At 40.8% G+C, this 71,830-nt stretch overlaps 2 protein-coding genes across 10 annotated transcripts; one reads left to right on the top strand and one right to left on the bottom strand.

Moving 5' to 3' along the window:
- Positions 1-4,599: 4,599 nt before the first annotated feature.
- Positions 4,600-54,235, top strand: TCERG1 (transcription elongation regulator 1). Of its 9 annotated transcripts, XM_030571576.1 has the most exons (23): positions 4,600-4,715; positions 7,128-7,353; positions 11,516-11,668; positions 11,963-12,266; positions 14,420-14,662; positions 19,922-19,984; positions 21,157-21,393; positions 24,307-24,422; positions 25,332-25,361; positions 27,517-27,605; positions 32,628-32,788; positions 34,507-34,573; positions 35,710-35,845; positions 37,097-37,186; positions 38,389-38,507; positions 40,692-40,842; positions 45,522-45,686; positions 46,965-47,147; positions 47,769-47,948; positions 51,343-51,426; positions 51,707-51,807; positions 52,754-52,848; positions 53,045-53,136. In XM_030571576.1, exons 1-22 carry the CDS (start codon positions 4,621-4,623, stop codon positions 52,830-52,832), a joined length of 3,072 nt encoding a protein of 1,023 aa, XP_030427436.1. In that variant the 5' UTR covers positions 4,600-4,620; the 3' UTR covers positions 52,833-52,848; positions 53,045-53,136. The 9 variants fall into 9 exon arrangements, with proteins under 9 accessions (XP_030427436.1, XP_030427429.1, XP_030427431.1 ...); XM_030571569.1 differs by lacking the exon at positions 52,754-52,848 and having other exon boundaries at positions 53,045-54,235; XM_030571571.1 differs by lacking the exon at positions 52,754-52,848 and having other exon boundaries at positions 21,157-21,357; positions 53,045-54,235.
- A 2,489-nt stretch (positions 54,236-56,724) lies between these two features.
- Positions 56,725-59,445, bottom strand: GPR151 (G protein-coupled receptor 151). Its single transcript, XM_030572917.1, has one exon. It carries the CDS (start codon positions 59,419-59,421, stop codon positions 58,198-58,200), a length of 1,224 nt encoding a protein of 407 aa, XP_030428777.1. The 5' UTR covers positions 59,422-59,445; the 3' UTR covers positions 56,725-58,197.
- Between the last annotated feature and the right edge of the window lie 12,385 nt (positions 59,446-71,830).

Here is a 71,830-nt window from a genome sequence, read left to right on the forward strand (position 1 = left end):
GCTCTAATTAAATATTTGTTTTACACGTTAAATGTATTGAAAGCTTTGAAAAACCTAATCTAAAAATCTCCTTGAAGGTTATTTTGAAAATCTTTGGGAAATAGTAGTGGGGTTTTGGACTCTGTGTTCCCAAAATTGCAGGGAGCTAGTTGCCTGGAGAAGAAGAAGCAATGGGGTGGTGGAATTTTGATCTGAGGGAAGATGGGAGAAAAATGTTTCTTGTAAATCAGCTTTTGCAGCAAAATATAATAGACAACTGGAAGAGAGTTTGGTTCCATGTCAACCATCTCATACTCCAATTATGGGATCTCCAGTCATTTACAGAGCCATGAATTGGATCCTTTTAGTACAGTCACTTGCTATGTATTCAAACTTGAGCTCATGCCCAATGCAAATACAGGATGGATGTTGTGATGTTTCACTCCATATTCTTTATGAAAATATGCTTACGATATGAATATGACATAACTGAGATATACTTTATGCAAGATGGCTCATGTGAGATATCATTGGGAAGGTTATGATTTATTGAATGTGATTATCCAATTTGTATGACTGTATCATTTCTGTATCTGCAGTTAGGAATATTAACTATGTATCTGTATTTCAAATGTAAAAAGCGACAAAGAGTCCTGTGGCACCTTATAGACTAACAGACGTACTGGAGCATAAGCTTTCGTGGGTGAATACCCACTTCATCGGATGCATCCCATGAAAGCTTATCTTCCAATACGTCTGTTAGTCTATAAGGTGCCACAGGACTCTTTGGCCTTGGCTACACTCACACTTTACAGCGCTGCAACTGAGGTGTGAAAAAACACCCCCCTGAGCGCTGCAAGATACAGCGCTGTAAAGCGTCAGTGTAATCAGGGCAGCAGCGCTGGGTGCGCGGCTCCCAGCGCTGCACGCTACACCCGTAAGGGATGTGGTTTACATGCAGCGCTGGGAGAGCTCTCTCCCAGCGCTGCTGCTCTGACTACACTCACACTTCAAAGCGCTGCCGCAGCAGCGCTCCCGCAGCGCTGCTGCGGCAGTGCTTTGAAATTCCAAATGTAGCCATACCCTTTGTTGCTTTTTACAGATTCAGACTAACATGGCTACCCCTCTGATATTTCAAATGTGTCACGTTGGGTGTCACCCCCAACCAATCCTTCAGGTGCAACAATGGAAAAGCCAGACAGGGCTAATTGGCCATTAGCAGAGACTGTGAAAGGGCTTAGGGTGAAAAAACACCCCCCGAGTGCAGCAAGTGTCAGTGCTGTAATGTGCCAGTGTAGACAGTGCACCAGAGCTGGGAGCCAGGCTTCCAGCACTGGTAGCTACAGCCCTCGTGAAGTGGTTTTTTTAGAGCACTGGGAGAGCTCTGCCACAACTACACAAGCTGTGGCAGCGCTTTAACGTTGCCAGTGTAGACTAGCCCTTAGTCTTCCTGTGGATGTTGGAGACAGCCTACGAGCAATGGCTGCCACAGCTATACAGAGACATGTGTCCAGGTCACCTGCTACTGGATACTCCTCCTCCCCTTTTGGAATGCCAGTGGTTTTCCACTGGAAGACAAAGGGTTCCCGCTTTACACAAGGGCTATATAAGGCAGGGGAGTGACATCATCATCATGGTTTTCCTCTTCCTCCCCACCCTAAGAGACACTGAAAAAGATATGGAAGCAAGAACTAAATGGGGGTGGAAGAAGGATTGAGCCCAAGCTGCATGGGTATCCAGCTACTGACTAATCATAACTGAGGTTTCAAGCTGGAGGCCAGTGCATCTGCCCTTCAAGACTTTCTGTAATCTGCCTGTAACAATATCTAGGATGAGAAATTACTATTTGTAACCACAAAAAGAACAGGAGTACTTGTGGCACCTTAGAGACTAACAAATGAAGTATGAGTTGGTATGCATACTTCCACCTTTTCATGTTCTCTGTACGTATAAATATTTCCTGCCTGTGTGTTCCATTCTATGCATCCGAAGAAGTGAGCTGTAGCTCACGAAAGCGCATGCTGAAATAAATTTGTTAGTCTCTAGGGTGCCACAAGTGCTCCTGTTCTTTTTGCGGATACAGACTAACACAGCTGCTACTCTGAAACCTATTTGTAACCAATTTCTTTAGTGAAACAAGCTTAGTTTGTGTGTTTGGTTTTATTTCTTTAGTAATCTACTTTGTTCTTGTTCTGTTTGTTCTGTACCCCTTTAACCACTTAAAATCTGCCTTTTATAATTAATAAAATGTGTTTTGTTTCTTACTAAACTCAGTTTCTATAATTTCTAACTGGGGGGAGGCAAGAAGTTGTGCATACCTTCCTCCACCTTGAAGGAGGAGGCAGATTTCATAATATACCTTTGGCTTTGCACTCCAAGGGAGGTGGACACCTGAGTGCTGGGGCAAGTCCCTTAAGATGAGCCTTCTCAGAACTGATCTCTTGTTCCGTTCTGCAGCAAGACAGGTAAAAAGGGTTCCAGGCTGACATAGTAGGCGGGCTGAGTGGTATCTCAGTACATCTGATGGCATCCTAAGGGGTCCAACCCATCACAGAGTGGTTGTGGGTGGTATTTACAATGGCATATAATTTTTCATTTCCCATAGGCAACAGTTCTTATGTCAGCTGTCAGGGTTATTTTGTTCTTAGTAAGACCTATTAACTAGCTGGTTCTAGCTATCATTTTACTGATCTGATTGTGTGTAGCTGAAGGCAATACATCCAGTTCATGTATAAATTTCAAATTGTTAGCTACACCCCTAGGAGAAAGGGCTGGGGATGTAACTGGAAAAGGCGAGGCACAGGTAATTACAGTTCTCGTCTGCCTGTGTCTGGGATGCACATTAAAGATCCCATAGCACTTGCAGGGAGATAACCCCACTATTTTGGCAAACATTTCCTTTCTCAGCAGTAGGTTCTAATACCCAAAGCAATAAACAGGGTATTACTTATGTGCATAACATATGCTGGTTGTCCCACACACACTTATACTACCAGAAAACTATAGGAAGAATTTTGAGATACCTCAGCTAACCCAATGGTGCACAGATAATTAAGGTCTAAACCAAAAATAGGGGATACACATGCTTCTGAAGTGAGGGCCTTCATTAATAAAGACTGTTTGTTTAAAAGAAGTGGTACTTTCTCATTCACTTGGATAGATAAGACTGCATTTCAATATATTTATAAATTTTACTTGCTAGCTATACTTAGTGAATTGAGATAAGAATTGAGACCTATGGGACAATTTTTTAAAACGTGGATAGAATGGATCATGGATATCAAAACTGGTTTTGGGCACAAAAATAAGTTGCAGTTACTCCACTTGTATGTACAATTACCCATCTGTCATACAATGTAATTTTACAGAAACAATGTTTAGCCTTAGTTTGAAATTTACTGTGCAGATACTCTTCTCACATACACTGTGCTGGATGCTCTCCTATATATTCCATCTCTTTCACACACACACAAAATCAATTTCTGTATTTTGTATTTATTGTTGCTAGGCAGGTGGAGTTATTTTATCTTGATTTTATTTTTCAAGCACTCCAAACTGTACTTGCCAAAAGGCAGCTGGCCCCAAAGAGTGTGCAAATGAAATTAAACGTGACATGGTCAGTTGGAACAATTCTTATAGTGGGGTGCTGAAAGCTATTGAACAAAAATGTAATGATGGAAACCACTTCAAAACAGGGGTGCTGCTGCACCCCCAATACCGCTAGTTCCTGGACATGGCAGTGTAGGAAGGGGAAAATGGAAGTGCCAATACGGTTGTGATCTCAAGCATGTGTGGGGGGTTAAAGGTGGGTTATCCTCCCCCTCGCTTCTCAGGGGCATTGCAGCAGAAGCATTGTGCCTCAACTACAGGGAATCTAGTCATAAGAAATCAGCTAAAAATATCCCTGTCCTTCAGCCATCCTCAGACAGGGAGGTAGTAGCCCGACTCTAGGAGTCCAGCGGGCTGGCCGCCTTGCTGGGGCACCGGGAGGCAACGAGCAGGTGCAGCCACCCAGCCAGCCTCTCTCTCCACCACCTGCCCTGCGCGGCCCTGCCAGTAACTCACGTATTTAGCCTGTAAATCAGGCAATATGCTAATACCGCTCGCTGATTGGCTGACAGTGTGCTAACTCTGTTCCCTGATTTGCTAGAATATCTTAACTTTGTTTCCTGCTTCGTTGGCACGCTCGCCATTGCCAGCGGGTCTCCGATTGGTTGGAGTTGGAGCCTATCACCTTTTATGATTGGTTGCATGCTACGTAATTTTGTTTTTTTGATTGGCCGGCGCATAGTTCATTCTGATCTTTGATTGGTTAGTATCCTACTCGCCCTATCTTTGAATTGGTTGTATTTTTCTTTCCGTTTTTATGATTGGCTGACATTTTATTTGAGGTCAGTTCCGGTCTCCCCTCGGGTCACAGATCACGTGACATGGGTTGCCTGGGTCACTAAGGGGAGCGGGACGGCTTCTCGCAGCCAATCACAGCTTGCCTTACTTCCCCGTTCAAAGTCGGCGGGCGCGATGGCCAATGCTGGTTAGGTCCTGCCCATGCGCCTAGTGAGCGACGGTCCTGCCAGCCAATGACGTGGGGCGAGGCCTGGCGGCGGAGGTGGCGGCTTCGGCGGGGCTGGTGAGGCAGTGATGGCGGACCGAGGAGGCGGTGGCGGTGCTGGGGCAGGTGGCGGCGAGGGAGACGCGGGGGCGGCGGCGGCGGAGCGGTACAATAATGAGATCAGGTAGCGCAGCCCGGCGCGGCTCCAGGGGCAGGGAAGAGCGGGGTTTCACAGGCCCCGCGCTGCGGCCTGGCCCTCGGGCCTCCCTCATCGACCCCTGCGGCCGCAGGCTCCTCCCCCAGGGCCTTGTGGTCCCGCGCAGCCACCCTTCACTCCCGGTTGTTTCGCAGCGTCTTCCGCTTCTCCCCCATGGCGCGCCGGGCAATCTCCCTGCGAGCCCTGGGTCCGGCAGCGCCTTCCCTCTCTGCCTCCCCCGGGCCCGCCATGCCTCCCCTCCCGCTCCTTCCGTGCTCCCCCCCCTCCGTGCTCCCCCCCTTTGGTTCTGCGCCCCGCGGACCCGGGCCCGGCGACTCGTTTGAGCCCCCTGCAGCATGCTGCCTGGGGAAGCGGGCGCTGCCTGTAGGCTAAGCACACCGCCGGCTCTGTGTCCCCTGGAGAGACGCACGGTGTCCAGAGCCTCAAGGGGCAAATGCAGCTGTGGCTTTCATGTTTGATTGTTCTCTGACTCGTGCTCTCCTTCCATGCATCCAGGGCAGATTGGCAGAGGCTCTTGAGGTTTTTCGCCTTCCTCTGCAGCGTGGGGCATCTGTCACTTGCTGGTGGATTCTCTGCAGCTTGAGGTCTTCAAACCACAATTTGAAGACTTCAATAACTCGGACATAGGTTAGGGGTTTGTTATAGAAGTGGATGGGTAGGGTTCTGTGGCCTGCTTTGTGCAGGAGGTCGGACTGGATGATCACATTGGTCCCTTCTGACCCTAAAGTCTATGAGTCTATGCATCCCGAACTGCAGAGTTGCCCCGGTGATAGTAACTGCATAAAAGCTATGAAGCTAGAACTAAAGCGTTCCATCCTTTGGGGTGAGAGTGGTGTCTGTGGGGCGGGGGGGTTCATAACATCCAACACGCTGGTGAAATAAAAGTAACGCTCTCTGATGCCCGGTGCAACAGACAGGAACTAATGCCCACCTGAGTGGTAAAATAGCTTTCCTGGTCTTACTTAATTGGAACATGAGAACCTGCCATACGTTCAGACCAAAGGTCCGTCTAGCCCAGTATCCAGTCTTTTGACAGTGGCCAATGCCAGGTGCTTCAGAGGGAATGAACAGAACAGGTAATCATCAAATGATCCATCCCCTGTTGCCCATTCCCAGCTTCTGGCAAACAGAGGCTAGGGAAATAGCATGGCTCCTGGGAGCACATAATCTGGTGTTTTGGCGATAGGTGTTCTAAAAACTATAGTTCTGCTTTAACAGTACAGTTCATGGTGTTGCTGATAAAGCCCTATGCTGTTTGGGACCTTGCTCTCTCACTGTCATTTGCCTTGTTTCTGTCTCATCACTGTTAAGATTAGCTGGGATGCTGTTATGTCAGTTCCTAGGATGATGTGTTCCAGGCCTGACAGAAGAGTCTTCTCAGTAAAGAGTGCCCCTATGTTTAGAATTTCCTCCCTTTGGTGCTCCATCACTGTTAGACGTTGGTGATCTTTGGGCCATCATTCAAAGCACATTAATTTTGTTTTGCTCTTGGGCATTTCAGGGTTGGTAGCAATGGTCAGTTATGTACCACATAGTGGGTGGCCCCTGTAATTTCCTTTTTTAAAACCTATGTAAAACAGCACCTGGTTTCTAAAACTGTAGGTGCTATATGAAACTTAAATCAGTAGACGTCTCTATAATCTGAGTGCTGAGTTGCATGTGTTTTGCCGTTCACCACCTTATAACCTTTGTTTTTTTCAATTTTGAGTCATCATGCCAACATTGGTATTGCACTGGCACTAAATGGTGGGCAAAATTGTTTTCCTGAGAGCATCAGAAGAGCATTTGTTGGTTGCAAAGGTGAACGTTTTTTTCTATATATACACTTATTAAGCTGCCTGTGTAGTGGGCTGGGTGGCACATTGGGTTTAGTATATTAGCCTTTCATCATTGCAGATTAGAGTTTAAATCCTCCATTAGGTCATAAGTGAAAAGGATGCAGATGGTCTCATCCAAGTCCCTGGTGGACACTCATTCACATTATGAAATAACTAAAAATCTTGGCACAATTGGCAGCCATTGCTTGAGAGGCCTAAGATGTGACTATAGATAGACACGGTGATTCAGGTCATGTTTGAAGTGCTTTGGCAGAGCTGTGTGAGGGAAGCTTGCACAGTGCCTGTCTGTACTAAGATGGTTCAATCTAAAGGTCACTCATTTTCATGAGTGAAAAAAATCACATTCAGACTTCTAATGAATTTAAATTGTGAGGGGAGGAAAACCTATTAAAGTACTTGTATTTTTAATTTTATCTATTGAAACTTGACAAAATTTGTCACGTCCTTCTGCTTTTACTAGTTTCACTTTTTGTAACACAAATTAATCTATCCTGCAGCTAATCAGCAAACACAAATAGTTTTTTTCTGGCTTTACACACAGAATGGCTCAGCAGCAAGCACTGAGATTTCGTGGCCCAGCGCCCCCACCAAACGCTGTCATGAGGGGTCCACCACCTCTCATGCGCCCACCTCCACCTTTCGGCATGATGAGAGGTCCACCTCCACCACCTCGTCCCCCCTTTGGACGTCCTCCATTTGATCCTAATATGCCTCCAATGCCACCTCCAGGAGGGATTCCTCCACCAATGGGGCCTCCACATCTACAGGTAAAGAGTGTATCGGTTTGCTTTTCTGTTTTTGATGTGGATGGATGTAGTCAGAAGTCAGCAGCATTCAGAAGTGATTACAGCAGGAAAAGAAAAAAGTAAATGCTAAAAAAGGATAAGATCAAAACCCAATTAGTTTTATCACACTGCATGTTGTTCAAAAATATCTATAACAGAAGAACCTTCACATGGTTCCTAAAGGCAAACATAATGGAATCATGTGCACAGTTAAGATGAGTTCAGTAACAAAAAACTCCAGTAGTGCAGAGGTAAAATTCTCTGGTAGTGCCTTGTGTCCTTCCAAATCATCAAGTTCAACTGCACTCTAACATTCGGAAACCAGGTAATGAAGGGTAGAGCTAACACACATTTAAACCTTAGAAAACCATGAAAGTTAAGGTACATGCCACACCTGCAGTATAACTGCTCCTTGGAGCTGGCCTTAGCCAGTTGAAATGGTTTAGTAAGGGTGGTGCTATAATAAGACATGAAGAATAAAAAGGAGACTGTCCCATTGTGGTGTGATCAACAGTTTTTAATTCCAACATTTATCTGCATGCGCTCAGGCTGCATTCCTTGAGTTAGATGTGGTTGTATTGAATGGTGGATTGATTAGTTGGAGCAGTTTGAAAGAGTTGTTACTGTAATATGAAAAGAGGTGCAAGGTGTGAGGTATCAAGCAAGCCTAATTTCAACATTGGTTCAGTAGAGGTGTGTCAGTGGTGGTGCACAGTGGTCTTGTCATATGGATTGTCACCAGTCTAGAGAGAGGATTGTAATATTTAGCAAATTTGGGTTGCTTGCTCTGCAGTGGGCTCAGTCTGTGTAGTTAGCTCCTGTTTGCTATGCCTGACTTAAACCAGAGTTTTGTCTTAGCAAAGAGGTGTACTTGTCCTATAGTGCTTGTAGGTGCAGTTCCCTGAGTGTTCTGCAGCATCTCCAAGGATAGAATGCTTATGTGTGTGTTATGGGTGTGTTGCGGTATTGCTCAGAGAGAATGGAATTAAGATTGTTCTGTGGTGATGGCATATACCTTAACTGTGTATTTCCTGGTGTTTAGGAGAGTGAGCCTGGCACCTTTTCCCACTGCTGGAAGTAGCATGGGGAAGGTGGGGAGTTCTGGATTCTCAGGCTGGTGGAGGAGTCATGGGAAGGAATTGTAGGTGTATTTGTAAGGGATGGAGGAGGATTGTGCACAGATGATGCCACTTTTTTTTCCCTCCAAGCCTGTCACTGGAGGGGAAGGTGCCCAGCTGCCCGCTCATTATGGTAATGTTCTGTTCATGCTTTTGAGCTGCCAGAGAGCAAAGGTTTCAGAGGATGATCCCTTATTTGTTGAGGAATTCTAGAAAAAAAACTTTTTTTGGACCTCCTTTTTTTTTTAATCAAAGCTTTAAGTTATCCAACTGGGTTTTCAAAAACATTGTGTTTGATCTCTTACACAAATAAGGGTCGGTATCTAGGGTGTTCTGGCCACTCAGTAACTGTGCCAGAGCACAACCCTGAGGGGCAGAGCCTTCTTCTCACTCCCTCCCAACCCCCCATGGCATTACTCTGATTTATACACACACATTCCATATTCCCTTGCTCTCCACCAAAAAAGTTCTAAGAATCAGAAGAAGTTATGATCAGTTCATGCTAGTGGAGCTGTGTATCAAGAACCCTTGACCAGATGACACGGGATATGCTTTCCTTTGATCGCATCAAGTTCCATTGTTCGAGAAAGAGTGAAGACCGAGTCATGATTACGTTACCCTAACCACTTACTGTCTTTCATCTTCACTCTCTTATTTTTAAGTACTTGCCATTATTTTTAAAGTAAAAGCACAGTTTACATGTAGATTTCATAGCATTTTTAAAATACCGCTTTTAAACCAGAAATTTGAACCTCGGGGTGGAATGTTCTAAAGAGCCCTGGAAAATGCAGGCAGAGAGCAAGGAACTTGCACAAAATGCAAATGCATTTCCTGAAAACTGTCTAGGGTAGGCCTTAAACTCTCAGGGCCTGGGTGCAGCTAAGGTCCAGTGGTGACAGCATGTCCTCTTGAGCTACCTGTTCACTCTCACAGCAGGCTTCCTGCAGACCTGTTTTTACAGAGTCCCATGTCTCGCAGCATATATATGTTTAAATGCATCCATGATGCTTGTGCCAAGCTAGAGTTACAAATATTGCCCTCAATAACTCTTTCAGTATTGCTTCCTTTAAGGGGCGGGGGGGAAAGAGACACATGCTAAGATAAATCCTGAGTGACTAAGATCAGTTTGAGATGGATCAGAGCCTTAGTTTGAGTCCAGGTTTGCACAAAAAAAGTGGTCAATCCAGATGATTTTGTAAAATGGTGTGTTTTAGGGGGTCTGTATTTTGGGGAGCCCCTGGCTCATATGACCCCAAATTTGAACTGCTTACACTATCTAACACAACAAATTTCAAAACAATCAGAATATACATATATTTGTTAGAATACTTAGAATAGTCAACCTTTAAACAGAAATGCTCAGTCTTACCAACAGGAGAGTTGTTGCTTTGCTATTAGGCTAAAACAGTGATACTCAGACTGAGGCTCGCAAGCCATGAGTGGCTCTTTAATGTATCTCCTGCAGCTCTTTGCAACACATGATATTAAAGCACTGTGATTCAATTAACAACCCATCAGGATGCTTTTATAATGTTAGCCAACTGTAATTGATAAAAATAATACCTGGTCAGTCATTTTTCTGTGAGATTAATATATAAACTAAATCAGGAGTTTTCAGACTTTTGTATTGGTGACCCCTTTCACACAGCAAGCCTCTGAGTGTGACCCCACCCCTTATGCATTAAAAACACTTTTTTATATGTGCAACACCATTATAAATGCTGGAGGCAAAGCAGGGTTTGGGGTGGAGGGTGACAGCTCACGACCCCTCTGTAATAACCTCGCGACCCCCCTGAGGGGTCCTGACCCCTTGTTTGAGACCCCCTGATCTAAATATTTCCTCTGCATTACTGTTTAAATATGAATGTATAGTAAATGAAGCAACGAATTCACACTACTGAGGCTCTTTTGGGTAATGGTGATCTCTAGTTTGGCTCCTGAACCACTGAGGTCTGAGTATCACTATGTTAAAAGTTCACGTACTGGGGGGGGGCATGCATGAACTAAGAATTTAGAATTATATTGAGGTGTATCAAATTAGTACTAAGCATTTTAAAATTAAGATTTTTTTTGCTACTTTTGGACATTTTAGTAATAACTACCTAAGTTGAACTGATCCTCTGCTGCATCATCTGTTAAGTGCTTTACAAAAAAAAATTACAGCTGATATCTCTACTCTGTTGAATTTGTGCACTTTCCCTTTAATGTCTTAATAGTAAAACATTAGCAGGTAGATAAATAAAAGGTATAATGGATTGTAATGAAATTGTCTGCTTCTGCAGACCAGCTCATACCCCACTTTGTATATCTCATTGTATAATTGTCTTGTGGCTTTACATTGAATTCAAATGATTTCTAGCTATTGATGCCTGGAAGACAGTTTTTCAGCACGTTCTCCCTCCTGTTTTCTTTCACTTGCATCTCCTGTAGGGATGTTTTATATTTCTCTCTTCAATGAGGGGGGAATCATTTATTCCACCCCATGCCTCTTCTCTTTATACAGCCACTTCTTTGCTGCTTTGCATTTAGTTTATACCTCAGGCTTGAAGTATTTGTTAGAGCTGTTCTCTGTGCTATGGTTTGACTTGTCATAAGGTGTGGCCCTAGTCTTGGTATTGCTTTTTGAGTCCATGGCTACCCTATGGGCACTACAGTGGCATAGCTGCGGTGCTGTAGCTCTGCCACTGTTAAACCTGTATTGCAGATGCAGACTGCAGCAGTGGAATGGGATTTTCTGTCACTGGAGGCATTCCACTTCCCTAAGCAATGGAGCTAGGTGGATGGAAGCATTCTTCCACAAGGTTGAGAATTTTTCATACCCCTGAATATGCTATGGGAATCTAAATTTTAAGTGTAGAACAGGCCAGAGATTGCAACTTTGTTTCGGTGGACTGTATTAGAATAGCACTGAACGCTATTGCTACTTGTTTTCTTGCTGAGGCTGTGCAGTCAAGTGATACAGAATATGAACACAAACTGTATATGGCAGTCCTGTGACATTGTTACTGTTATATGAATTTACGCAGAGGCCGCCGTTCATGCCTCCTCCCATGGGTAGCATGCCACCACCTCCTGGTATGATGTTTCCTCCAGGGATGCCACCTGTCACTGCCCCTGGAACTCCAACTATGCCACCTACTGAAGAGATATGGGTAGAAAACAAGACTCCAGATGGCAAGGTAAGACTGGAACCAAATACAGCAAGGAGCTGTCAGGAACAGTGAGTGAATGTTACCACACATGATCTTGTTTGCATTGGTGGTGGTGGTGGTGTGTTGATCTTGGCCATCGAGGCTGCAGATTGAGTCTTTGTTTTTGTCATGCTGAATAGATAGGCAAAACAGAGCAATTTCCTTTTATTAATACATATTCATATAGATATTAACTTCTGCCCTTCTTATTTAAGAAAGGGGGACTAGGCCATTCATTGTGAAAACATGCTATTGTTTGATAATGACTTTTCTACTCTATAGGTCTATTTCTATAATGCACGAACACGTGAGTCTGCATGGACCAAGCCAGATGGGGTAAAGGTTATTCAGCAATCAGAACTGACACCAATGCTTGCTGCCCAAGCGCAGGCACAGGCTCAAGCCCAAGCCCAAGCACAGGCACAGGCACAGGCACAAGCCCAAGCTCAGGCACAAGCCCAAGGTGCCTCCACACCAACAACCAGTAGTCCTGCATCCTCAGTGTCTCCATCAACATCAGCAAGTACTCAGTCCTCCATGACCTCTACTACAACCACAGCCACTTCAATTTCACAGACCATTTCCAGTGAGTTACTGTGGGTTTCTTAGGCTTTGTGAGAGTGGGAAACAAATGCTACCTTAGAGGAAATACTGAGTAAAGTCTTAATATGACATGTGGCCCCTCTTCTTTGCCAGGTATTTGTTATTCTGCTGCTGTTACCCATGTGTTCTCAAATAACTATTAAGTGTCTGTCTAGTTATCGATATACTTCCAGCAAAACTTGGAAATGCTTTATTAAGAAAAGGGCAGACATTATTTTGGAAGAAGGGGTTGTTCCACCAAGGTTTCCCATCTTACCTGTCTCCAGGATCCAACCTGCCCTTCTGGTTGAGGAGGTGGACATGTCAGTGCTGCCTCTGGAACAAGCAGAGTTGATTGTTGTAGAGCAGAACTTCTGCTTTTTCATTCTGCAGAGCATCCCAGTGCTTCACTTCCTTTGTTCACATGTACTGAGCCACTACAATGTTTCCAGCACACAACAGCCCAAGGGAATAAGGGACTGACCTTGTGGAATGTATATATTTAGAGTGTAGCCATAGCAGATAATCTTACAGTTGACTCTTCATCTTGAGTCATATGTCATTATTTCACTAGATCTGGAAAGCTGGAAAGTGACTACCTAGCCTGTTCTCTTGATATATTTAAGTGTAGTGTGTAGAGCATTATTTTATTGGATGTGTAGCCATTTGTAAAATATGTAACTTTGGACAGGAATCAGACAAATGTTTAGGTTCCATTCCATATCAGCTTTGAGATCCATAGTTTACTCGCTGTAGTTTTCTCTGCTTTTGAGGCATATGTTTATACTGAGGCCCCTTTTATGTAACATTAATAGAATAATGTAAAAGTTGACTTGACTCTTGTCTGCCAAAAATGTAATTTGCTGACACCAAGCACTAATGAATTTTGCCTTTGTTCTTAAGGAAGGTCTGTTAATGTTGATACTTGTGGCCAGGTGCTAATGCTTGTGTTTTAAAAGATCAGTTTTCTCAGCATTCAGAATCAGTCTGTAAAGTATTGGGGGTCAGAAGAGCTGGGTTCTAATTCTGACTGTGCCATTGATTTATTGTGTGACCTTGAGCAAATCATTTAATTGCTGCATGCCTCAGTTTCCCTCTCTTTAAAACAGGGATAACTCTCACTCTTTGAGAACTGCACATGAGTATTATTAAATATATACTAAACATGAAGTATCTTTATATTATTGAAAAAGTGAGTTAATCACTTTATTAAATACTGGAGAAAATAATTTCCTTGCAATCTGTTTTTATGACATAAATTTAATATCTAAACATAATCACTTAGTACAAGAAAAGTGATATTTCTCCATCATTGCACTGTATTGGCTTGTAAATTTATAACATTGCTTTCTAGGATAAAATAAATCAAAATGATGCCTAGTGTAAGTTTAATTCTTGAAACGCATTGGCTGCCACTTTTTCTCCTTTTACCCCACACATTCATATGCAACATTAACATCCTGTTGAAGGATAATTCGAATCATCCTGTGAGAAATGTTGAACTGAATGTTTAATATTCATTTACCCACTAGGAGGCACTGAAGGCTGCTAGAATTCTTCAAGCCCATGACTGAGAGCATTTTCCTAAACTTTTCCTTGATTATATAAATTTTATGCGAATATTTCTCCACATTTGAATCACAGCTGCATGGCCAAAATCTAAGAATATCACACTGTTGTCATGTACATGCACATGCAGAACTGCTGCCTTTATATTGTTTAAACAACAATATTCTTTGCGCATTAGTTCCTTCATTCAAGGTTTTGTACAACTTTCCCCTTCTAGTTGTCTCAATCTGAACAGAGGTTCAAATTTCACTTATCACCCAAACAGGTTATACTAGTTCTCTGGTAAACAAAGCAAAGAAACTTTTGCTACTGCCCTAGAGATTTGTTAGTTATATTATACAAACAAGGGGGCAAGGGAAATAAGAAATAGAAATTGACCTTTTTTTGGAATGATGTAATGTCACAGGGTGGAGGAAGGGATTTTTCTTTCCAGCGAGTATCCTTTCCTTATGTGTGCATCAGTAAGAGATGAAATACTAATATTTCCCTACACATACTATACAGTAAGTGCTCATGTATTTACAATTCACACGTATCATTTAAGAAAACTACAAGTTTTTTCTTCTCCTTTTCTTTTTTTTTTATCAGCACCGACAACACAAGACCAGACCACAAGTTCAGGTGTTTCAGTTGCTACATCTTCAGTTAGTGTTTCAACCTCCACTCCTTCTGCTACACCTGTGCAGACTGTACCCCAGCAAGTCCCGCAGACGTTGCCTCCTGCAGTACCTCATGCAGTACCTCAGCCAACAGCAACAATTCCTGCTTTTCCACCTGTAATGGTACCTCCATTTCGTGTTCCCCTTCCTGGCATGCCTATTCCACTTCCAGGTAAATTGGTAGACTGTAGTTGTCTTGTCAACTATGTGTCCATGTTGTCAGTTTGTTTGCACTCATGTGTCTACTGTGTATGGAATTGCCTAAATCCTCTCTGTGTTTAGAATGTTTTCTGAAATAATTCAGGTTTAGTGGACAGACTTTTTAAGTAATAGTCACTTGAAACTCTCTTTTTACATATTTAATGTTCTGATACAAATATTAGAAAGTAGTTATTTAAACATGTAAAATACTTGTTTTGGCTAATACAAATACATTAGAATTAGCATGCATGCACTGAAAATTGCATTTTATAAATGGATTTTTTTAAAGGGATCGTGCCTATACTCCAGTCCCATACAAAGTAATGAAGAGCTGGCTTAATTCTCTTAAGTGACCCTGAAACTGTTAATCAATTGTAAAAATAGTTTATTGCCAGGATGTTCTAGCACTACATTTTTTTTCATATGGCAGAATTCATGGTTGGTATGTAATCATTGTTGTCACTTCATTACTTGGATTTAGAGCTTCAGTCTTATGCCCAAACATGCATTAGGAAATGAAATAAAACTAGAGAGGAGACTAAAAGTGAATTACGTATTCTAGAGTCTCTCTGATATCCGGGGACCGTCACGGCTACAACTACACTGCATACATATTCAGGAGCAGAAAGTATTACAATTCAGCACTGATACCAAGTGTTCCCAAGCCTGATCACTTGCAGCCACCAGGCATAGTATCGGAAAATGAGCAAAAAGACTTGAGCATGTTGAAGCTTAGTCCACGTTCATAGATTCTAAGTGCAGAAGGGACCATTGTGATCTAGTGAGTCTGACTGCTCTATAACACATGCCATAGAACTTTCCCAAAGTAATTCCTAGAGTATATCTTCTAGAAAAACATCCAGTCGTGACTTCAAAATTGTCCATGATGGAGAATCCACAACCCTTGGCAAATTGTTGCAATGGTTAATTACTGTCCCGGTTAAAAATGTACACCTTATTTCTAGTCTGAATTTGTCTAGCTTCAACTTCCAGCCATTGGATTGTGTTACACTTATGTCTGCCAGATTGATGAGCCAATTATTAAATACTTGTTCCCTGTGTACATACTTATAGACTCTAATTAAGTCACTCCTTAATTTTCTCTTTCTTAAGCTTAAATAGATTGAGCTCCTTGAGTCTATCACTGCAGGGCATGTTTTCTGATCCTTTAATCATTCTCATAGCTCTTTTCTGAACCCTTTCCAATTTATCAACATTCTTGAATTATGAGCACTAGAACTGGATCCAGTATTCCAGCAACAGTCACTCAGTGTCAAATGAAGAGGTAAAATAACCTCTCTCCTCGTACTCAAGATTCCCCTGTTTATGCATCCCAGGATCACGTTAGCACTTTTGGCCACAGCATTACACTGAGAGCTAATGTTCAGCTGATTATCCACCGTAACTGACCAGTCTTTTTCAGAGTTGTGATTAGAAAAAATCAACTTTGTAGGAGTGATGCAACACCACAATTTTGTTTTAAAAAGGAAATTATAGGGAAGTCATCAGCTTAAACAAGACAAAATTATACCAGGTTGAGGACAGTACTCTGGTTGATACTGAATGTTAGGTAAGTAATTTAGAGGTCTGATTCTTTACTCTTGGGGGAATTCTGTGCCACTGCGCATGTGCAGAATTTGTATCTCTCTCTCCTCCCCCCCCCGATTTCTTTGCTTCCCTGCAGAAAACTGACATTCTGATGGGGAAGCAAAGGGAAGCCACAAGAGCATTCATGGGGCCCTCTCCAGCAGTATGTTTTGTGTGTCCAGGACAGCTGGCAGAGAGAGAAATCACTGTGAGACAGGGGACAGGACTGAGGAAGACTGGCTGGTGGCTCCTGCCCCGTGCCAGGGTCAGCTGTTTGTTTGACGGGATTTTCTCTTTCCCTGCACGGCATCTGGGGCCGGGTCAGACCCACAGCTAGATTTCTCCCCCAGTTGCAGGAAGCTTTGCACCCCCCCACCACACCCCCCTGGCTCCTTCACCCATCACTCCTCAGCTGCTGGGGAGGGATCTCTGTACAGGGGGCTGCTCTCCCATCCGCCCAACCCCCATTTATCCAGACCTCCTCATACCCAGACCCTCCTGCTCAACCTCACCCCCTGCAATCCAGACTCCCCTTGATGAAACCCATTCTCCTGTAGCCCCAACAAACCACCCGCACCTGGATCCCCGCCCCACTCCCCCAGCATCTGGACCCCACCTCAGACCCCTTCACCCCTGCTGAGCCCCAGTCACCTTCACCTGGACCCCCCTGCAGAGTCCCATTATTGTTACACCCAGAACCCCCCAACAAGTCTCTGTGCATCCAGATTCCCCCGCACTCAGATCCCCCACTGAGCCACCCACACCCAGATTGCCCCACACAGAACCCTCTCAACCCACACCTGTATCCCCCCACACTGATCACCTCCACACTTGGATCCTTCCTTGCTGAGCCTGCCTGCCCACACCTGGTGCACCTGGCATGGAGGGGCAGGGCCCTGAGGTGTTTCTGTAACAGGCCCGGTCCTTGCGCTCTGTCGGGGTTAGGTGCAGCCTCACCACTGAGTCTCTGTCCCGGGGGTAGCAGCTCAGTGATCTCCTGCCTTTGTGCAGCCCGTGGCCTGTGCTGCCCAATGCCAGGCTGGAGCCTCCACATTTATTTGATAGATAAAATGCAAAGAATTTTTATTTTTTTTGGCACAGAATTTTTTTGTTGGTGCAGAATGCCCTCAGGAGTAGATTCTTACATATTTTGGGAAATTAAGGGAAAAGAATAACCAATTATTAAGTTTGAAAATGTGCAGCTTAAATCAGGATGAAGAAAGTTTGACTACTCTTAACTTCAGTTCCTGCCTCCACCAGCAAATGATCAGTGTAAGATGAAGAATCCAGTATTCTTCATGTAAAATGCATATTCAGCTATTCTTAAGTGTAAACTGGCAGGCAAAATTTTAATGATCAATGCAATAAGGAAACAAATTCAATATCCAAGAAACTGCCCATGAACAATGGACACCTGTATATTTTGTAAGTTTCCAGTGCAGAAACTCCCACACTGAACACTACACTGGAAAAGAAGAGAGAATTGTGGAAAACAAACAAAAAACCATGGTTATCTGATGGAACGTTTTCCTCAAATTCTCTAAGAACATGAGTATAGTTTCTGAAGTTCTGGAAGACTTATACTTGACCCATTTTCCCTGGGAAATAACACATTGGATTGAACTGAGAGGACTCTGTGCCATTTTGAATATGTTTTCTTTGATTGTTCTACATACATAATCTCTTTGATTACGGACCAAAACTATGTTTTGTTTTGTTTTTTAATTCAGCTAAATTTGGTTTGACTTGGTTGTACTTTTTTGGTGATGTTTCTAGAAAGCCTTGGAATATTCCCACCATAACTATAAAATGCCTGAAGAGATGAGTTTTTAAGAAACAAGCTAAAATGATCCAGTTAAAATATTAGCAGAATTTGAAAGACATATTGAGCATAAGTGTGTAGCTCTTTTGTGTTAGGCAGTGATGAGCATGAAACCATCCAGAGAGATTACTTCATATTAAAGAGCTGGGCAGTGCAATTGACACGTGATCTTGACATTTAAAGTTCTGCAGCATATTGTGGCATGACTAAATTAACTCTTCCATTGTGTTAATATTTTACAATATTAAATTTTAAAGTCGGTCTGCTTACTCTTAATTCATATATGAAAAGCTATCTATACATTTAAAAATGTGAAATTTGTCAGAGGAAACAGCTTTTTTGTTTTTTGTTTTCTGTAGTTGCTAAGAAGTCTGTCTGCACTGCAGTAGAACCAATTTCAGTGATCGGACAGATGACATTATTTATCCTGATTTAGTTTTAGAACATACTGTAACTTCTTTAACAAAACAAATTTTTACATTCATTCAAAGGCTGTATCATAAATACCCCCAACAAAACTAGACAAACACTTCATTCAGTACCGTTTGATTCAATGCTTCGGTATCCTGATCCATCCATACTACATAGAGCTATTAGAAATTTTAATAAAAGAACTCAAAACTAAAGAGCACTGAGATTTGGTCTTTCCTAAAAGATTTTTTTTTAAATAAATTGGCAGTATATTTAGTGTATTTTCTATATTAGATTTTTGATAAAGAAAATTAAAATTTATTTTGGTTATAAATACAAGGGTTTAATTTCATTTTGTGTTGTGGGAATTCCCACCTCTTTCATATGGTGGGAATGAAGCATTTTAGGTCTGGGTGTATATGTCTGAATTTTTCAGTTAACAGTCTGAAAGTACTGGATTGATACTCAGAAATATTTTACAGTCATGACCCCTTCCCCCTAAAATGGACTGTCTTCTGGAATCCCTTTTTTCCTCCCTTTTTATTCTCACATCTTTCCTAGTGATTTTTCATCTCACTGAAGGGGATTAGATGTCACAGTTTCCATACCTTTCAGTATCATTTCTTCAGTGAGCTAGAAAGCAGTCCATGGTGCTACCTCTCCTAAAGGCTAAGTGTGCTGCCTTCAAAGCATTCCTAACCCATGCTGCTCCACAGACTGACAGAGCTAATACTTCCTACCACTGACCCACTTTATGTATATTTCTTCACCCCTTCACAGCCTTTTCTTTTTGCCTCTTCTTTTTCAGCTTCAATGCCTTTCCCTAATGACCATCACCTCCTCTTTCCTTTCTGGTTGAAATTGTGCTTTCGCTGCTGCCACTGCCACCATCACTCTCACCCTTGTCTTAATTGATTAAAATTGTACCTCCACTGTTGCTCGCGCCTTCTTTCCAGCTGGGGTAGGAGCAGAATGAAACTGACAGGGACTGCATGAGTTTCTGTAGCTGCTTCTATTGGCCTCTTCTGGGCAAACGCTATGAGCAAAACTACCCTCAACACATTGTCCCACAGAGAGGGGTGAGATTCTACCCCACACTGAATTTAAACCCTTGAATCCTCTCTCAAATGTTTTTATAAAGTCCTAATATATGTTACACTTTAAACTGCTAGTTCAATGTAAAACAGTAAATGTTGCTGTAACTTAGAACTAGTTTTATAGTTGATCTGGCACCACTTTTCATAATATATTGGAACAAAGAAGAATTTACATTTTCCTGCCTGGGATCTGTCTTTTCTATTGGAAAATGGCATTTTAAATTGTAGCAGGAAAATTCATATTATTCGGACTCCCAGTAATAGCCAACATACAATGGCAGCTTTCCAACATGCTTGCTTATCCATTTTACAGGTGTAGCAATGATGCAAATAGTCAGCTGCCCGTATGTAAAGACAGTCGCTACCACCAAGACGGGTAACTTTTAAAACCATCTTAGTTCATTTTGTCTGTAAGTTGGCATGGTAGTGAATGTTGTTGTTTATCTTTTATTTATTTATTTGCCTTCCCCAAGTGAGTGGATCTATATATTTTTATTTTCAAAAAAAGTCTAAATGAAAATATATTGGCCAGCAAATAACTTTCCTAATGAGTTGTTAGTGTTAGCCTATTTAGTACAAAAAAGCTACACAAACTCACATTATTTTAATCATTGATTTCTGCGATAAGTGTGAACCTCCTCACGCCCATACTACTTAGTTCTATTTTTTGTGTGTGGGATATTTGTGTGTTTTCTATTTCCATTTGTACAGTGACATGACTGCTTGCATGTTAGTATGTATGTAGTGTATGCGTGTCTTAGTATAAATCTTCATTTCAAGGTTGTACATTGTTTGAAAATAAGCCATTTTCAGGAACAAATGTGTTTTCATACAAAAACCAATTACTTGTTTCTTCAGTAATGTACTGTTTTGGTTTGGGTTTTTTTGTCTCAGGTTAAAAGACATTATAACTAGTACTTTATTATTAAACTGCTCTAAATAATGGCCACATTGTGTTGGTCCTATTTTCTTACTTGAAAGCAAATTTGCTTTCACTTTCCAAAAAACCTGGTTTACCAGGCAAATGGTATAGTAATATACTGTACTGGCTCTTCATCTCTGGGTACTTGCTTGCCATTTTGCCTTAGGACATGAGCAAAATGGATTTGGTAGTCTGTGTCAAGTACTCCACAGAACCATCACCGCATAGTTCAGTATTACTCTTTTAAAAGCATTAAGTCATCAGACTTCATCTTGAACTAAAGTAGCAGGGATTTTGCTCTTGAAACACTGAAATTGAATGCCTAAAATGCTAACAACTTTTGTACTATGCAGAATTGGCTATTACTCTTTAGATCAGTGCATTTTACATAATTGTCCTTTGCCCAGTTGAATATAGACATTTGTGATTTAGAAACATGGTAGTACAATTAGTAACATCAGCTTCCAATTTTTTGGGGAAAAAACTTATTTTGAAGCAGTTTACAGTAAACTATATGCTTAGTTGATTATCGTAAAACAGTATTTTGATGCTTTTTGTGTCAAAAAATGATACTTCATTGTCATTCACTCTTTTTTGTTTTTGTTTTTTACTGCTCCTTTATGTAGGTGTCTTGCCAGGAATGGCCCCTCCTATTGTACCTATGATCCATCCTCAGGTTGCTATTGCCGCTTCACCTGCTACTTTGGCTGGAGCAACAGCAGTCTCTGAATGGACAGAGTACAAAACAGCAGATGGGAAGACTTACTATTATAACAATAGGACTTTGGAATCTACATGGGAAAGACCCCAAGAACTAAAAGAGAAAGGTACAGCATTCGATTTTAGAGTCCAGCCACAACTAGGTATGATCACTTTTACGACTTAACATTATAAACATTGTTGGAAAATGTAAACGAGAATTACTTTAATCCTCTTCTCTCTTAATTAGGATTTCCAAAATGTGTTTCTAGTGCTAACTTTGAGTTGGGTATAGGTCTTAGAGTTAAAGCATATTTGTTTTCTGCTATCTTAATAGCTGTTCATTGCTGTCAAACCATGGAACACTTAGATAAACGATGCATTTATTTTCCAGTAGAAAGAAGTTATATTCTCATACTAGTATGCTTGAAAAGATCACTGTGAAAGGACAAAAAGTGGAAAGAATTTTTTAGTTTTTAAAATGTTTATATGTAATTTTACATCTTAGTGATAAACTCATTAAAGAATGGAAATCTGTGAAAGCACAAAGTTTAGAGTTTGGGATGGAGAGAAAGGGAGGGGATGAATAGGACAAAATTAAATTAGCAAAAAGAAAAGGTTATATTCCATAACCCCAAATTAATTTAACCCAAATTACATCCATGAGGAAGTCCTTTTCTCCCCCTAGCCCCCCCACCCGGTGATCCAAATATAATGCCAAAAAGAAGACTAGAGAGTGAAAATCTCCTCAAACGTTCTATTCTAGTATCTACAAAATTTTTGCTAGTCTTCACCGGTCTAGTCAGACACAAGTAGTTCTTCCTTTTCCATCTTGGTTGAATTTTTTTTATATATACATACACACACCTGCTTAAAATAACTCTCAACCATGCTAGTTAAGACTGCTGCCCATGACCTTGTTGACAGTTCAGTTTTCACTAACTCAGCTTACTTCTCTTGAATTGAGAGGTCCTTAAGACAGAGAACGTCTGAATTAGGTTCCCTGAATAAAGAAGCATTTTCTAGATCCTCATAATATATAAAAATGTATTTTAAAGGAAAGTAATAGGTATAGAACAATGCTCAGAAAGCTGTGTCTCTGCAGTTGCATTGAACAGTCTTTTTTAGGCAAGAGCTGTCCATTCCGGAAACTGGACTGCACCATTCACTTGAGTATTCCATCCAAACTTCATGTATAAGATGTTCTCTAGTGGTTCGGGAACTCATGCAGAATGCTTGGTGTCCAAATGTGTGTCTGCTTAAAATTGCTTTCTTGTATTTCAGCCTCTTCTGTAATGTTCTTTAAAGTTCCAAAGTGCATTTTAAAACTTTCATTCTCAATTTTTAATATCTCTTGAATCTTGATAAATGTGTAGTTTATTCTAGAGAAGTTCAACAAACTGCAGGTTTTTTTGGAGCAAAAGTAACTAGCTGATCCTAGTTTATTTTGTAGCTCTTAATGCATCCAAAGAAACTGCAGACTTGTCATCTCCCTTCCCAAACCCATGTACTCCCTAACCAAATTTTAATGTCATGGTAAGGAAGGAAATAGACAGCAGCTGATCTTGCAGGAGACTCCTTTCTGAGACCTATTGTCACCAGACATAGTATCAAAAACAAACTAATCCAGAAAGCAAAGGCATCCTAGCAGTATATAAACAAGCTGTTTGTTAAAAAGGCAACAGCCTTTAAGAAATAGCAAAGGAAGTCTATGCCAGGATGGTGTGCTGCTGATAGCAACCCTTCTGCATCATATAAGACCCACTAGAGCAGCCTGCAGTGCAAGTCACAGCATTCAAATAACTTCCTCTTCCCTCTCCCCAATATTTTTGATTGGATTTTAGGTGGAGAAATGTTGGGATTAGAGAAATAACTCTTTCTATCACACACAATATTCTTTTATTAAAATTTAGTGCAACTTCAAGCTTAATATTTGATGGTTAACGTCCCTAGCTATTCTTCCCAAATGACTTGTTTCTATTGATGTAACCTCCTTGTCTTATTTTTGACTTCTAATATTTCCTGCTGGCATTGGGGCTAAGTGTAAGAATAGACATGTAGGCTGCTAAAGGGCAGTTTTAATTACGATTGTGAAATCCTTGTGTGGAATCAGCTTTAAGAAATACGTGGAATCTAAGTTATAATTTATTCTGCTAAACAAGGAATGTGCATGAGCACTTCAGGAAACTGGACTGAATTTGGAGCTCTTGTCACAGGAGCACACCCTGAAAATCACATCTCTCTCTACTGTATTTACATGTAGCACTTAGAGTTGCTATAAAAGAAAAGTTGGGGGTGGGGCTGGGAATATTCTCTTACAGGTTTGTTTACTTTGTGTGTTTAGCATTACTTTGCATTTGGTCTGTTTCCCCTGTATTGTCTGTGAGGTTCTTGTTTGCTGAAAAGGCCAGAATTTAAAATAAATAAATAAATAAATTCAGGGCATACGCCTTAAAGAGTATTCTGTCAGAAACTTACATTTTTAGAAATGAGCCAGTTTCCAAAATTAAAGCTGACTGTGTCACTTGAATCCTGTTAGGACTGTTATATGGGTAGCAAGGTGTTAGTAAGAGGGATTCCATTTAAATTATTTTTTACAGTGAATGGCCAGGATGCCTGCTTTTTGGGTCAGATTCTCTTCCCCGTTCCAGTTCCTTCACAACATCTAAACAACAGAGAGCAACAAGAATTTGACTTCAGCTGCAAAGTTGATAATTCTCTTCTGCCTTCGGGGTAGAGGGCATGGGGGGATGAGGGGGAAGAGTAGAGTCCACTACAACAATTCATACACCTACTGCCTTAAGTTAGGAGGACTAACTTACAATGGGGCTGGGATACTGTGAGATTAGGAGCCCTTAACTGCCTCCCCTTTTCCCCATGTTGAGCAGATCCTGGCACAGGAGAGAATCTGACCCTTTGAGGATGGCACGTAATTCTCTGGGGAGAGAGAACAGTGCCAAATAAATAAAAGTACAACTTGAAAAACTACATTGATAAACTGAATCTGATGAGTTCAGTAAAAATGTTAAGTTACCGTAGGCAAACTTTAAAAAAAAATAAAATCCTTTTTCTTATAGAAAAAGTAGAAGAGAAGATTAAAGAACCTATTAAAGAACCTATAGAGGAGCCTTTGCCAATGGAAACAGAAGAAGAGGAACCCAAAGAAGAACCTATAAAATTGCTGATTAAAGAGGTAAAAGACCTTTCAACCAAATAAAATCTTCTTTTTGTGTATAGATGTGGATGCAGGCATATTGATAAGAGATTATGGTTAGTAATTTGAGTTCTTAGATATTGGGGGTGATTTGAAAACAGTATTTTTTTCTCATGACATTTAGTAATTTTTTTATTTAAAAAAACTTTAAAAAGAAAAATAGAGAGAGATGAATTAGGTTGTAAGTTAGTAAGAACTTGAAAATGAAAACAGTCTTACCTCTAAATATATTCTGATTTATAAAAAGTCATTTCTCTCATTAAAGTCGAAGTATTCAGCAGCTCAGTTTGCTCTGGATATCAGGATGTCTGAAATATTGAAAGAGAAGCATGTTTGCATATTTTCTTTATTTTTGTAATTTTGAGACAAAGGCAAAACTTCCTGTATACAATACAACCAATAAGTTTAGTTTGTCAGAAAGTCATATCATAGAGAACCTCTGCAAAAGTAAAGTACATTTGTTTCCCTTAAATTACAGTAACCAAACTAAAACTTTTCTTGTGTGCAGTTTTTTTTGTTATGTAAGTAAGGTACAGTGATAAAAACACTAAGCTGCTCGACCAAAAATAACACTTTCTATACTGTTTGCTTACTAATCTGCTCTGTAGTTTTCTGGCAATAACATTAAAGCAAGTCATACTATACATACAGCAGTTTATAGTATTGGAAAGGCTACACATCCAATTTGTCATGCTTATTTTTGAAGTAGTCATTAATACTTTTTTGCTAGCTTGTTTGCTTTTTCCTATTGTAAAGGCAATTATATTTTATGTTCGGCACTTTATGTAAGCCAAATCTTGTCTATTCTGAAAGCTCAGTGACTTGAAAGACAACATTTCTTGAAATTTCTCTTTGTGGTAGATATCTCACCATAATCTTTTCATTTAGGCCCTGATTCGGGGAAACGTCCCAATTCAGGCAAGTGTTTAAGTATATTTAAATTCCATTGAAGTCAATGTTAACATGTGGCTTAAGGGCTTTCCTGAATCTGGGTTTTGACTTAAATAGAAACTAAAGCCTGTAGCATAATAATCAAAGCATTGTTACATTTGAGAAGACAGATGAAAACTAAGAAGATACTAAGAAGGAGGGTTTTTTAAACCTACGAGGCACAAAAGAAAATCTAGCAATGTTATAGGCCCATTACTAGATGGAGATGGTAAAATTGTTAATGATTCAGGAAAGGCAGATGTGTTCAATAAATATTTCTGTTCATTATTTTGAAAGAAGCGAGATGTAGTCATATCAATTGAGGGTGAAGTATTTTCCAGTCCATTAGTAATTGAAGAGGATGTTAGATGACTTCTCTTACGAAGAAACATTTTTAAATCAGCAGGCCTGGATAATTTACTCCAAAGACTCGTAAAAGAGTTGACTGGGGAGATCTCTCACCCACTTGTGTTAATTATTAATAAATCTTGAAATACTTTGGAAATTCTAGTCGATTCTAAAAGAATACTGCTGTTGTGCCATTATTCCAAAAGGGCAAGTGGGATGACCTGGGAAACAGGTCAGTTAGCCTGACTTCAGTCCCAAGCAAAATAATGGAAAAACTGATAGGGAACACAATAAAAAATTAAAGGACAGGAATATAATTAATGCCAGTCAAACCTGATTTCATTCTCTGAGGTATTACAAGTTTGATTGATAAACTTCAAAGAAGTAGTGTACTTACTTCTGTAAGATATTTGACTTAGTACTGCCTTATTATAGCTGTTTTGGTCCCAGGACATTAGAGAGGCCTGAGGAACATGAAAGCTTGTCTCTTTCACCAAGAGAAGTTAGTCCAATAAAAGATATTGCTTCACCCACATTGTGTCTTTAGTACTGCATTACATTTATAATTAGCACAATATATCAATGGAGCATATTAAATGGATTAAGAACTAGCTGACATATCTCAAAAAGTAGTCATCAGTGGGGAATCATCAGTCAATTGTGGTAATTCTAATAAGGTTCCAAAGTGCTTGGTACTTTGCCTGACACTACTTAGCATTTTAATCAGTGATCTGGAAGCAAATATAAAATCACTGCTGCTAAAATTTGCAGATGACACAGATAGGCAGAATAGATAATGATCATATGGACCAAACTGAATGGGCCCAGGTCACCAAGAAATCCAAACAAAATATTTTAATACAGTCAAATGCAAACTTACTCATCTAGGAATAAGGATACAGGCCATATCTACAGAATGGTGGACTATCCTGTGAAGGGGAGACTCTGAAAAGGATTTAAGGGTCATAGTGGACAATAACTCAGTGTAGCTAGCTCCCAGTGTGATGCTATGGCAAAAAGGGTTAATGCGATCCTTGGTTGTATAGACAGGGGAGTAGGGAGATATTTATATCAACATATAGCATTACTGAGAATGATAGAGGATTACTGTTTGATTCTGGTATCCACATCTTAAAAAGGATATTGAAAAACTGAAGAGGATGCAGAACAGCTACAAAAATGATTTCAAGGGCTGGAGAAAATGCCCTACAGTGAGCGACTTTAAAGCGCTATCCTTTTTAGCTGATTGAGGTGACTTGGTTACTGTTCAAGTACCTTCACGGGAAGAAAGTCCCAGGTACTAAAGTGCTCTTTAATCCAGCAGATAAAGAACTGGTGGCTGGAAGCTGCAGCCAGACAAATTGACATTTGAAATTAGGCACAAATTTTTAATAGTAAGAGTGATTAACCATTGGAACAAACTACCAAGGGAAGTGGTGGGTTCTCCATCTCTTGAAGTCTTACAGAAAGACATCCAGTCTTGATTTGAAGACATGTTTTAGCAAAACAAAAGTTATATGTTAGTCAAAGGCAAGTTATTGGGCTCAATATATGAGGAACTGGGTGAAAATTAGTGGCCTGTGAGAGAGAGAGAGAGAGAGAGGAGGTCAGACTAGGTGATCTAATAGATTCTTCCTACCTTAAACTCTGTGAATATAATTGAGGCTGTTGATTAACATTATTTTAAATAAATAAATAAATATGATTCCACATTACTGTCAGTTGAATATAAATTAAATAGCTGAACAGAGAACATGGGGTACTCTTACGACCTTTATTTTTTTTCCCCTTCTAGGAGCCAAAAGAGGAAGAAATGACTGAAGAAGAAAAAGCAGCTCAGAAAGCGAAACCAGTTGCAACTACTCCTATTCCTGGAACCCCATGGTATGTAGTTAATTCTCAGCGCACACCTTTGGTATTCCAATTCCTTTCCCTGTAGTATGTTGCAGCAGACTTCTTGTTGGTGAGGAGTGTTGCTCCGTTGTTGGAACAGGAGTCTGGGAATCAGAACTCATGAATTCTTTCCTGTCTCTTTCACTGACTCTGTTTCCTAGAGCCAATTAGATAATTTGCTTTGTCTCTTAACTGTCTGTTAAATAGTTCCAATGCTGTACCTGCCTTACAAGGGGAATGGAGCTTAAGATTTGTAAAGTTGTTTAAAATCCTAAAATGAAATATACTTCAAAGTAACATTAACAGTATTATTGCAAGATCTCTAAATTGAGAGAAATGATGCCGAATCTCTGGAAGCAAAAATAGGACTGTGAAGGACAAATCTCTGTAGATCTTAATGTTAATAGGAATTCTGGGAATATTGTTTGACATTTGGATGTGTATTTGTCAACCACATTCAGTTTGGAATTGTTGCTGGTCAGTGTGCTAATATGAAAGTAATCATGCTGTGAAATAGTAGATCATTGAAACTATTGAAAGAAAGAAAATCATGGGTACTTGGAAGGATCTGTCTGCCATTTACAAGAAATGTATACACAAGTATTCTGAAAGGGCTTCCTGATGTGATAAAAATATATGGCAGATATACACAATACAGATTAGAAAATATGGTGGGAAAACCTCTGTACCTCTGCCTGGTTTTTTATTTTTTTTTTTTAGAACATTTTCTTTTTCAAATGGTTGTCCACAGGATTCCATTTTTGGTCCACATGCACTCAGTGCACGGGAGATCAGATTCTTTGGTGGCTTTTGAGACCACAGCTACTCCCCAGGTGTCCAAGGAGATAAAGAGAAGAGTAGGCCCAAGCATGTCTCAGTTCCTTCTTATTGCCTGTGGCAGCAAGAGAGAACCCTTACAGAAGTCATGCTTCTGTACGACTTTGTTGTAGACAGTTAGTGGTGAGTTAGTGTAGTTGTTACATTGTTAACTTTTAGTTTGACTATTATTGTTTTTTGTATTTTTTACTAACTTTTTTCATTTATAGTAGGCTCAGAGCCACCAGGAGCTATTCCTTCAGAAACTACTTTTTGAGCAGGGGAAGGCATGGGTCTTAGAGGAAATGTACACACTGAGGTTGGAGCGTCCCAGAGCTTGGGCTGCAGCCTGACTGGATGTCTACACTGCAGATAAACAGATTCTTAAGCTGAGCCCTGTGAATCAGTCAGCTGCAGGTATCTAATTGCAGTGTAGGTATGCTCACAGGGACAAGGCCCTCATTATCCTCCTCTTGTGTCCACCAGTGTTGTATCCATATGTAGAAGCATCCTGTTGTATGCAACCATATTCCCACAAGACAACATCCTCTATCCCCATTTCAAGGGGTTAGATCCTTTTCTCTTAAGAGAGAGGAAGATCAACAGGCAAAGGTGGAGGACCAGTTGATCTCACAAGCAATTTTGTCTTCTTCACCTGATGAGGCAGTCATCTCACCTTGTCCAACAGTAACTTTAAGGCATTTTGACATCCACTGAAAGGAGCACTTCAACTGAAGTTCAGAACATTCTACAGGAAAGTCTCAACAAGATTGACTTAAAAGCTAAATGGAAGAGGTTTCCTATTTGGACATCTCAGCATCAGTTATGTCTCCTTCAGCAACACCCATTTCAGCAAAATTGGACTATTTACTATCTCTGAAACCATCTTGATTTTTTCAAGTAGTTCCGTAAAGTGTTCATCTCGCAGCAATATATGCACATCACTCTCCTATCTAGGACTGCACTGTATTTTCACACCCTAGAGTGGGTATATTTCTTAAGGGCCTTATTCATGTTTTTCACCCAGTTTGTGAGACATAAGTATAATACTAACAGTGTTGATGGGTCCCCCATGTGAGCCAATTGCAACCTGCTCCCTATACGACCTATCAGTGAAACCTTCTTTTTTAGAAGACCTTTCACAGACTCAAAGGGAGAGAAGATTCAGGCCCTCATGGAAGGTACCCCTTTATATAGTGTTTCATAAGGACAGGTTTATTTTCAGGCCTCATTCCAAATTCCTAGCCAGAGTTGCTTCAGAGTTCCATATGAACCAGTGTATTCTTCTCCTAGTCTTCTTCCCCAAGCCTCATTAACCCCAGGGGATGTCATATTCTTGATATAGTAAAGGCATTGCCCTGTTACCTTAACAGGACGGAAACATTTAGGAACACACCTAGATTGTTCGTGACTTTGATAGGTTTAAGAGCCAGGCAGTATACGCAACAAGATTATCAGAATGGGTCTCCAGCAGTTGTTTTAAGAATTTCTTACAAGCTAGCCAAGTGAGATCCATCTAGCCACATGAGAGTTCATTTCACTAGAGCCCAGGCAACCTTTTTTGCCTGTCTGAAGAATGTACCTATTTCTGAAATGTATAGAGCAACCGTGTGGAACTCAATCCACGCATTTACAAGAAACTATTCTTTGGTAGATGGTTCCAAAAAGAATGCCCATTTTGGTAGCGCTGTCCTACAGTCGTTCTTTAAATAGGACTCCTAGTACCTACCTCCGAGCAAACAGACAACTGCTGGTTAGTCACCAAGAGTGGAACTGTGATTCTTTCGAGATGTGTTATCCACCTGGATTCCATGATTCACCGTCCTGACCCTTCTACTACAGAGTACTGCTCCTCTGGCATTCTGTATTGGCAAAGGAACTTAGGGTTGTTTGGGCCTGTGCCACCATTTATGTTCTCAAGTATGGGGACGTGAATCCATCTAGAGCTCGGATATGGCCTCAAAGGACACTGCTGGCAAAATAATCTGATCCCATGAGCATTGGGTGCACATGCACCTAGAGTGGAATCCATCTGGATCAGTGATTCTCAAACTTTTTTTTTTTTGTGGACCACTTGAAAATTGCTGAGGGTCTCGGCAGACCGCTTAATGATCTTTCCAAATGTTGTTTGTACTGTTAGCTAACTACTGTAAAACGCTTTGGGTAAAAGTGCTATATTAAAAAAAACCTTGATGATGATAAACTTTTTTTGTTCTACAAATAAAAGCACACAACTCATATTTTAATATCAGTAGTCTTACCTTTCTAATGCAGTGCATGTGCCCTCTCTACCCTGCTGCTGCAGCCCCTGAGCGGGGGCTGGGAAAGAGGGGGTCTCTCCCTCTCTCCCCCTCTTCAGCAGCACCCTAACTGGGGCTGGGAAGGAGGCGGGGGTCTCCCCCGCCATACATCTGAGGCTGGGCAGGAGGGCCGTCTCTCCCTGGCAGCTGCAGCCCTGGGGCTGAGTAAAGTCGCCTCTTTCTCTGGCTGCTGCAGCTCTGCATGTCCCAAATTCCCTCCGTGCCCTCTTCTCACTCCACTGCCCCCTTTCACCTACCCCATATTACCCCAAGGCCACCACCTCACCTTACATGTGCGTCTTCTCCAGGGTCCAGGCACCTAATTAATGAAGCCACACCTGCACGGCTCCACTAATTAGAAAGGTGGCCCTTCATTCTCTTGTGTGCGGCTGCCTAGGCACCCACCTTAGAGGGAACTATCCGGAGACCACCTGAATGGAGCTCGCGGACCAGTGGTCCATGGACCACAGTTTGAGAACCTCTGATCTAGATAACCTCTTGAAGATCCACAGTTACTGTTAGATAAGTAACCATTCTTTGTGTCTAAATAAAGGAGCCTAACAATGATGTCATTTCTTTGCAAGTCCAGTTTAACCATTGATGTCTCTTTAATACCTGGGTCTTAGAACAATTAAAGTCAAGTCTCTATCTAAAGCTACCTCTGTAACCACTAACATAGTAAAGCAGAAATTTTAACTTCAAAGCATGGTCTGTAAATTTCAAACAGCAGTGTTAGGATTGAATTTTCCCATCTGGTGACTTTTTATCAAGGTAGCAGAGAAAGAAGGTTCCTTAGTACTAATACCTGATTCAGACTTCTAGAGCGAATACTTTTCCAGAGTGGTATCGGATTTTCTATGTCTTTTGGTAAAAATATTGGTAAAACTGTATTTTTGAGCTTTGAAGCCTATTACATAAACTATTAGGGAAAAAACAGTTCTTCAGTTCTCTTCAGGGAAAATAGATATATCTTGTAGTTATGTGTTAAATATAACCTAGACATGACTATGACCTACATTCTGGTATCCTGTCGAGTAGTAGCAGTTGATCTCACCAGAACAGAAAAATCAGTCACGTGAATGGGAGCTAGACCAAAATAATACAAGGCACATTATTTCCTAAATGGAGATGTAGTTCAGGCTAGACTTCTACACATTTGGTGGAAACAACAAAAGCAGGTTAGAGGACAGATGAACTCAGAAGTGGCTTCCGTTCTGTCCCACAGAACTCAACTCTTCCAATCTGTTAGTGTGTCGGTTTTTTTAATGTCTTCTCCTGTGGATATTTCCTCATGCTTCTCTAATGCTGCATACAGTTTTAAGAAGCAGCAGCTGCAGAATGAAAATTGAATAGGATCCAGTCAGTTTTATTTCCCCCACAGGGTTCTTATAAGTAGTAGTGACACTTTAATATTTTCAGGTTTACTCTTTGCTGGTTGAGAAAGCAGTAGTATCAAATGCAGAATCACAGCTCTATTGCTGAGTGAGTAGGATGGTACTGTGTTGTTTCTCATTTGGAAGGTTAGCTCTGCAACATTATAAAGCTGGGTTTTTTAACAAAAGCTTATATTCCGCAGAAATTGAAAGTTTTTGGCCACTTCCCAGAGAGAGTTTTCTACTGATGATTGTTGAGTGTGTGGGGTTTTTTAACCTGTTGAACAGCAGTATCATTCATTTAGCATCTGTTTGTTTTCCTCTGTTTCTGTAAAGCGGATAGTCAATAGCTGGAAGAGATTAGAAATTTAAATTCTTTGCAGGACAACATTAGAAAGCATTGTCTTTTTTTTCTGGGTGACTAAATATTTTCAATTCTCATGGGTGATATAAAGCAGGCATATAAAATGAATATAGATAAAACTAAACTTGGTGCATATGCATTCTGTTTTAAAAATTCTTAGGTGTGTGGTATGGACTGGTGATGAGCGGGTTTTTTTCTACAATCCAACCACTCGTCTCTCTATGTGGGACCGGCCAGAGGACTTAATTGGAAGAGCTGATGTGGACAAAATTATTCAGGAACCTCCTCACAAAAGAGGAATGGAAGAAGGAAAGAAACAAAGTAAGAGGAAAATCATCATTATCAGTCCCCATTCTCCCCATCACCACCTTTATAGGATTAATAGAGAGGCAACGAACAACTTTTCGCCCAAGCTCCATTTTATGCTTATTTTCAAAACGAGCATAAAAAATAAGTGATAGAACTGTAAGCTGGCTTTGAAAAATGAGGTGTAATTATGAAAACTGAGACAACTAAGTTAAAAAGCTGACTGGGATAATAAATTTCAGATATATAAAGTGCTTTAAAACAAAGGTCCAAGAGAATAAAGGGGATGTTAATGGCAGGAGAAATGTTATGTCTGATAAAAGAAAATATGTATGAAAACAGACTAAGGAACAGACATTCTTTATTGAGAAGAAAGGGAGAAATGGTTAAAAAAAATTATAGGGAAAAGGAATAGATTTTCAGGCCAACAAAAAGCAGACAAAGATCTAATCACAAAGATAAGACCGTAAAATATTGGAGCATTGAAAGAAGGGAATTAAATTAATGTTGACTGAAATAAAATTCTGCAGTGATGAGAAATTGTGTTTATTTCTGGGGGTTGGGCAGCATTATTTTCTTTAAGAAGCTACTGAAAGACTATTTTGGGCATAATTTCTAATAAATCATCCAAGAATGATAGACTTGCGCATTTAAGAGGAAAAGGCTTTTTTTGGGTGGGGAAGTATAAGGGAGATGATTTAATTCTGAAGACAGTAATGCAGAATATTACTTTGCAATTAGAAGATATAAATGGGCTCCATGAAGCATTTACGAAGGCACATTTTGGCCTCAGTTTTTTTTGGAAATGTGAGTTAGATGTTTAATTCCTTTAAAATACAAAACTGACCACAAATCATGTAGTGTCGTGTTTCTCAAACTTTTTATGCAGGCAACCCATTTGGACTTAAAAGAAAAAAATCACTAACCCCCGTCCTCACTAGAAAAAAAATTGCAACCTTCAGCCGCATTCAGGGCAGAGGGCTTGGGGCTTCAGCCAGGCTGGGAGCTTGGGGCTCCAGAACCCCGTGGGTAGTTCCCGCTTGCAGCTTTCTGCCCTGGTGAACCCAGTGAAGTAGAGTGGTGACCCACTGTTTGATAACTGCTAATGTTGTGTTTTCTTCTAACTTACACTAAATTGCGTCCCAGTCTTACAGTCAGATCCATGAGGGGTGAGGAAAGTGGGCCACCTACACAGTCCCCTGGGCTTCTTGCTGGGGTTAGGGATGATAGTTTGATTACTTAATTTTACTGAAATGAATGAGCTCAGCATTTAGAGTTTGTATATTTATGGTTCTGTTCTATTTTCTGCGTGCAAGTGTATAAAACACAAATGAAAATAGAGTACTTAAATCTTGTTATGGGAAAAGGATTTTAAATGTAATTAGAGAGCAGATTTCATAAGAACTAATCCCTTCTGTTGAATGAATGGAAAACGGAATATGGAAGAGAGTTGTTTTGTGGCTAATACAAAACCAGGGTGTTGGCACTTGCTATAACAATCTGATTTATGGGGGCAATTAAAGATGGAGACTTAAGCATAATGCCATAGTGACAAACATTATCAAGCTCCGATGAGATTTCTCTAAAACTGAATGAAGAATTGCATCTAATTTCCTTCAAAATAATGGGTTAAAATTGTGATCAGGCAGCTTTATATGGTATGCAAGAGGCTTCAGGCATAAGTTGTGAACTTTTCTTCATCTAGAAGACTGTTAATGAAACTTATCTTACAGTTAAAGAAGATCATGAATCAGCAGAGGAAACAAATGATGATGAGCCTATTAAAACAAAGAAGCGAAAGTAAGTTATTCTTGAAAACACTTATATGGACTTAGTCTAGATATAGAAGGCTCTGTCCGGTCTCAGCGGCACTCAGGCAACCCTGTTGAAGGCAATGGCATTGCCTGGGTATAACTGAACAGGATTACTTTAGATTTCTGCTACCTTTCTTGCTAATGTTACTTAGTTAGAGCTGGATAGAATTCATGTTGAGAGAGAATTCCATCTTCTGTGGAAGTCATAAATAATAAATGTGTGTTTGTGATAGAAGCTATCTGTGATAGCCTGATCTCCCTCAGGAGCATTTTGAGCTGTCTTTATGTTATACAGTTCTGTGGTATTAGCATATGCCACTCATTTGCCCAGCTTGTGTTCACTCTATTTGCACAAGTTTTTGTTGCCCAAAAAAGACAGTAGTATGGATTTTTGAGCTGGAGTTTTTTTCTATAAAAAGGCTGTTTTGACTGTACTATAACATCAAGAGTGATTGTTTTTGCTCTGTTTGGTTTGCAGAAAATCAGGGCAAATGTTATTGCTCCTAGAGCTATGTGCCTTGTTACAAGTGTAACTACTCCCATCTTGGTATTTTGTGTCATTTGATGTAATCATGAATTAGATCCTGGTTATGACTGTGAGAATTTAGAATAATACTTCTGGGAACCAAGAATGTCTCAGTAAATATCCCTAGAGGAGCAATGTATTTTTTAAAAATGTCTTAACAAAATGGATTATTTGGTGGTGTGTTTTTTTTTTTTTTTCCTTTGGCAGTTCTCCCTCTTAAACTCAATTTGATCTACATTATAAATGTTATAAACTTTTCAGTAGTGTCCTTTTAACTCAATAAACAGAGCCTGGTGTTTTCAACAAAGAGGTAGAATGTAAAATAGTATAAAACAAAAGATGGATTAAACCTACTTTTCTTTTTAGTGATTTTACATTTTCTTTTGATTTGCTTGATAATACTTAAAATCTGAATGCCTAGTTTGTGTTTGTTCACTCTGATGTTTCAGTCTTTGACAAACGTCTTGCAGTGGTTTGTACAAGCCTATATTGCTGGAATGAGCTAAAATTTATGTTCTGTTTGTGATGCAGTTAGATATCTTAACTGCAGTGTTAACATCACTTCTAAGAGGATACTGTATGTTTCATTTTTACAGGAAGGATGACAACAAAGACATTGATTCAGACAAGGAGGCTGCCATGGAAGCTGAAATTAAAGCTGCACGTGAGAGGGCCATTGTCCCACTGGAGGCTCGAATGAAACAGTTCAAGGATATGCTGCTAGAGAGAGGGGTTAGAGGAACTATCCTTTTGATAATAAAGTAGAACCTTGTTAATTCTTACTTTGCTAATTTGCAAGCCTAATAATTCTCATACACACAAAAGCAGTCTCATCCCACTTCTGAGGAAAGATTGAACACGAGTTGGGGCTGTGATTACTAAAATCATCACAGTTATCCTAAATAATTAAAACTGAACTACGTTGTCAAAATAAGTGAACCAAATATTCTGATGCATTATCTTTTCCTTTCATATCTTCTGATTCTTTAAACCACAATCAGTGTGAATTAGCATGATTTTGTTATATATTTAATTTTCCAATGTTAGTTTTCAAGTTTCAACAGTGTGCTGCTGATGTACAGGAAAGAGAAGGGGATAAATCCCTGCCCCGAAGACTTTTCTTTTAAAAAAGTGTGTAGTATGTTGACAAGTCAGAACATAGGTAGGGAGGTGGAGATTTTTCAGAGGCACAGGGGTCATATTAGGCACCCAGTATCCATTGAAAATCAGTGGGAATTGAGCATCTCATTCCTGTTTTTTTTTTTTTTTAAATCTTCCCATGATCACAACATGAAAGGAGAAAAACTTTCACCTCATCTTTCCTTAAACTATTCTGCTAACATTGAAAACTAGCCATTTCTTTTTTAATTAAACTGAGTTTGAGGCTTTTTCAATACTTATTGACTTTTATAGATGCACTGGCTTCCGAGAATGGTAGTAATGTTTATATGCAAAAGAGAAGAGGTTCCAAATTTGAAGTGATGCCTGTACATCTTTTGTTTTGATCCACAGCAGTGCCATTTTAGGGTTATTCCAAAAAAACTCAGTTGAAATCAGCTTACAGATAGGCATTTTTTCAATACAAAGATCCATTTGTGTATGAGAAACTTTTAATATAAAAACTCAGAACATTTAGTGAAGGAACAGAGCAGTCATGGGAAATCAAAATGCAAAGCTTGAAGGTTCTCTTCTGATGTAGTGATTTTTAAATGCCACGCAGTAGTGGTTATTTTAATGAGTAATTAGATGTATGTTACTTCTGTGTAATTATGTAGAAGTTTTCAGAGCCAATTAGTGTGGAAATTTGCCATGCTAACCTCCCACCGCTTGTCATCTATTAGTGATGAAAACTTCAGGATGGATTTTGGTTATGTCTTCTTTTTAACAGATGTCCTGTAGATTTCAAGCAAAATACACAACCTTTGTATCTTTGGGGGAACTTAATTACTAGGCAAAATCCAGTCTGTTTTTTACTTTTTAAAGGTTTCTGCCTTTTCAACCTGGGAGAAGGAGCTGCACAAGATAGTTTTCGATCCTCGGTACTTACTTCTCAATCCTAAAGAAAGGAAACAGGTAATAGAAAAGGTTAATTAACTTCAAGACATACATATCATTAAAAATAATCTTTGAGTGGAAGTATAGTCCTTTGGGGACCTGTATTGCAAATGGGTTTTTTTTGTTTTTTTGTTTTATGCTTTATTTTCAACAAAGAGAGCAGGAGCTGTTACTTCTCTGGTGATAAGATTCATTTCATGCTGCAATGATAGATAGATAGCCAGGAGGCTGCCAAAAAACAGGTGCAGCAGAGAGCATCTTCATTGTCACACCAAAATATTAATAGAATGAATAATGAACACATTAAAAATCTGAGCAATGAAAAATTCAAGCACAGGCTTTATTATAAGGCAGACTCAGTTCAGAAATCCTTTCCCCAGATGAAGGAAGAAATGTGAAAAAGATTGAAAAGCTTAGGAGAGGAATAAGCCCCTTTCTATTAACATTTTACCCAGAAATGGTTCAACTTTATTTTTGTATTACTATATTTAAATCCTCCAAGTAAGTCTCAGGTTAACAAACAAGTTATGGGAGGAAATGTTCATATGAGGACAAATCCTACTGTATTACACCACTTCCCATACATGCAGTGGGAATGGATTCTGAGTGTATTACAGAAGCTATTCCAATCTCTACATTACTGTTGCTATGCAAATATGTGAGTGTTGCATAAATGGATGGTCTCTGTTATAATGGTAATTAATCCCTTAGTGTAAGTATTCAGGATTATAAAATGTATCAGTTGTTAGGGGAAAGGAGAAGTTCTGTTCTCTTGTAAAGAGGTATTTAACAAGGGTGGATTAGTAATTCCTTCCAAAATAATGGGGTATGTGTATAAATATAAAAGAATGAATGAAAGGGAAATGGTATTGGTTATTTTGGATATTTGAGTACTGCCAGGGTACATCTACTAGCAGAACTGGGAAGGTATGGTAAAATGGCTTCATTTGGAATTGTTCTGCAATTGGAGAATTAGATGTTGGGCCCGGGCCCCAGGGGGTCATACAGAGACCACCCATGAGTGTGAGATTTCTTCACTAATATGAGGTCAGATTTGCAGGTTTGCTAGGCCAAAGCAGGCATACTCTTCCACAGACTAGTTGGGTAAACTCTGCAAGTTGAAACACATGAAGTTTTCTTTCTCTTCATCTGCCTTTTCCTCATAGGGGATAATATGACTCCAAATTTGGACATCTTATGTCTTATTGGTATTTCTCTAGGTATTTGACCAGTATGTGAAGACTAGAGCAGAAGAAGAGCGCAAGGAAAAGAAAAACAAAATAATGCAGGCCAAGGAGGATTTCAAGAAAATGATGGAAGAAGCAAAGTTTAATCCAAGGTAGGTGGTTTATTTCACATTCACATGTGAAAGCTTTTGCCAGGTCAAAATACACTTTATTTTTCAGTGGGTAATTTAACCCCTCTTTTGCTCCTTTCAAAACTGTAAAAGAAGGGGGAAATGAACTCTGGGAAAATCTTGGGCCTGTTGAAATGTATTATTTTCTTCTGCATGATTATAGGCTCCCTAACCAACAGAGTGCTGGAATTTGGGGGTTTTGATGTTTGATATATTATAATTCACTGGTTCAGAATGTGAAAAAATCCCCAGCACATGGCTGGATGATGAGAAAGGGCTCATTTTTTTTTTTTTTTTTCAGTGAGTGTTCTCATGCAGCTCTTGTAGCCTTTGCAGATCATACTGGCCTGTGAGAAGTTTTCCTTATAACAGAAAATCACTGTGTATGTGTTTGGGTTTGTTTGTTTTGTTTTTACCTTCAATGAAAAAGTGTATATCGTGTATTTGTGGATGTGTAGATATCCTACACAGTATTACAGAAAACACCAATTCTGCAGTATAAAAATCACAGTGAATCTATGCCATCCAGGGGTATCTATCACACTAAGTGTTTTGGTGTTTTTAGCATGGATACTAGATATTCAAGATTATGGTTCCAAGATGCCTGAATTGTTCATAGTTCTCGCCCAAACAACTCATAGCCATCCTTATGTCACTTAATAGCTTATAAGCATTATATTTTACATTAAATGTATGTCAGTGTCACTTCTAACCTGGATCAGACAGGAATTATTTTATGTTTAAACAGCGGTTCATTTGATTCACTTCAACTTCATCGATTCAGCGACATACGCTGAAATGTGCTGGAAGCCAGCATGTGCAGGCTTTAGGCTAACCAGCATAATTGACTTCACATCTGTAAAAACAATCCTCAATTAGCAGTGTCTTTAGACATCCAGTAAGGGAAGTTGTCAGGAAGATTACATTTTTTGGCAGCTGTGAGATTTTGAGTATTTAAAATACATGAATGGGTGTGCTAAATATGTCCTTCAGAAGGATTGACTTTAGTACTTTGCAATCCAAGAAAAACTAAAACTCTTATCTCTGTGAGTGTTTGTTTATACCAAGACAAAAGCTGTTTTCGCATAGAAAAAATATAAAAATGGGAGAGAAGAATATGATCTCCAGGTGAGGGACTTCATGTTTTGTTTTAGCCTATCCTTCATCTTGTAGTGTCAGTTGTTTGTCTAAGGCATTGCTGCACTTCCATGTGTGTCAACTACTTAAAAAAAAAAATCTATCCCAGTCTAACATGCTCAAGTTTGTATTCCACTTTTTTTATACAGCTCGTGTTCTTCAGTATAGCTGTACATTCACTTTCTAATCTTTTTGAACAAGCTATCAAATTTTCTTCTTTTTTTAATTTACCCTACAGCAACAGTAGGTGGGATTTTCCAAGTCTAATTATTTCCATGCTGTGATGAACACATTCGTATGATTATAAGTGTCTCACGTATTCTTGGGGCCAGATTTGCATCAGATCTTGGAAAAAGCACAGTAGTGTTTTTTTTCGGGGTAAGTGGCAGTACTATATTTACTGCACATCTGAGACTGGAATCTGGCCCTGGAGGTGAGAGAACTGTAAAGAAAATGCTACACAGATAATGGGTGGAAAGCCCTGCACTACTGCACCTGCTCAGTGTTAAAAATATCCCAACTCCTTATGTCATAAGGTTAAACTATATAATGTTCATTGCAGAAAAATTAATTTATCCAGTGTTCTACATTTACTAACACCAAATATTGAATTTCCCAGTGTCACTCTTAGCACAGTTTGGCTGCAAGCAAGTGCATGTAAATTTTAGATCGCACAGCCGTGAAATATCTGGATAGGCTGCACTACAGTGTTAATCCCAAGAAGTTAAGGTGTTCTAGACAGTTGAATTAAGTAAATGTATTTTCGTTTGTTGCATTGTAATCTTTTTTCCCTAAACCTGCACACTTGCACGGATAATTTAAGTATAAGTCTTGAGCAATATTTTTCTTTGTGTCTTCTTAACCCAACTCCTCTCTGTAGTTTATTGATCAATTATCTGCATAGTGAGAAGAGAGTTTTTTTAATTGTATTTTGGCATGTGATCTAGCAGAAGAGATGGTTTTTCTGCTGAACCTACTTCACAGCAAAGATAGCTCGAACAAATCAGTTCACTTGCCATTTTGTTACAGAGCTACTTTTAGTGAATTTGCAGCCAAGCATGCTAAAGACTCGAGATTCAAGGCAATTGAAAAGATGAAAGATCGAGAGGCCTTGTTTAACGAGTTTGTCACAGCGGCAAGAAAGAAGGAGAAAGAAGATTCGAAGACCAGAGGTGAGAAGGTAAGGTGGTTTTAGTTCCAGTGGCGTGAGTGGTGGGGGCTTGAATGAGATGGGACAAAGCCAGTACTTGGTTTCCAGGGTTCTTTCACTGAGATTTTTATTCCCCAGCCTTACAGCTTTTAAAATACAAATATTTGACTACTCCTTGTTTTATGGCCTTTTAAATTAATCTTACTAATTTTGCAGGTATATCAACTTCTAGGCAATGCAAGTACACTGATAATTCATTATATTTAAAATAAATAAACCCACAAGCCACATCATGCTGTTTTTAACTGGAATGATACTTGTCTTTTTTTAAAAAAAGGTGACATCCTGGAGGATGAAAAGGATGCTTGTCCTCTTTGGGTAGAAAATCCAGAGCTGGCCATTCTCTCAGTGGTGGCAATAAGATTTCAGAATTCTTTGTAGACTAGTCCATTTAAATTTTAAAAAGCTGCTTTATCTTCTTTTCTACCTAGAAGGTAGCACTTTAGTGACTTTCTAATCTTTCAGTAAACATACCTTAAGTATAAATTACTGCTTATCAGAATTAAAGGTCGACTATTAAAGATTAATGAATTCCAAATGTCATTTGGCTGTGATGTCAATACTCAGGAGCAAGCACTCACCACTGGGAAAACAGAGTGCTATGGAGGTGGCATCAATAGTGTTACTATCAGAATATGCAGCCACTTTCCTAAATGTCCCTGTGTGTTGTGTGAATGATGAAAAATAACCTCTGAAGCCTAATCATTTTTGACATTTAAAATCTCCAACATTTATTGTGTAAAAGAGAGCTACTGTAAATTCCACTTATTAGGAAGCAGTGGTGAAAGAGTAGCACTTGTAGAAGATAAAATGCTGTGGCATACAAGAATTGGAATACTTTAATAATTGAAATAGCAATTTTGGATAAATATTTCCAAAGTCAAGAATTTGATTCTTCTAATTAAATGCATTATTGGCTTTTAAATTACATTTATTTGATTGCTGATGTTTTCAATAAATGATTATGCTTTCAGAGAAAACGAATGAAATCTAATTGAAAACTATCCCTAAACTTTTACATACTATATTTGAACCACAAATGTGGAATTTTAAAACACTGTTTTTGCACCATAGCAATAGTCTAGTTGAAAGTTTAAAGAGATGTAAATGCTTTTAGTTTTAATATTGCATGATTATTCTGAATTAGACAAGTTAAAAGAAGAAAGACTGTATTTCTTTTTGTACTTGAAACTAATGTTCTTTCTCCAAAAGCCTTTTGTAACCATTTTATGTATTCTGTTTTATAACAAGTGGATAGACTTTACAGTTATGTGCTGTGCGGCCTGTCAATCAGTTCAGTCTGACAGCTGTCAATCACTGACACGCAAAGTATTATGGGATTCCCTAGTGAGGAAAGAATTGGTATCTCTGTGTGGTGACTTTAGCCTCCCGCAGTTCCGGTACTTTACATTTTTTTAGCTTTTTCCTTGTGAAGTGATGAGAGTTGTGCCCAGAATTTGTTGACTTGAAAAAAAAAAAAAATCTAAATACACCTGCAGTATTTTCAGCCTTATATTTGTTTGCTTTTAAAAAAAAAATGTAAAATAAAATAAGGCAGCTAAATTGTAAAGTGAAGCTTTCTCAGCCAGTATTAAAAATCCAAAGATTTTCTATAAAGAAGGTAAGCTCTTCACAGAAATCTTTAAAGTAAGAGTTTGAAATATTGTTTTGATTTCCTCAGTTGAGATTTATTATACTAAGCAGTGCCATGGGAGCCTCTCTTTCAGATGGTCATATAGTCCTTTTTATCACTGTAATGAGTCAAATCTTGCCCACCTTTACTCATATGAGTAAGTGGAACTCCATAGGTACTATTCAAGTGAGTAAGGTGAGTGAGATTTGGCTCAGTGTGTGAATTTTCATGGTGAAGAAATGAAGGAATCAAGTGTAATATGGGCTGGTAACATGGAAGCTTTTCTGCAAGTTGTCGTCATACTGACCCAGAACACTTTCTATCTTCCTCTGGCCTCTCCTCAAAATAGACGTTGCAAGAAAACTAGCATAAAAGGCCAACAAACTCAATCTAAGCTGAAGTCTCAGCTATATGTATACTCACTTTGCCAAGATTATAAGGTTAGTGCATTAATTTTGTTCCCTCTAACCCCTATTAATAGCTTCCTACCTGCCATTCTGCTCTAGTTTAGGCATTGCACTCTGTTCTTTCTCAGTTCAAGACACTTAAGTTGGCAATACCTTAAGCCCTTACATAGGCAAGATGACAACATTTTGTCAAGTTATTGTTTTAATTAATAGCTTGTTAACATCCTGCCCCACCTACTGACTTGAGGCGGCCTGTCTTAGTGCACTGCCTTGTGCCATGTGCATATAACCAAGGATGTTTTTGGGTGCTGAAACAGTCTTATACTGTCCTCTGTGTTAAGACTGAAAATGGCATTGCGTTTTCTGAGGAAGAAAGCTACTGGCTACATGATCGCATTTACTACTAAACAGGCCAGTAGTAAAGTAACAGTCAGCTAAGACCATGTCTGTTCCTTCCTGGCTTAAGAAAAAGTATTAGGTTGTGAGATCATGCTGGCTTTAAAGAAGGAGAGGAGGGAAGACAGCTAACTGTTTCTGTAGTAACACAGAAAAATGTTGTTTTGATTCTTGAGCTGGAGCTAGTGCCAGTGTATTACTATTTGCAGTTGTGCTTTGGTTGTGCAGTGTTTTAGTCTCCTTTCTCCATGTAAGAGGAACCACTGCATATTGTGGACTCTCACTCACCATGTTCTCAGGATGGATTAATGAATAGCCAGTGACTAGTGTAAAAAGGAAGCAGAAATACTGTCTCTGTCTCTGTGTAGATACATATTACAAAAGAGTGTTCCTGTTTACACTTTGACCAATAAGGTACCCTTACTTTTATAGATTTCTGTAGTAACATTTTAAAACGCCTTGCTTTACATTTTAAATGTAAGTTCCTAATGCTCATGGCTTAGAAAGCTTCGTATCTTGATACTGCTTGCATGTTTTATTTAAGATCAATTCTGGAACAACATACAGCATTTTATAAAATAAGTAAAAGGTTTTGCTTTGCATCTTGTTCAACACCGTAAGGTAGAGTTACAGTGCTGTGGGTGAAGTGTTACAAACTTCTTCACTGTAACATTAAGGAGTTGTTTCCTAATCTCTATTGTACTTGTCTCTTGTCTTGAGACAGCACAGGAAAAGTCTATAAAGTTTCTTACAAACGTAAGCAATAAAAACAGTGTCAAGAGCCAAGTTCGTTAGTGGGGAAGCCTGCAGAATATTGGCTCTGATCTTCATTTTACCCTAATATATGGTAATAACTATATATGTCATTTTAAGAGACCTAGAAGGTTTCAGTTAGCTGATAAGGCACACACTTTGATAGCCTTACATTAGTCTTCAACTCCCATTGTTAACCTCTGTATGTGGGAGCTGAGACTTTTGGGGGAATGCAAAATATATAGCCAACCCAGCCCTAGCTAGGTACTAGTATTATACTACAGCAAAGGAACTACTTATGGTCTTGTTCCTGTGCCACCAGGGGTTGGTAGTGCTGTGAAGGCAGCATGCTTAACCCTGGGTAGAGAGTGCTTTGAGCTATTAAGTGGGCTCTAGCCCTTCAACAAGTGATGTCAACTGGCCTCTCAAGGGACGGCTTGTTCTCTTGATTGAGAAAGATGGTGGCTTAAATGCCAGGGCCTTGAGGGTTTGAAGTGGTTGGAATTAAAGAAAAAATCCTAAAATCCCAAAAGGGACATGGAGGAACATCCACCCCAGGGATAAAAATCTTTACTAACTGTATGGTAGCTGCCCTTGCAACTGCTGATGCGATGTTGTATCGCTAGTTTGGTTCTTCTGTCCTGAGGTCCAAAGTTAGCATTGGATCAGATCTATTAGTCCTCCATAATGTTGTAGCTATGTACAGTGTTGAGGGGTTTATTATATGTAACATGCCATTTCCATTTTTTAAAAGTAGCTACAAATATTTATTTATGCTTGAATAATATATTTTAAATTTAACTGCTGAATTACAGCATTTGGGCACCACTTTTGAATATATCTGTCTTAAGACTATAGACTAAAGCTCTATATATCTTTGTTCAGTTAAAAAAGTTTTAATGAAATATAACAAATCCCATTATTGATCTTAAACAGGAGGTCTTTGTACTGTTTGCTGGTTAATCGCAGATTCAGTATATGCCTCCATCCACTGTATTCTTGAGGCATGAACCCATGGGTATTTGTGCTGCCTAATTAGGGCTCTGCTTAAAATCTAACTAGCTTCTGTGTCATGGATGCCCTGAAATACTGGTTTGTGCAGTACAGAAGTTGGAGGGATTATATTTTAAAAGCTGAACAAGAAAGCTTAAATTAGAGTAGAGCAAGAAAACTAAGTGTGTGGATGAATATTTCTTTGATATACAGCTCATCTTAGACTTTGATAGTCTTCCTAGTGTTTCAGTTTTAATATATTTCACAAAAATTATACCCAAAGTGGATTTTAGAGATAACTAACTCTAAAATTCAATATACTTTTAGAGATTTTGATGTTCTAGTATGTAAAATTCATATAGTTCGCTTCGTTGAGGTAAGTCTGCCTCTTTTTCTATTAGCAAACATTCAGGAGTCCTGTTACTCATTAATTGTTTGTTTTTTTTCTTCTTCTGTCTAAAATATAGATTAAAATGGACTTCTTTGAACTACTGTCTAATCACCACTTGGACAGTCAGTCTCGCTGGAGCAAAGTGAAGGACAAAGTAGAGACTGACCCCCGTTACAAAGCAGTGGATAGCTCTTCACAGAGGGAAGACCTTTTTAAACAATACATTGAAAAAATAGCTAAGGTATGTGTGTAATAGTTAGGTGCTGCATACTACTTTCACTGTTATCTACACTGTTAATATATTTAAGCAATTTGAGAGACTTGTAATGCTGTCACTTTTGTAGTGATAACATGGAATGCAACCGGACCAGCAGAGGTTTCCTTCTTTCATGTGGTTTTCTTTCAACTGAATTCCAGTTGGCTCATACGCAGTGCCTCCATCGCTTCTTCCACTTCTATTTCATGTTCCTACCTGCCTCTTCAAGGAGCTAATGCCATGAATAAGAAGTTAAAAATAGTCTAACTAGCAGTAATTTCCACAACAGTTTGCAGTTGAGTTTGTCGCTACAGGGGGGAGCATGCTTCGTAGAGTGGCTGCTCTCTGATCTGTTTCCTTCCCCAACTTCCATCCAGTGAAGATCCAAACCTGCAATGGTCACTTAATAGCACTTAGTTATTATATAGAGGTTTTAATCCATAGATCTCAAAACATTTTATAAAGGAAGGATTATCTCCATTTTACATAAAGAGCAAAAAGGTGAAGTGACTTGTTCAGGGTGTCACAGCAGTCCAGTGCACAGTCCATCAGACAACATCATTTTCCCCTCTCTTTCAGTTGTATTAGTTTTGAATATTTATTTTTACAAGATATTTTTGGGGGCTCAAAAGCAATATACAGTTCAGCTCACTCCTTTGCTTTCATGTGCTTGAATGGAGGAGGGGAACATCTGTCCCAAATAGGTGGGATGGACACAAGATTTATCTATCATACTTGAACTGAATAGCCTCATCATTCAGACAATAATTTTGAGGTTTGATTTCTCCTCCGTGGGATGGGTTGAGGCATGTCTCTTTAAGGCTGTTACAGTAGCCACATACAAATGGTTGAATTGTCTTTGACATTTTAAAGCACAGCATTTTTAATACTGCTGTTGAGCTTTTCCTCCACTTTAAGTTCACAAGATAAAATCTTTAGCAAGAATAGCTTTTAGTGTTGCTAGCCAGCACCCTGTCTACACTATCGCTCTCAACATTGCTAACATTGCCAGTAAGTCAGTATTAGCAACAGAAGGAATTCTCTCAAAAATGCCCTAAGTGCAGACAAACCTTGGTAGTTCAGAAGTGGTGTATTTCATTTTTACCTATTTCATAAATGACAGTCTGTTTAATGATACTCATCCTCTTGTTTCCATTAACTGTTAAACCTTTAAATTGTTTGATTGGCTAATCAAAATATGAAAGATGCTACCTCTTTATATGTTGTTAATGGAGAAATATTATGCTCTTGCTTCTGATTCAGAATTTAGACTCCGAAAAAGAAAAGGAGTTGGAAAGGCAGGCTCGCATTGAGGCAAGTTTGCGTGAACGAGAAAGGGAGGTTCAGAAAGCTCGTTCTGAGCAGACCAAGGAAATCGATAGAGAACGTGAACAGCACAAACGAGAAGAGGCTATCCAGAATTTCAAAGCGCTTCTATCTGATATGGTGAGGCTGATTTGATTACTGTAGGACTTTATCTTTGCCAGAACAGTTCATCTAATTGTTACGCTAATATAGAAATAAGTTCCCTGATTACACAGCAGCACATTAGCACTTGTAGTGGTTAAACTTCTGTTTCCGTGATAATTTATTTTTTCAGGATTTTTGTCTTTCTGGGAAAAATGCTTCAGCCTTACAGTTGGTGCTTGAGGTTTCATCCAACAAGTGGATTCTTAGAATATTACCAAAAAAAGGCAATTAAATTTGTAAATACTTTGTACTAGAAACTCTAATGCATATTTTGGAAATGGAGATTTATTGATTCAAGAACATTATCCTCACCTCATTTGTCTGCCCAGCTCATGCCCCCAGGATGGCAGAGCAGTCCAGATAGGATGTATCTATCTCCATCTGAACTGATGCACAGTGAGACTCTGCAGCATGAGGTTGGCATTTGACAGTAGCTAACTGCATGAAAGCTGTCATTCTCTCTTACCCCTCTTACCAAATGCAGTTTTAATTCAGATAAAAGTTGATGATGAAGTATAAGCTAAGCGTTTGAAGCATTGTCTGATAATAAAACAGAGAAAGAACATAGTTTTTGTAAAATGTAAATTTTTGCATCAGGTGAGATCTTCAGATGTGTCATGGTCCGATACTCGGAGGACGCTCCGAAAAGATCATCGGTGGGAATCGGGCTCTCTGCTAGAAAGAGAAGAGAAAGAGAAGCTTTTTAATGAACACATTGAAGCACTTACCAAAAAGAAGAGGGAGCATTTTAGGCAACTTCTGGATGAAACTTCAGCGGTAATAGACTTGTGCATGAATGCCCAGTACAGCTGATGAAAACAAGTGTCTAGAAATGGAAATGACCACTTATGAGGTGGAAGAAAAACTTCTAAGCGTTTCTATCTGATATGGTGCTTCTCTCTGATAAGAGCTTAATGCCCTCAAATCGGGGGCACCATGAGATTGCTAGTCAAGTAGCAAGAATTTGTAATAAATACATGGGGGAGGGAACCATAAACTGGAGAATAGTGTATTTTAAAGAGGAAAGAAAGGAATCTGGGCAATTACAGGCCTGTTAGTCTGACCTCCGTAGTAAACAAAGTTTTAGAGAAAATTGTGAAGAGAAGAGTAATTAAATTTATAGAGGTAAATGATAACTGGGATGTAATGCAATATTGGCTTACCAAAGGTACAGCATACCAGCCTAACTAGATTTCCTTCTTCTGAGAGAATAACTGATTTTGTAGATAAGGGAAGCGCATATGATCTGATATACATGGACTTAGTAAAGCATTTGGCATGGTACCTTATGGGAAATGATTAGTTAAATTAGGGAAGATGCAGATCAGTACAAGTATTGTAAGATGAATAAGGAATTTGGCTAAAAGGAGAAGGCGGCAGCAACGAATTGTGCTGTAAGGTGAATGATCAGATTGGAGGGAAAATTCCAGTGGAGTTCATCAAGGATCAGTCTTGGGACTGGTTTTATTCAATATTTTTATTAATGACCTTGGTACAGGAAGTAGGAGTGCTAATGAAACTTGCCGATGATACAAAGTTGGGAGTCAGTTGCCGACACAGAGGAGGGCCAGAATATTATACAGGAAAATCTGGATGACTTTGAAAACTAGAGTGACAAATGGGATGAAATTCAGTAGTACAAAGTGCAAGGTCTAATAATAAGAGTTTCTACTACAAGCTGGGGGCTGATTATTTGGAAGCAACAGAGGAGGAGAGACATGGTGTGTGGGTCGATCACAGACTATGAGACGCAAATATGATGTGGCTTCGAAAAAGGCAAATGCGATCCTAGGGTGTATTGGGCCAGGCATTTGAAGATAGCAAAGTATTAATGCCATTATACGAGGCCCTGGTCAGACCTTATTTGGTCACCCATGTTCAAGAAAGATTAATTTCAACTAGAACAGGTGCAGAGAAGAGCTGCTAGGATGATCAAGGGAATGGAGGGCCTATCTGAGGAAATTGGCAGAACTTGGCTTATTTAGTCATGCAAAAAGGCTGAGGGGGGATATGATTGTTCTCTGTAAATACAGAGGGATAAATACCAAGGAGACTGAAGAGCTGTTAAAGCTAAAGGACAATGTTGACATAAGAACAAATGGATATAAACTGGCTGTGAACAAATTCAGGCTGGAAATTAAAAGGTTTTTGACAATCCAAACGGTGAGGTTCTGGAACAGCCTCCCACTAGGAGTGGTAGGGACAAACAACTTACCGTATATACCCGATCATAAGCTGTGTTGTTTATAAGCCAATGCGCCAGACCAGGCGGCATGACCGCAGCATGTTCCAGTGGGATGGGCTGGATTGCACGGCTGCAGTGCGCTCTGGCGGACCGGGTGGTGTGGCCACAGCCTGCTCTAGGGGGCGGTGCCGAGCGGCACGGCTGCAGCCTGGCAGCCCTGGAGCTGCAGCTGCTTCGGAGGCTGGGGAGAGAGCAGCCTGGCCAGAAGCAGAGACACTCTGGCCCTGCCTCTACCATTCTGGCTGTGCTGCCTCTCCTTGCTCCCTCCGTTGGGCGGAGGGGCTGTGTCCCACCTCTCCCTCTCTATACCTGTTCATAAGCTGACCCTTTTCTCTGCTGCTTCCCTTTTTTGCTACAAAAAAAAATTTGGCTTATGAATGAGTATATACAGTAATAAGTTTTGAGAGAGCTGGACAAATTTATGAGTGCAGTTGTATAACAGGGTTGCTTGTGATGATACATTGGTATGTTTCCAAAGCTCATGTTTCAGGGTTTCAGCTGGCCACTGGCAAGGGTCCGGAAGGGATTTTTTGTCCCCCAGTGTGTTCTGGGAGGGGTTTTTAATCTCCTTTCACTGAAGCAGCAGGAATGGTTACAGCTGGAGATGGAATATTGGACAGGATGGGCCAGGGCTCTGAGGTGGCACCATGTATTCTGTCTGTCAGGTGCTTGGCTGGTTGGTTCTTGCTCACGCGCTCAGGGTCTAACTGGTGGTCATGTGTGGGTTTGGGAAGGAATTTCCTCCCAGGTCACACTAGCAGTGACCTTGAGGGGGTTTTGCTTTCTTCTGCAGTTTGTGGATACAGGATCCATGCCAGGATTATCTGGATAATATCTCATTTAATTATTTCTTTGCTATTGCGAGGTCCTTGTGCACTGGTCAGTCACAAGGTATTAGAGGTCACACTAGATGATCTAGTGGTCCCTTGTGGCCTTAAACTCTGACTGACTTGCATCCTCTAGCTTTACCTTCTGTAGTTAAAGTTCTCAATAATAATTCTTCCCTAGGCTTTTTCTCCCGCACCAACTTTCCTTACTTCCCTAAAAAAGGGAATGCTGGAAAGACTAATCTTTTTCTCACCTAACCAGTTATACCACAGTAACCACCTTGAATGTTGTGGTCCATTTTCACATTCAGGCTTTTCACACGCTTGAACCTGGTTTCGTCTTTGTAGTCAGTGATCGTCATTCATTTTCCATTGGCTTTTCCACATTCTTTAGTGTTGCATTATTTGACACCTTCTGTTATCACACAGTTCCTTAGTATCTTGGGCATTTTAATCTTCTGTCTTTGTTCATACCTACCCAATAACTTGTCTTAATGAATAGCAGTGGGCAAGCCTCCGGGATACTATCCTTCACCTTGTCTTTTTTATTTTAACTGCAAAATTCATTCTTAACTTTCAGTTCTGTACCGATATTATTTAAACCTCTCTCTCCTTTCTTTCTTTGTTGTTTTGTGACTTCCTGCCTCCCTTTTATCTCATTCTGGCTTCATCATAACTTTCTTCAAGTCTTTGGATGCAGTCTTATTAAATATTGGTTAGAGGAGTATCTAATATTCTAATCACTTTTCATATGGTAGACTGAAATTAAAATGATTAATATCTCACTTTGAGCTGGGGCTTCTATACATAGCTGTTTTTACGCATACAAACATGCTGTTGAAATTATTCAAATATGCATTAGGAAGAACTGTTTGAATTTAAACTATAAGAAACTGTCATAATTTTGTGAGGACTTTTCTCTTAAAATCCACCAGTTCACAGAAAACAAGAGTTCAAAAAGGAAAATTGTTACTATGTCCTTAATTTGCCCCCTTATGCTTGAGGATTTCAGGGCTCTCGGGAAAGTGATCATATGTACTGTATGCTTAGACTCTAAATATAATTTGCAATATTGAACTGTTTTTGCCTCTTTTGAAAGATTACTTTAACATCAACATGGAAAGAAGTGAAAAAAATCATTAAAGAAGATCCCAGGTGCATTAAGTTCTCTTCCAGTGACAGGGTAAGAAATAGTCTTGCTTCATTGCTGCTAGCCTTCCCACGATATCCAAAGCAAAAGCGAGTGAATGCTTGTTGAAATGGATTCCCTTTCACGTGAATATAACTAATCACTGTGTTAATCAGATATTTGCTTTTTTAAAAATCTTAATTAAAAACACTTTTCTATAGTGATCTTTAAACTAATTATAATAAAATTATTTCTTACACACTATAAATTAATATGAAGTACTTTATAATCTACTGTCACATTTTCTATGGTATTGCTCTTTTTCTTCATGCAGAAAAAACAAAGGGAGTTTGAAGAGTACATCAGAGACAAATACATTACTGCCAAAGCTGACTTCAGGACACTATTGAAAGAGACCAAATTTATAACGTACAGGTGTGTGTCATAGTGTCTTAGAAGAGCAAAGACTTTTTTTTACTGTACCTTAAGTGTGTTGTTTAACTGAATTTCACTTTCTCCTCCCATTTAACATTTATAGAGGAGCTTTAGTGCAAAAACTGAAGATTACTAGGCTGCCTGTGAAGTTGCATAGTAGTGAGAGGTCCATCACTGTATGTTGGCTTCTGCACTGATTACTATCAAGTGTTGGCAACTGTTCTATAGCAGGGGCTTTTTGGATTTTTGTTTTGCTGGAGAGCACTGTTTTGGGTATTTTGAATACATTGTCAAGCGATTCAGCTCATTCTGTAGTGAAGCCAAATTACTGTTTAATTAGGATCCTTGGTTCAGGCCTAAAAATTAGGGCTGAATACTCTGCTTACTATCCAGTTAAACTTCCAGTGATGTTAGTGGGAGTTTGGAGACAAGACAGAGGGTGAAACCCTACCCCCATTAAAATAAAAACAAATCTCCCATTGACTTCAGTGGGCTTTGAGTATTAGCTTTACAAGTAAGTTAACTGTTGAAATTAGTCTGGTCTGGAGCCTACTGCAAAATGTTACTGTCCTAGGCAGATTCTCATTCCAGAAGCAAAAGAGCTCGAGGTAGAAGGGTGCTGACTAGTTTTATTAGATCCTAATCAGTTTCTTGTTTCCCTTTGCAGCCAGTGCTGTGTGTAAAGTATTGGAGTTCTATTTCAGTTGCTGCTGTTCTCAGTGGGCTGAACTGCAGTCTGAAATGGATGCGGTAGCCAGATTGATGCATCAATCAAACTGGGCTGCAACTGGGAGTTTAACGTCCATGTTTTAATAGTTTGCTGCTTCTTGAGTGCTTAATTTCAATTGTGATTATTTTTTTCTTATTTTTACATTTTTGTGGTTCATTTAATGCTGATAAATGGTTCTGGCGGCCATTAAGACTGAAGTCTTCTGTTTATCCACAGAACAGATACAGCACAGGCAGTGGCAGTGCAAGATTTTTTACACACGCATTCCTGCCAATGTGCCTCACCCCTGACCTGATGGGGCATCTGTATAGGTGAGAGGATAGCTCAGTCTCTATGCCCTTTCAGCGCTTGACCTATCTACTGACACTGTCAAGAGAGGTTCTAATGGTGCGGGTAGTTTTTTGTAATTTGGACATCTACCACCAGTAACTGGACTAAGATTCCCAATGCATTTTATGTAGGCTCCCAGACAGCTGCTCAGATGGTAACTGTTATACTTCATTTCAGATCCAAAAAGTTGATCCAAGAATCCGACCAGCACCTGAAAGATGTAGAAAAGATTTTACAGAATGACAAGCGTTATCTGGTACTTGACTGTGTGCCAGAGGAGAGGCGCAAGCTCATTGTATCCTATGTAGATGACCTGGACCGTCGCGGTCCCCCTCCACCTCCCACAGCTTCAGAGCCTACAAGACGAACAACAAAATAATTATAAAATATTCTCACAATGGGGTGTCTGTTAATTCAAAAGCTTGCATGAGCCATCTGTCCGGTTTTTACATCTACATTACCGTGAACCTATTGAAAACAACCTGAGGAGCAGAAGCAGCAGCATTTGTGAACATAAAATGGTCTCTGAGCAAAGAGAACACTTAAGATATTTATGCTTTTCTTTGTGTGGCATGACTGACAAAAATCCCAACCATGCAGGCTGTGTCTAGTAATTTTAGATCTCAGAACAATGGAATATCTGTATATGAGGTGTGGATGTCAGTGATATTTGGAGGCATTCTTTTCAGCAGTGTTATATATGCAGGTCTTAAGAATGATTGATTGACATTTGTGGTTTGAACTAACTACACAAGTACCACAAATTTCCTCCTAATGGTTACCCAAGTTCAGCTGTTTTAACAGACAAAACACTGTCTCAAGTTAAACTATTGGGTGCTGAAGGCAACAGTAAAAAAAAAAATAAATAAAAAAAAATCTTAAATCTGAAAACAAAGGGTCTGATTCTCTATTTGCCTTGTGAATCAGAATTAAGTCTATTAGTCTATAGAGTGACAGTGATGTGAGTGAAGAATTAGGCCCACAGAGACCAAATTAAACACCATTCTGAATTTGTTCACGAGTCTGCTTTATTTCTCCCGCCCTCCCCACCCACTTTGAAGTAGAGGCAAAATCAGGTTTCTTTTGCCCAAGTGAAGATTTCTGATGATTTTTTGCTCAAAATTGGAAACACAGTAAATAACAATGGTTCCCAGAACAGGACGGTTGTATAAACATATTTTTATTTACCATAAAGTGATCTTTACTGACTTCTGGATTAGACCGTGAATTTCCCTTCTGGGTAATTCTTGTAAACTATACTCCTGTTATGAATGTTAAACTTGTGTTTCTAAAGTTTAATTTTGAAATGTTGGGATTGTTTAGTTTATGTATTTGAACTACAATAAACCAACCCTTTTTATATATGGATTGAGCATGCTTAATAAGTTTGTTAAATCTCACGTCTCTTTAACAACAACAAAAAATCCAAACTAATACTAGCTATCCTGAAACAGACCATTTGCCTAGTGAAACAAAATGAGTTAGTGATAAATCACAGACAAATGTAATTTTGATACTAGAACATCATATTCGTGTGCAAATACAATACAGAATTTGAAAGAGCAAAAATCTCAAAACTTGTAGGTTTGCTTAGTCCCTCGATCCTTTTAGTGTTCATTGTACTTCAGATGTTGAAAGAGAGCAAGTATTCCTTCAGTACTTAATCTGTGTCTGTGTGTGGTGGGGGGGAAGGGGAGTACTACCTTTCTGATATGACACAGCTCTCTTCCATTTGGATCATCCTTCCTTTCTCCACAAAAAAATTTTTGGAATGAGATTAATCAATTTGTCATGAATTTTTGTTGGACTGCTGTTAGGTGAGACTGCTGGTGCTTCAGGTCCCAAAAAATCAAGTGGCTAACTGCTTGCCAGCTAGGGGGTCTTGTTCACTAGAATATGATCTCAGCTTTCTGTAGTTTAACAGAGTTGTATTACCCATGAAGTTTAGATAAAGGTGAAAATTCTCCTCTTACATATTAACATGTATTTTACAGTAGTACTAATAGGCCCTACCATCTTAGGCACTTTTCTCTCACACAAGCTGACACGATCTGGAGTCTCTTGAGTTCGTGGAATTTAGATCACAGCCAGATCTAAGAAAATTTTGCCCAAATTAACACTGCAAAAATGTGTTTAAGAAGTAAACATTTAATCAGTTTTTCTATAAATGCACTAGCAATAAAACCTAAAAATCAAAAGCATAAAGTGACACATTCTCCCCAGCTCCTCAAGACACACAAACTATAGTGGATCATAGGTAAGATCTTGTAAAATTTGACATCAAGCTACAACCGTAAGCACAGTGCTAACAGTCCACCCCACCCCCAGTATACTTATAAAATAAAATCTCTGTATTGGGTGTGTAAACCGGCATGTCTGGACAAAACCATCTGGGCCTTCCTGTCCCCTCTAACATCTCACTAAATGAGCAATGTATCATGTGCTGATGATTGACATCTCTAGCTCTATTGGACTGGGTAGGGACAGTGCCTGTCCCAGGGTAAAGGGCTCTCTAAGAATGACCTGCTTCTAGTCTACTCCCATGCAGATGTGGAATTTAGTGGTATGTGAATGTCAGATCTGCCAGAATGAAGCATGGGGAGTGAGGCAGCCTCTCAGGGTATGTCAACACAGCAAAGAAAAAAACCATTGCTGGACCATGCCAGCCGACTTGGGCTGCAGCGCTATTCCACTGCCATGTAGACTTCTGGGCCCAGGCTGGAGACTGGGCTCTTGGACTATTCCAACCCCAGCTTCCAGAGGCTGGGTTCCAGCCCAAGCACAGATTTCTACACAGCAACAAAATAGCCCTGTGGCCCAAGCCTGAATCAGCTGGCATGGGCCAGCTGTAGATTTTTCTTTGCTGTGTAGACATACCCTGAGATGCCAGGTATCCAAATCATGACAGACTATAGATCAGTACCTTGAATTGCACTCAATCCAACTGAAAGCCCATGCCTGCTTGGGCATAATGGTGCCTTATATTCCATGTGTGAAGCTAGTAAGAAAGCAGGTCTGCCAGATTATGCGCTAGCTGAAATTTGAGTGGACTTCAAGTGCAGCCCCAGTGTGGAAGTGGTAAAGTAGTCTAAACTGCCAGTACACAGCTAGGATAACTAGTGTATTGGAACAGTTGAGACCTACCCTTGCACAGATGAATCGCTGTCAACCATTGCTGCAGTCTTGAGACTTAAACTCACTGGAAAGTTAATCAGAAAAATAAGGATGGAGCTCAAACTCTGCCTGACAACATTTGTCTCGAATTCAGAGATTCTAAGGCAAGACAAGATCATCTAGTCTGACCTGTATAGCACAGGCCACAGAACTTCCGCAAATTCCCAGATCAGATCTTGTAAAGAAACATCCAGGTAAGGCCTGGTCTACACTGGGGGGAATCAAAAGATACACAGCTTCAGCTATGAGAATAGCATAGCTGAAGTCGACGTATCTTAGATCGACTTAGACTCACTTTAAGTCCTCGCGGTGCTGGATCGATGGCTGTTGCTCCCCTGTCAACTTTGCTTCTGCCTCTCACTGAGCTGCAGTTCAGCAGTCAATGGGAGAGCAATCAGGGATCAATTTATCCTGTCTACACGCAATAAATCAATCTCCAATAGATTGATTGCTACCTGCCTTAAAAATGGTCAGTGATGGATAATTCACCAGGACCCTTGGTTAAATTGTGCCAATGTTTAATTATTCTCACAGTTGAAAGCTTACACCTTATTTCCAGTTTGAATTTGTCTATCTTCAACTTCCAGCCATTGGATTGTGTTCTACTATTGTCTGCTAGATTGAAAATTTATTAAATATTTGTTCCCCATGTAGGTATTTATAGACTGTAATGAAGTTACCCCTTGTCTTTCTCTTTGTTAAGCTATACAACCGCAGTCATGTTAAGGTTTGCTCTTGTCTGTGATACATAATGGGCATTGTCTGGTGCTGAGAGAGTCTGAGGCTGCTCCAATGAGTAGGATAGCTCCTATTTCCAAATACTTGGGGTAATTCACAAGGCAGGACTAATGGCTAAATTCACTACAGCTGGAGAGGTCTGAGGGTAGCATTTAGCAATAGTGAGAAATTCTCCCAACTCTACATTTTGTAGTGTACACATAGGAACCAATCACCCTGTTAAGATACAAGGCTATTCATTAATTCTTCTTGAATGTATTACTATCTTGCTGACCATATCAGCACAGCTTTATAAAATAGTTCCTTCACTGCTACTTAACTAGAAGTAATGTCTTTGAATTTTCAGGGGGCTGAAGATAATGATTTTTGTATCTAAGTAAGGCAAAGCAACTTCACTTTTTATTTATTCACAGTTGAAAACAAACTGACAAAGCATAAGAGTTGTCAATAAGTGCTTTACAAAATGGGCATGAAACATTTTCATTGAGGAAGGGAGAAATCATGTCTAATTTAAAACAAGGTGCTTAAATATACCTTGATCTCTATAATGCACATTCAGAAAGAAGGGATTATTTTTTTGGTTCTGAAAGACAACTCTGGCCTGTTAGCAAACCTCACCTACCTTTTCAGACCTCAGTGCATGTTTGAAGTTGTCTCAAAAAATATTTCTGAAAATATTTCAGCTGCAGCAGTCAAATTCTGCATTGTCACTCCATGCAACTATACTAAATTCCACAGAAGTCATTGCAGCGCTTAACCCAGAAAATTCAAAAAAGGGAAATCTGCACTGTATGTATTCTGTAAATACTAATGTTTTAGCTTTCTGAGGTTTAGACAGATGCTGAAATTCAGCTCACCAGTTTGTCCTTGCTTGTTAAGAAGAACTACTTCGTTAGGTTTGTGTCAGTTCTCCTTATTTCTGGTCTCTGAATTCAGTGTGTCTCAAACACCTTTTAAAAAAACTCAACTCTAGTTTGGCTACTGAAGTGCCAAACCAATATTTCAGAGAAGACACTCTACCGAAATCTTTGAGTCAGGATTTGAACTATAAATGCATTGCCCTGATATATATACACACACACACACACACACACACACCCCAATATTGTGGGTGAGGTGATACCTTTTACAGGACCAACTTCTGTTGGTGAAAGAGACAAGCTTTGGAGTTTACAGAGCTCTTCAAGTCTGCAGTATCCAGGGACCAACAGGGCTACAATAATACTGCAAGTATGAATATTGTAACAGATTAGGAAACCAAACATTTAATGAGCACAGGAAATGGTAAGAATTTCATCAAAGTAACATTATTTGCATGTTTTCAGTATCCGCTTAAGCACACTGGTAAGTAACAAAACTATACTGACAAGACCCTTCCTCTGGTTAAAACTTGTGTAGTTTTCTAATCTCCGACCACCTTATTGATTACAGCCTGCTGTCTCTTGCTCTTCATGCTCCCAAGGAATAGGGTCATTGTCTTGAGCATCAGGGGCTGCTTCTCGGTCATGCCAGAATTGTTCTACGTCTGGAAAGACGGGCATCTCCTTCTTTTCCAGGCTTTCTAAGGCCTGAGGGGCAGCTGGGAGTTCTCCCTCTTGCTCAGCAATCACTGGCTCTGGAGAAGGGACCGAATCAGGGAGAAACTCAGAGTTAGCAGCTGGGATTTCCTGGTTGTCTATGGCAGGAAGAGACTTTTTCAGGGTCAGCCTTTTCCACAAGCCCTTAAAGCCCTCTCTGAATTCCTCAGACATCACCAGGAAGATGAGAGGGTTGGCTGAAGAGATGGTGAACATAAGGGCTTGGGTCAGAGCCAGGAAGCCTTCAGGGGGAGAAGGACCTGCTGGCTTTAGGTGCCAAACCCACAGCCAGGATATCCATTCCGGCAGCCACATCACGGCCAAGGTGACAGTGACGCTCAGCAGCATGATTGTAAGGCGCCTGGATCTGATCTGGTTCCTCAGGTTCTGGGTCTTGGTCCCCCTGCGCTGGCACCTGCCATAAGCGCGCCAGAAATAAAGGAAGGCGCAGAGCAGGGGCGCGCAGAACACGAGCAGGGGGTAGAGCTTGACAAAGGCAGCCATGAACTCCCGGGCGGGGACTGGCACGGCCACGAGGCACGCGGGCGAGCCCGCCGCGAGCTCCCGAAGGGCGCTGAAGAGCCAGAGCGGCAGGGAGCTCACCAGGGCCACCAGCCACGTGGCCAGCAGCAGCGCGCAGATCGTGCGGGTCTCAATACTCACTTGCTTGGCCGGGTTGCTGGCGTACATGAAGCAAGCCTTGGCCACCACGGCGGTCGTCAGGCTCTTGGCGGCCATGCACGTGTGGAGGAAGCCGTCGGAGGTTTTGCAGACGAACCAGCCCAGGGTCCAGGCGCCGCGGGAGTAAGCGGCTGCCCGCAGGGGCGCCGCGAAGAGCAGGAGGAGCAGATCCGCCAAGCTGAGGTTGAGGATCAGGGAGTGGATCAGGGAGGGTTTCCCTCGCCTGGCGTTGTGGAGCAGGATGCCGATGACACACGCGTTCCCCGCCAAGCCCGCCAGGCAGATGACGCCCAGCAAAGCGGGGATCACCGCCTTCCACTCCCGCGAGTCGTGGGGCTGAGAGCCGCCCGCGAAATGCACCTGCGGAGCCAGGGAGCTGTTCATGGTGCTGCAGCCGGGGGACCAGCCGGGCGCCAAGCGGGCTCGCACCCCTGCTGCCCGGATCGCCCCCGCCTGAAGTGACCTGGCAAGCGCGAGAAGGAAGCCGAAGCCGGGGCGCGCCGGGCCCAGCGCTATATACCTGCCGCGGCTGGGACTGACACGCCCCGGCGGGAGCGCATTGGCCGCGGCTCAGTAGCGCCTGGACCCCCGCCAGGCAGCCCTGAAGCGTCGCCCCGCCCCAGAAGGCGGGAACCGGGCTGCCATGGAGCCCCTCGGCGGGGCGGCCGCTGGCTTTGCCCCTTGGCTGGCAGAGCGGGCGCGGAGGGAGCCCGCAGCTCAGCCTGGCAGCCCCACGTTCCCCCCACGGACCTGGCCCCAGAGGACGTTTGAACTCAGCCCCCGGCCAGGCTCGCTGCAGCCGCGGGGGGACGGGCTAGAAATGAGCGGAGCGTTGTCGCCTTGCAGCGGCCCCTCGCCTGCAGGCCGGCTAGGCCCCCCCCCCCCCGGCTGCTGTGTGAACAGCAGTTCGCTAACACAAGCCGCGCGGGGCCAATGTCGCGCATCGGGAAACTGAGTCCGCCGTGGTGCCGCCGCCGAGAGGCGCCGTCCGGCTGGCTGACGTGCTCCAGGGTGGGGGCAGCCGGGGTCAGTTTTAGCCTCGCTGGGGGCCGTCTGCGCGCTACAGGTCCCGAGGCAGCGGGTGGGGCGGAGAGGGGCCGACACAGGAGTCGGTTGCTCAGCTAGTGTAACAAGCGCTCCGCGTTTACACTGCCCGGTTCCAGCTTGCGGCGCGATCCTCCCCCTAACCTCCAGCAGTGACGTACGTAGCGAACTGACTTGAATTTAGCCTTGGCTGTACAGCTCCGAGAAGGACGCTGTCTAAGGTACATTGCTATGAAGCATGACAAGAAAGTGGCTGGTATCAGAGGGCTGGCCCTGTTAGTCTGGAGCTGTAAAAGCAGCAAAGAGTCCTGTGGCAATTTATAGACTAACAGACGTAGCATGAGCTTTTGTGCCGGAATACCCACTGCATCAGATGCATGTAGTGGAAATTTCTAGGGGCAGGTATATATGCAAGCAAGAAGCAGGCTAGAGCTAAGAAAGTGGCTATGCTTGCACAGGGAAGTGTCGCAATGCTTTTAGCAAACCAACTCCATTTCATTTCCACCTATTGGTTTGAGTCAATAAATTCTAGCTAGACATTATTACCTGTCATGCAATCTAAAAAAGCACATTCACCAGGCCCCAAAACAGGGATGCTATTGACACTCCCCTGCTTGTCCTTGTTAGATGCTGATTGATTAGTCTGTTATTATTTACAGTTTGGTTTACCTTGCAGACTGTTGGTCAGCTTAGTCCCTCTCACAGGTAACTGAGCAGCTGTTTGGGCCCCAGCGTGCTCCTCTTGAGTTTAGTGGCACAGACTACAGCCCAATATGATTATAAAATAATGTTTACATCAGATGCAGCTGAGGTAATGTAGTTTCAGTACAATAGCCTTATCCTCCTTAATTACTTCCTTTACTCCTTACTAGTCCAACAGACCTGCCGGTTCTCTCACAGGCTTCCTGCTACTGCTATACTTAGATAATATCTTCTTTGTTTGTGGGTGCTTCGTTCTTTGCTCTTCAGATTCCACCTCCCTGCTCCATTTCCATCTTCTCTTTTAAATGTCATAGTTTATGCTTCTTTCCATTGGCTTCACTAGGAATTCCATTTACTGAAGGACTGGGTGGTAACCTCTTGTTCATGTGACTCTATTAAGGTTGCTTGAGTAGCCTCCAGGCTGAGTGTAAGAATTTTAACCTCCTTACTTTTGAATGTAGGGTCATTATGACTGGCATCGTCCCTCACTCTTCCAAGCTTCTGCTTTTTAAAAAATCACCCTTTTGAAAGATTAGTGTCAAGATGCTAGTTCGGTTGCTATTATTTAGTGGCTCAACCATTGCTACCTCTTCAATCAGCTTCTGGGTAACTTAGCTCTAAATTGATTTTAGCCTCGTCACTAGTGTGCTCTAGTTAGAGATAATTATTTAAGGTACTGAGAAATGGTTCCCTAACCTCTGGCATTGACCAAGCAGTTGAAGCCATCCATTTTATTAGCACATTGATAGTGCACCTAATTTTATGTAACGCATTAGTTTTTCTGCCCAGTTTATTTTTCCAGGGCTGTGGACATGGGCACTGTAAAAAAATGTAAAGCAATAAACACACATACACTGTCATCAGTGGGCAGAGGCAATTGCTGCCACTCTTCAGCTGCCAATGTAGTTCTCCTGACTGCAGCATCAGTAAACAGGAGAAAAATCTCCCTGCAAAGGTATGCCCCGAATTATGCCCCGAGGTTGCCTAACCTGAGCTCTGACGGCCCATGAGTAGGAGTAAATTTCATAGTCATGATGCTTTTACTTGTTTTGGCAAGTCCCCATGAGTTGTTCAGCCCTAAACACTGACAACATCCCAACTGTACCAATAGGGCGTCAGTAAGAGGCAAATTCTAACACAGCCATGTTTAGTGATTCTCAAACTTTTGTACTGGTAATCCCTTTCACACAGCAAGCCTCTGAGTGTGATCCCCCCCTCCTTTATGAGTTAAAAACACTTTTTAATAGAGTTAACACCATTATAACTGCTCAAGGGAAAGTAGCGTGGGGGATAAATACCAATAGGGATAGATCAGCGCTTTGTGTATTAGCCTGCTAAATCTAGGGCTGCAAGTTCAATTCTCGAGGGGCCCACTTAGGGATGTGGGGCAAAAATCAAGTGCTGGACTCCATGACCCCTTTTGGGGTCCCTTCCAGCTCTATGAGATAGGATAGGTATATCTTGTGACCCCCTCCACATAATAACTTCATGACCCCCAGTTTGAGAACCCTTGTCTTAGACTATTTAAGGTTTTATCTATTGTATCTAGCAAATTGAACTGCATTCTCTGTTCTAATGATATTCCTGCTTGGGTAGAATACTTGCCTACATCAGAAGCTGGTTGTAAATCTTAATTAATGCCTGTAAATCACTTCAGAATCCTCAAATGAAAGGCTTACATGCAAAGGAAAAAGTCTTATTTTTTCTTAATTGCGTCATTACTGTATTTTCACTGGCTTTTGAATTGGTGCAGATCTTAATTGTATTTTTCTAAATTGTTTTCAGCTGTCTCAAGCCCCAGCTAACTTTCCCACGGAGCAAGCAACTGGCAAATTTTCTGCCAGTGGTGAGTGTAAGTTTGCATTTGCTTTACTTGTGCTACATTTTTTCTACCCATTGGGCATGCTTTATCAAGGGCATAAAGTCTGATGGAACATTGTTTAACAGTGAGATGTGCATGGTACAAATGAAATAATAAAGATACATAGCTCTTATAGAGCATTTTTCACAAGCAGATCTCAAAGCACTTTACGAAGGTCCCTACTCTAATGAGTTTAGACTTTATAGAGAAAGGGATGACAATAAACAGTGGTGAAGGGCACATGGGAGAATGAAGGTCACAACAATGAAAGATCATGAAATATGCTTGAAGTTAGTTTCATGTCAGATCCCAGATTAAAAAAAACAAAAAAAGCTTAGGCTGTCTAACTCTATGATCTCGCAGAAGTCTCTTAATTTTTTTATGCCTCAGTTTTCCCAACATAAAAGAGGATTTTTTTTGAAAGACAAGGTAGAGGAAGCAGTATCTTTTTTGGGATCAACTTCTGTTGGTGAGAGAGAGAGGCTTTTCCAGTTAAATATATTACCTCACGCACCTTGTCTCTCTGATATCTTGGGACAGAGACAGCTACAACAAAAATGCAGATTTTTTTGAAGAACTTTGAAACCCTTGGATGAAAGGCACTTGTGTTATAAATACAAAGTATTATTGCTCTTAGTATAACAATTTTTTTTTTAATTCTAGCATACCAGTTTGTCACTTAGCTGTTTCTGAATTTTAAAGGGTGGGTTTCACAAAACAAAACAAAGAGCTCAGGAAAATAAACATTCCAAATGGCGGACACCCCATTGCTGTTTTTGTTGTTGTTGTGGTTGCAGTTTTGGAGTCATTTCAATTTGGCTCTGAATTAAACTTCATTATTAAATAGGAAAATAAAGGTACAGAAAATAAAACTTTGATCAACGCTGTCCCCATTAAATTAATAGGTCTGGAAGTTGTTGCCTTAATGCTGCTGAAGTGTGTTCATAGTCACCCCTCAGCCTTTCCTGGTAACACCCAGAGATGGATTCTTTTTGTTTGTGATCCAGACAAAAGCTAAAGTGAATTGTCTGTTTATTATTCCGTTTCTGCTCGCCAGCTGGAATTACAGATGAACCACTTCTTTAGGTGACAATGGAAATTATTCATATTGTAATGTATTATTATTTGTAGAATTAAGTTCTTGCTACAAAGTCTAGGTAGCACTAGCTGCTACTCATTGCTGTATGTCCTTGCTAGAGTTGATGATTGATCTCCTGTGATGAAGGCAACACAAACTTGTGAAGGCAGTGTGGTCTGGCAGATAGAGCACAGGTCCCTAGATTGTGGTCTGAGCTCTGCTACTGGCGTACTGCATGATCTTAGGCAAGCCAATTAGGGCTAGATCCACAAAGGGACTTGGGTGCTGCAATGATTACCTAACTCTTAGGCACCGTGCCAGGCAATGGAATTCACAGTCCTTAGTTAGGTGCCCAAACTCCCCATGCATCTATGAGAGAGTTAAGTGACTAAGCAAAGGACTTACAGAAGCCAGCAAGCTGAGTGGGGGAGCCACTCCTGGAGTTAGGACTGACACAATTATGCCAACTAAAAAAAACTTTTAAATGTCAGCCAGGCCTGAGACTCCCAAGAATCAAATAGCTAGCAGATGGTAAGGTTTCTAATTGATATACATTATTTTAGATGCAAAAAGTTGATCCACAAATCCATCCGGCATCTGAAAGAAACAGAAAAGATTGTATAGAATGACAAATGTCATCTTCAGAGGCAAGTAAATGATTCTTAATCATTTGTTCAACAATTTTGGCCTTCTTTTCCTCTGTGCAATTTGTTGATGAACAGAGTGCAAATTCCTTCAACAAACAGTTCTTGCACTGCATATTGTTTCCATTAAATATTGTCAGTCATAACTGAGAACACAATTCGTAATTCACAGTATAACTGATGCTTCCAATTTATATAATTAAAAACTAACTTCACTAACCAGAGCCCTGATCCTGCAACTGAATCGGCATGGGCAGAACTTTGGAGTCCTATTGATTAATGATAGATCCAAAGGGCTTTGCATAAGAGGATGGGTTCACACACAGAAAGCTTCTGCAGGGTTAGTTGCAAAGATACCATGTCTCTTCCATGGTATTGTTGTAATTTACAATTATATTGTTTGGTAGTTAGAAACATCAGCCAATTAGGAAGCAGAAAAATATCTACATGGGACTTTATTAATAATCTACATAAACTGCAAATTTATAGATGAATCTACAATTTGAAGCTTGGTTTTGGGGAGATGAGTATCAGAGCTGGAAAGCTCAAGAGTTTAAATGTTTACAGAAAGTGATTTCAAAAGGGTAACAATACAATTGTAATGAATTTCACTTTTAAATTCAAATACCATTCATAGAATTTTTTTCCCCTGGTTCATTCACTCCAACATATCTCGAGCCTGATCCCAAGTCATTGAATCAATAGAAAAATTTCTACTGATTTCAATAGGCTTTGGATTGGGCCTCTGGTCCTTGACTGTGCCAGAGGAAAGATACGATTTCATCATGTCCTATGCAGATGACCTGGATCACCAACTCATCTTCCACCTCCCACAGTTTCAGAGATTATAAGACAAATAACCAAATAATTATGAAACACTCTCACGCAAGGGTATCTGTTAATTCAAAAGCTTGCATGAGCCATCTGTCAGGTTTTAACATCTACATTATCATGAATCTATTTCAAAACATCTGAGGAGCAGAGGAAGAAGCAGCGTTATGAACATAAAATGGTCTCTGTGCAAAGAGAACATTTGAAATCTCGATGCTTTTCCTTGTGCAAGATGACTGACAAAAATATCAGCTTTGCAGGCTGTGTCTAGTAATGTTAGCATTTCAAAACAAAAGAATAACTATGCATCAGATATGGTGAACTGTGATTTTTGGAAGCATAATTTCCAGTGGAGTTATATATTTTCATAGCAAGGATTGTCTTGTGGTTAAAGCCAGTGATGAGCTTCCAAAATATTAACAACAGGGTCCCTCCTCCTCACCCCATGAGGGGGTTGTGGTCACACACACCCCCACCAGGCCTCCTGCCCCATCCAAGCCCCCATGTTCTTTGACGCCCCCCCAGGACCCCTGCCCCATCCAACCCCCCACATTATTTTATGCCCCCCCAGGACCCCTGCCCCATCCACCCCTCTTCCCTGACCCCTGATTACCTCCTGCTGCCCCATCCAACCCCTCCTCTCCTGATTGCCCCCTGAAACTCCTGCCCCATCCAACCACCCCTTCTTCCTGTCCCTTGACCACCCCTGTAATCCCTGTCCCTGACTGCCCCCCACCACTCCATCCAACCCCTGCTCCTTCCTAACTGCCCCCCCAGACCCTTGCCCCCATTCAATCCCCCTGTTCCCTGCTCTCTGACCACCCACCCCATCCACCCCCCCATGACCCTCTAAACTCCCCTGCCCTCTTCCAACACCCCCTCCCTGCTCCCTGCCCCCTCACAGCGCTGCCTGGAGCCGCTCTGCCAGGACCAGCATCGGCGCCATGGGGCCCAAGCCGGGCTGGGCTGGGTCAGGCCGGAGCCACAACCGCGGGGCCGGGACCAGCACCAGCGCCGAAGCTGGGGGCACTTGGCGGGGGCTGAGACCGGGCTGGGGCTGAGGGTGCTCAGCCGGGGGGTACCAGGCTGGAGGGAGTCGCGCTCCGGGACCAGGAGCTGTGCTGGAGGGAGCCGCTGAGCCAACCGCACCTCCCCTCCCCCCCTGCGCCCCAGCTTACCTGCCTGCCTGCTGCTTGTTCAGGCTTCCCGCAAACATCTGATTTGCTGGAAGTAGGGGAGGGGGAGGAGAAGGGGGGTGGAGCAGGAGAGGAAGGGGAAGTGAGCTTGGGCCGGAGCTTTTGTTGAATAAAGCCCTTATAGAACCGGTTGTCCTGGAACAACAAGTTCTAAAAGGCCTGCTAAATTTAACAACCAGTTCCTGCGAACCGGTGCGAACCAGCTCAAGCTCACCACTGGTTAAAGCATTGGATGGGGACTCAGGTGATCTTGTTTCAGCTCCCAGTTCCCCCACAGATTCACTGTATGACTGCAGGCAAATCACTTCATCTGCTTGTGCCTCAGTTCCACAGCTGTAAAATGGGGATAATATTTCCTAACCTTGCCAGGGTGCTATGAGGATATATTCATTAATGCTTGTGAGAAGTTCACATACTGTGACATAGGGACCATAGAAGTAGATAGACAGGCCTGTGTTATGCAGTAGTTGATCATAATGATCCCACTGGCCCTTAAATCTGTGAAACCACCCAGTATTCTGATGCAGGATCTGTTTGCAATTTGCACTGTGAATCCTTTTCCAGTTTTTATAAAAGCCTTATATTCGGGTTGCCAATTTTCAGTCTTTTTTTTCCTCCTTAACTCGGCTATTTTTGGATTGCTTGACCAGGCACTGTTACCTTCTCTGTCTCCCTTCTTCCTTTTTTACGATTCAGCTGTAAGCAACTCTTTTGAAATAGTAGACCATTGCAGTTATGTAACTTTCATTGCAGACCATAGTAATTGGGCCAAGTTCCCCAGGTTATAAAAGTAGAGCTGGGTGACACTTGTTGCATGTAACTTTTTTCCACTAATGAATGGACACTGAAATATTTTACAAATTTGCTTTGATGTCAACAAATAGTTTTGGGCAGAAAAAGACAAATAAATAAACCCAAAAATATCAACACATTTTGTTTTGATATTTTTAAAATGAAATGTTTTGAAAAGTCACTTTGAATTGAAAGAGCATTTCAGAATTTCCTTACATCTTAATTAAAAAACAATAAGAAACATTTTAACATGGTCAGACTTGAAACAAAACATTGGCCAGACTTGAAACAAAACAATTTCCGACTTCTTAATTAGCTAAAACGTTAAAAAAATGGTTTTTGTTTGACCCAAAATGTGATTTACCCCAGAATTGCCAGAGACCTGATTGGCTGTTTGCCAGCTCCATATAAAAAAGGTTCTGAATTCTAAGAGAACCATAACTCTGTGTTTACAAACCTCAGGCAAGCCATTGAGTTGAAATCGTCCAAACCAGTGCTCTTCTGTTATCAAATGTTTCCACTAGATGGTGCAGCATCTTCGTCTATCAAAGGACAAAAAGGAGACTGAAAAGTAGCAAGGAGAGGAGCTTCCATTCTCCATTCCATTCCATAATCCGATCATCAGTGACAGTTTCTGTGGAGAAGGTAAGGACAATGAGACCAAAGTCTGCTGTCTTTGGCAGAGGTAGTTCCTGTCAGGCAGGGCTGAGCACATCAGAGGGGCAGTGTGGGAAAATTCTTTTCAGATGTTTTGTTACTAAAGTTCCAAGGTGCGGTACGAAAATATATATAAATGAGTCAATGAAAAAGAGAAGCTCTGAGACCTATACGGAATTGCTGTAGTATCACATGCCTGAAATCCTGACAGAATTTATTACATTAGGAGAACAATAGGATCATTTGAAAGCTGGACACAAGAATATTACTAGGCGCTGCTCCTTATGAATTATTGAAGGAAGCCAGACAAAAAAGGAAAAGGGGGAATGAAATTTCAATTTAAACCCACACTCATCCTAACCCAGAAAAGAAGGGATGGAACTCAATTACAGCAGGACTCAGCATTTGCCCACTATCTGGTGAGATGCTCTGCTGTCTTAGCCTCCATTTGCACCCGTTATTTGGCTTCAGATGCTCACCTTAGTAGCTGTGGCCTAGATCCACAAAGGTATTTAGGCTTCTAATTTGTTCTGAATTCAGTGGAAGTTAGGAGCCTAAATATTTTTGTGGGTATGGTTCTGTATGTCTAAGCACCTGATAAGGGATACAAATCAAGCATCCAGAATATAGTCAAGAGAAAGAAATGAGGCAAATTGTCCCCATAAACAGAGAGGCTCCAATTGGAAAAGGAGTTATGGAGCTAATGGTTTTTGGAGCTTTTGGTCCCTCAGGGGAAACCAACACAGTCCAGGATAAATCAGTAGATATCAAATGAAGGGTTCTAAAGGAGTCTAAGGGCAGGCTGACACTGCAATGTAAGCCCAGGGTTAATAGAACTTGAATTAGCAGAACCTGGCTTTCTTAAGCTATGGCTTGAGCATCTACACTCGTTACCCCATGTTAGGAATTGTTGAATCCTGAGTCCCAACCTGAAGTTCCAGCATCTTCACTGCATTACGCAGGCCTGAGTCCAACCACCCATATCCCAGACTTCTTTGCGCCCTCCTAAAATATGGCTGCTCTAGCCCTTTGTTCATGGTGCAGTGTGAGAAAACATGAGTGTTGAGAAGACAAAGAAATTGGCCCTTGAGATTGTGGAATACTTTTGGTGTACTCAAAGGGCATGCCTACACTGCAGTTAAGCACCCATGACTGGCCTGTGTCAGCTGACTTGGGCTTTCAGGGCTCAGGCTACGGGAATGTTTAATTTTAGCTTAGACCTTTGGGCTCAGACTGGAGCCTGAGTTCTGGTACCCCATGCGGGGTGGGATATCCCAGAACCTGTGCTCCAGCCTAAGCCTGAATGTCTGTACTGCAGTTAAGCAGCCCCGTAGCCTGAGCCCTGCCAGCCAAAGTCAGCTGACACGAGCCAGTCACAAGTGCTTAATGGCAGTGTAGACATACCCTTTCTGGTCTGGAGAGCACTGAGCTGCTGCTTACTGTAAGTATGGGGCCATTTCTGCCACAGCTCTCAGCAGAGGGCAGCATGTGCGCCCAGCGTGTTCTTTCATTCTGAAAAACTTCCATGAGACAAACAAAGATTTCAAGGCATAATTGAAACCTGAGGGCCAGATCCTCTCAGGATCACCTCAGTTCAGCTCTTTTGTGCCATTCTTTTCAAATGCCAAAAGGGCTGGAAAGTGGCCTAAATGACTTCCTGGGATTCTCCCAACATAGAGGAAACCCTGAATGAAACAGGGCCAGTGGAGCCAGTTTATACCTCATGATTTCTCACAGCTCCTGCTGTAGGGGACATGCTGATGTCAGGGAAAGAGCACTGGGCACTAAGGTGATCTGTGGCTGCTAGAGCAATCCCGTGGCATCTGGGTGTAATTTAGAGCAGCCTTGTGGCATAACCCTTGGCCCCCACTGCCCCCAACTGAGCACAGTTCGGCAGCCATATTGAAGATAAAACATGGAACTGTATTTGGATACGGTAATGGTACAAAATATACTCAGCACATCCCTAATATAGCTAAGTTATTATTAAGTAGTCTTATATTCTTTCACAGGTATCTGCCATAGCTGTCACCAGCCTTGCTACATACTAGCCAACTCTTGTTTTATAGCACAGAAAGGTGAAATGAAAAAGGTTAATCTAGAATCTGCAAATTTCAACATAAAATATTTTCTGTAAATCACCCACTCAGCATCTATTAGAACGATGCACTTACTTATCATTCTTCAGTGGTTTGAACATAAAGGACCATATCCTCAGTGGGTGTAAATCAGTAGCGTTTCATTTCTACAGAGATTAACCCCATCTGAAATTCATTATTGTTTGCAACTCTTCCCTGAGGATTTGGCCTGATGAATGTATCTGTTAAATTAATAATTGTAAGGACTATCAAGTAAGCAGAGAAGTTATTCAGTATAAATGGGAACTGAATGGAAACAGATTTTCCAAGCTAATTTTGCTTAAAACATCAATACCCTTCTCCTGATTTCCCCCTTCAGGCTCTTAACTCTGTGTTTTAATTGCATTTATGTTCACTAGGCATGCCCTGTTCAGTGTAATCTGTAGTGTGGCTACATGGAAAAAGTGGCCTTGTAATCATTTTGTCCAGCTGTGCACTTGGAGATAACTAGGCTGCTATTTTGCATGCTTTTGCAGTGGCTGCTACCAGTTATTTTGAATGTATAGAATTTAGCACAATGCTCAGTGATCAAAGTATCCCACTTCATTGATATTATGTTTTATCCTCCACAAAGAAAGAGGAGATGGAAGGAAGAAGAAGTGAAATGTCTGTAATCGAATTTCTGCGCTTAAAAAGAAACTGTCAAGTAGTTTAAGCTCCGGTTTGACCTACAATAATGGTTCTAGTTAAGGTGGGGGAGACCGGGGGGCGGGGGACTCTGCAGATTTTAAATATCTCTTTCTCTCTCAGTTTTTTAAAACACTGCACTTTGTTATCCACATTGCAAATACCAATCGTGCAATTGGCACTAATTGGCCACATTGCTGGGAGCTCCAACAGAGAAGTTGTCACGGAGTGACTGGGCAGTGCTTTGGAACTACTCCAGATGAAGCCAGTCAGGACTCTGGGGGAGCCTTCTCTCTCTGAGCATACAATTGCCAGGGCAAGAAACGTACACAGCTTTGACTTTCCTGGGTCTGACCTTGGAGCATTCAGCATTAAGTAGTCATGGGATAAGAGGGAAGGTCCTTTCATGGATTGAGAACTGGTTGCAAGACAGGGAACAAAAAGTAGGAATAAATGGTAAATTCTCAGAATGGAGAGGGGTAACAAGTGGTGTCCCCCAAGGGTCAGTCCTCGGACCAATCCTATTCAACTTATTCATAAATGATCTGGAGAAGGGGGTAAAAAGTGAGGTGGCAAAGTTTGCAGGTGATACTAAACTGCTCAAGATAGTTAAGACCAAAGCAGACTGTGAAGAACTTCAAAAAGCTCTCACAAAACTAAGTGATTGGGCAACATAATAGCAAATGAAATTTAATGTGGATAAATGTAAAGTAATGCACATTGGAAGAAATAACCCAAACTAGACATACAATGTGATAGGGGCTAATTTAGCTACAAAGAAATCAGAAAAAAGATCTTGGAGTCATTGTGGATAGTTCTCTGAAGATATTCACGTAGTGTGCAGTGGCGGTCAAAAAAGCAAACAGGATGTTAGGAATCATTAAAAAGGGGATAGAAAATAAGACGAGTCTCTTATTGCCCTTATATAAATCCATGGTACGCCCACACCTTGAATACTGTGTATAAATGTGGTCTCCTCATCTCAAAAAAGACATACTGGCCTTAGAAAAGGTTCAGAGAAGGGCAACTAAAATGATTAGGGGTTTGGAACGGGTTCCATATGAAGAGAGATTAAAGAGGCTAGGACTTTTCAGCTTGAAAAAGTGGAGACTAAGGGGGGGATATGATGATAGAGGTATATAAAATCATGAGTGATGTAGAGAAAGCAAATAAAGAAAAGTTATTTACTTGTTCCCATAATACAAGAACTAGGGGCCACCAAA

Source organism: Gopherus evgoodei, chromosome 8, assembly GCF_007399415.2.
Source record: "Gopherus evgoodei ecotype Sinaloan lineage chromosome 8, rGopEvg1_v1.p, whole genome shotgun sequence".
NCBI lineage: Eukaryota > Metazoa > Chordata > Testudines > Testudinidae > Gopherus > Gopherus evgoodei.

Excerpts from the sequence above, each read along its gene's own strand:
- TCERG1 (XM_030571569.1), top strand. The coding sequence starts at position 4,621 with ATGGCGGACCGAGGAGGCGGTGGCGGTGCTGGGGCAGGTGGCGGCGAG. Across the intron at positions 24,423-25,331 it reads TAAAATTGCTGATTAAAGAG|GCCCTGATTCGGGGAAACGT; the intron begins GTAAAAGACCTT and ends CTTTTCATTTAG. Across the intron at positions 32,789-34,506 it reads GGAAGAAGGAAAGAAACAAA|TTAAAGAAGATCATGAATCA; the intron begins GTAAGAGGAAAA and ends CTTATCTTACAG.
- GPR151 (XM_030572917.1), bottom strand. The coding sequence starts at position 59,421 with ATGAACAGCTCCCTGGCTCCGCAGGTGCATTTCGCGGGCGGCTCTCAG.